The 63,229-nt window shown below is 42.0% G+C and overlaps 1 protein-coding gene across 1 annotated transcript; it reads right to left on the bottom strand.

Annotated features, from left to right (window-relative positions):
• Positions 1–18,055: 18,055 nt before the first annotated feature.
• STK31 (serine/threonine kinase 31) lies at positions 18,056–58,462 on the bottom strand (the record flags this gene model as incomplete). The annotated part of the gene is made up of 23 exons (XM_084260673.1): positions 18,056–18,274; positions 23,024–23,092; positions 25,029–25,154; positions 28,552–28,701; positions 29,691–29,777; positions 30,012–30,137; positions 30,877–31,002; positions 31,353–31,433; positions 32,420–32,521; positions 33,531–33,662; positions 34,330–34,449; positions 35,476–35,592; positions 38,244–38,423; positions 42,634–42,756; positions 48,582–48,741; positions 49,596–49,711; positions 51,171–51,339; positions 53,108–53,460; positions 54,785–54,943; positions 55,691–55,765; positions 56,764–56,862; positions 58,274–58,326; positions 58,435–58,462. 23 exons carry the CDS (start codon positions 58,460–58,462, stop codon positions 18,056–18,058), a joined length of 2,970 nt encoding a protein of 989 aa, XP_084116799.1.
• Between the last annotated feature and the right edge of the window lie 4,767 nt (positions 58,463–63,229).

Consider the following 63,229-nt stretch of genomic DNA (forward strand, 5'->3'; position numbering starts at 1 on the left):
TACACCGAGAGGAGTTAGCTCTCTCTCCTGCTTTCAAAGCAATTTCAGTAATGAATCAAGAGTACCAACACCTTAAGTACTTTAAAGTTGGCCTTCTGACCAATACTGGTAAGTCCCCGCAAAAGATCACCATGAATAACATCTGCACTGTTGATGGCATGAGATTCCCAAGGCTTAGGTTCACTGCCTCACACTCTTGCCACAAAGCCCGAGAGTCTGTAGAAAGTAAAGAGCACTTCACTTTATCTCTCAGCAATCCTGACAGAAGAGGATTCCCCCTGTGCAGGAGCTCCTAGGTAGAGTTCAGTTGGATGGGAGCAACAAAGCCTGTCCCATTCCTATCTGCAGGAAAACAACAGGAACACTTAAGACTTCAGCAAAACCGTACCGGAATGCAGACTCAGCACCTAGCGGGACTGAACTGGCAGGATAAATGGACAGAAAGGGCCCTTTTCTAGTCTCAAGCCTCCTGGGTCATTCCATCCTCCCCCTGCTTCCCATCAGCCTTCTGAGGACCTTTGTTCTTCAGAATATAAAACAATGGAATGAAGACCAAAGAAGGGTGTTTGTCCCAGAAACGCTGATGATGGTTCATTTTAAGGAAGATTCTCAACCTGTACAAACCAGACCCTGTTGCTGCTATACACCACCCAGCAGGGGAGCATGACCACCACCACTGCACTATTATAGGGGACGGTTGGTTGTGTTTACATGTCAGACCTCAGTAATTATACCAGCATGCATGGCCCTGATAACACTTCCTCAGGTTAAACCCCCAAGACCCAAATTGCAGGAAGGCAACTGGTGATTTGTGGAATCAACTGAGGCTGACAGAAAGACATCACACACCAAACAGGGCAAGGCTTCAGACCAAAAAATGTGAAGTGTGACAACAGGAAGGTTCCCTGGGAAACAAGGAAAAACAAGGAAGACTACATTCTGTCTGTGCATTTCTCAGTGCAAAAAGGACCAGTTGAACCCCATCTGATGTGTTTCTAACTGCTTTGATGCCTGACCTAGGTGAATTGCTAAGAACATAATCTCATCTTCAAAAGAAGAGTATGAGGGCTAACGATCCGCAGAGTAGGTGCTGTGTTTTCACCAAGAGCTATGATAGGTGGGTTGTATCTAAAAAAAAAATATTCTGTAAATAACTTAAACACCTCCTTGATTTTGTTGAAAAGAACTCAGATTATTATGTCATTAAACATGCTTTCCCCGAACTCCTTTGAGACAGGTGTCAGAAAAACAAACCCTTTTTAAAAATACACTAACATCTTCCCAGTGTTATAAATCCCATCCATAGCAGCCTTCCTCCTTCCTCATTCCTCAGTGGAAGGAAATAATCCACCTCTATAACACACTGACATCACAATGCTATTCAAGCAGGAGGTACACACAACGGTGGAAGGGGTGTCTGCTTCTATTTAAACTGCAGAAGCACTACACAGAAAGAAAGAATAAGGACCAGTCACACAGCTCACAAGACACTTTGTTCTGTACTTTATGTGAAAGCATCACTTACAGAAAGGAAGACCAGTTACAGAACCTGCCTTAATCTCTTGTGTTTCCTCCCAATTTGCTTGGTTTTAGCTTACAATGACACACCTTTCTAAACAATTCCAAGATACGTTCTCTAGTTCCTGTATTCTTCTCAAAAACTCTCTCTTTGACACTAAACCTCACAATGCACTGGTGAGGAGGGGCTTCTACCATCCAGAGGTGGTTACACAAGACCCATGCACAAACATGCCCACATCCCTCAAATTCTAAACGACAGTTTAGTACCATACTCTTGCTTTCAGATACCTCCTTAGCATGCACTCCTCGCCTTCTAAAGAGAGAAGTGATTGGGACGTGCTCGGGCTGGAAGAAAGGAAAGGCTGAGGCGCTTCACCTGAGAGCACCAATGGCTGTAAACATGTAAATATAGATGCAAATAGCATACTACATCAATTGTAAGATGGAAGGATCTGCTCCACTGTCTCATAGTGCACAGCAAAGGCGCTGCAGATTCAAGATTAGAACCTCAGAAGTTGTTTCCCCATCCAATCTCAGCTTTTACTAAAGACAGCTGAAGCCAGGTAGAAAACTAGACACAACACACTGTGAAAACCAGGAATTAAGTGCCTGCTGTTTCCAAAGCTCCCAAATAAGTTTCATTAGGATGCCATGGGATTCTCATTCCATAAGCAGTTATGATTTCAGGGTTTTGCTCCTTCCTTTTTAAGACCACCCAAGTCACCCGTGACTTGAGTGTGTCAACAGGAAGCTAATGCGCTTCACTTGGTGTGGTACAGAAATGAGACACGCCTTCCAAGCAGTCCCTCTGGCAAAAGCATTCTTCTTCTCAAAATATCACCTGCTCTATGAGGTGCAAAGCCTCTGGCTTCGAAGTCAGCTGGTTCTGTGGCAGATAAACTGACACCTCATCTCCGGGGTCAGCAGTGCTGGTGCCTCTCTGCAGCGATTAGCCTGTGCCTGACAGTGTCATAACTAAGGACAATCGGTGAGCTTGCAGCAGCCTTCAGTTAGCACGAAAATACAAATACGTGAGTCACAAACAGGCTCTTTCAGGAAAACCCCAGTCCAGACATTTCTGCTCTCCGCACGCAAAGCACGGCTGGTGGAAGGCTTAATGTGCTGACAGGCACCTTAAGAAGTGAAGAAATGCTGCACTGAGGGTGTACTGTAAGAAACAGAAATGATACCCTGCGAACCTTTGCACCAAAACATTCCAAAAATAAAAGGAAAATCCCCACAAAAGCAGGACTGTGTCATGCTGGCTGCACAAACAAATTAACAGAGAGAATTAAGTGATCTGGACAGACTTGATTTATTAGAAATCTTTGTTCCGGCCTGATGTGTTTCTCACCGCTTCTCACAGGCGGTAGGAACGGGCACGAAAGCAAAGGCTGCTGCTGAAGCGAAGAGGTGACATGCTGAATTACGCTGAGAATGAGCAGCCTCCTCCAGGCAGCAGGCAAAGGTACTTGCACGGCTGCCGATTCAGCTGCAAGGAGTCTTTCCGTGCCTGTGTGACAGGGAAGCGGCTGCCCGGGCTGAGGCAGCCTCCTCAGGCCGCCCCTGGGCGCTGGGCCTTGCTATGCCGCTGACGTTCACACGCAAAAGCCTTCTCCTCCGATTTTCTAAACCAGGGGAAATAAATGGGTAGCAAACCACAGGCAAAGGGAGGAGAAAGACTCAAACCAAGATACATGGCCACAGGGTTTCACCATGTGTAAGGTAACAGTGGTTCCAGATTGGATTTATAAAGGAAACATGAAGCCTGTTATCTGTAGTTTCCGCTCAGTCTGGCCGTTAGCCTAATTTCTCATGGATACCACAAAAGAATTCTGCTGTAAATCTCCGTGCTCAGATTCATTACAAGCACCCAAACCTCCCACTGAAGCTTCCACATCAGTGCCCATACATCATCCTTTGCCATTCAAGTGACAGAAGATTTTTCTTTCAGTTTAACCACATGGAGTATTTTCAGACTTATACTTTCCACCACCAGTTGCCACGTGCACATGCAGAGTAGTTACACATCCACAGAGCTCTGCAGATGCACAGCAGTACGTTCCAACACCTTGTTCTAGGCGTCTCGTGAGAGAACTTCCCTTTACTAGGGCAAGGGGGGGACCACCTGCCTGTGCCAACTGAAAGACCAGCAGGGCAAGGGAGGTGATCACAGAATCACAGATGGTTTGGGTTTGAAAGGACCTCAAAGACCATCTAGTTCCAACCCCCCAGTCATGGGCAGGGACACCCTCCACTAGACTAGGATGCCCAAAGCCCCATCTAACCTGTCCTTGAACACAGAGGGATGAAGTATCCAGCCTCTTCACTCAGCACTGGCAAATCCTCTGGAGCACAAGGCCCAGTTCTGGGGTCCCCAGTACAAAAGAGACATGGACATACTGAAGCTCACGCAGCAAAGATCTGTGAATATGGCTACATGGACCGAAGCATTTGTCACATGAGGAGAAGCTGAGAGCTCAGCCTAAAGACCAGAATGTTGAGGGATGATCTTAACAAAGCATATAAACATCTGATGAGAGGATCTAAAAAACATTAAACCAGACTCTTCAGTGGTGCACAGTGAAAGGACAGGGAAGCAAAGGGCACACAGTGAAATACGGGAAATTCCATTTAAAGATAAGAAAAAGCTTTTTATATTCTAAAAGTGGTAAAATACTGTAAAAGCAGCAAGAACCTGGAACAAACCAGCTGGAGAGGTTTGTAGTCTCCACCCTTGGATATATTGAACAGCCAACTGGGCATGATCCTGAGCAACTTGCTGTAGATGATCCTGCTTTGGGCAGGACATAGGACTAGGCAATCTCCACACGCCCCTTTCTAACCTCATCCAGTCTGTGATTCGGCGACGTGCTGGTCCTAAGTGTCTGATGTTAGCCTAATATTCAAATAAGCAAGCAGCACCTAAGTCAGGGAGGGTAAAAACGTAAACAGACATCCAGGCTGAATCAATTTATCACAAACATATTTTTTTTTTTACTTTTTTTCTGTTCCTAGCATGTGTACATCAAACACCCACAGACTTGTGACAGTTGTGAGGTCCACTTTGGCATGCCCCAGGTTGTTCACATCATCTTGGGGGATGTTAAAATGTCAGCTTTCAGTTTAGATACATTTCAGTGCCCTTCTGTATCGTTGTCAGCAACAGACTTGGGAAGTGAAGATCCTGGATGCAAACAAGCTCTGCCCTTACATTTACTGACTCCTGGACAAGAGTAGCCAAGATGAATCAGAGCACAGGAAAGTAATGGATGCAAACACACACACACACACACACACACACACACACACACACACACACACACACGTGTTTTTTTGACCAACACCCCCAGGAGGTTGCACTGGCTTTACACAGCAACACTCCGAGAAGGTTCAAGGACACAAGCCCCTCCTCCTGCATGAACAATTGACAGCTACACACACACACAGTTTCCAACAGGCATTTTACACACCTGTTATAGAAGAAAATAAAAGGCATCAGTATCCAGAGAAACTGAATTGCTAACTGTGGCTTGACCTCTGTCAAACAGTGCAGGTGAACCATGGTTGGGGCTGGCAAGCTATAGGCTTCATACTGTCATGAGAGAGTTCTGCATCCTTTAAGAGACCTGTTAAAGAAAGTATGATTTGAGTAGACACCTGAACATGGACAAATAAGCCTTCCATGCTGCTACCTAGCATACAAAGTGATGCAGCCCTGTGAAGATGCACTCAAGGGAGTAATGCCTTGTCCTGGTTTCAGCAGGGTAGAGTTAATTTTCTTCCTAGCAGCTGGTGTAGTGCTGTATTTGGGATTGAGGATGAGAGCAGTGCTGATAGCACACTGATGGTTTTAGTTGCTGCCAGAAAGGCAGTCAGGGACTTTTCAGCTTCTCAAGCAGCCCTCCTAGTGAGAAGGTGGGGGGCAGGGAGGATGTTGGGGGAGGAAGGGCAGCACACAGCCAGGACAGGTGAGCCAAACTGGCCAAAGGCATATTCCATACCATATGACATCATGCTAGGGGAGTTGGCTGGGTGGCAGCATAGCTCAGGATCTAGCTGAGCATCATTTCTCATGCTGAGCAATTGCGCTGTGCATCACTTGTTTTGTATATTCTTTTGTCATTATTATTCTCTTCTTTTTCTATCCTATTAAACTGTCTTTATCTCAACCCAGAAGTTTTACCCTTTTCTTTTTGATTCTCTCCCCCATCCCGCTGCACTGGGGAGTGACCCAATGGCTGTGTGGTTGCTTTAGCTGCCTGTCAGCTTAAACCACAACGTACCTGAAGACATGCAGTGGGGGCAAGGGATTCAGCACAGAGGAAGATGAGACTAAGTAGGACAAGATGCATAAACTGCAGATTTAAAATGAGATTGAGACAAATCATTAAATTAATGAAAGGGGAACAACTTCTCCATTGTGCTCCTGCACGGGGCAGAACCTTCCTTGGCATGGCAGAAACTGCACAGGAACTGATCCATTAACTCCAGATGAAGAAGACACAAACTGATCCAAAAAATGTCACGGCCACCACCTCCTTTCACACTCCTAGACAGTCATGGCACACAAATGTTAATGAACTAAACCTGACCTGCAGAAAACACTCACACCAATCTCTAGATGATCATTTTCTATCCCAGGACAGAACACTTCTAATGGACAAGACAAACCTTGACATTAAAAAGGTGTCAGTAATGCAGTGGGAACTCATTCCAAACAAACTGATTCCCAGTGCATTTGGATATTTTGGCATGGTGCTGCAGTGTGAAACTTGGCATCTCACTCTGGACTTCCAAAGAATTTTCTCCTCACTTCCACATTTAAACCATCACAGGAAAAGAACAGGTGAAGTGTTCACAAACAAAGCAACAACAATCAAATAACCCCAAAACAAACCCACTGTCAAAACATCAGCAACACTCAACTTTTTATTACTATAATTGGTTAAAGGTGAGGGGGGTTTAACTGTTTCTTTTTCTCTCTGTATTATCTAGTATATGAGGTGTAAATTGTGAAATGAGATTTCACTCCAGTGCTGAAGAACACCAGGAGGAATACATGAACTACACGGAATTTTTTTAATAGAAGGCTAATTTTTTTTACAAATTTTTAGTTGTAAGAAAACTAACCCCCACATTTGAAAAGCTGACAGCTTTTCATCGTATCTTTTCATAATCATTTTAGAAATCCACATTCCTAGATATTTTCTTCTGATCTTTCCTTAGTCCCATAAAGTGATGAGTATTAAATGTTAAAAACTAATTTCAACTAATCAGTTGAACGGTCAACTTTAGAAAATAATCTCCAAATTCCCCAAGTATTATATTTTTTTGTTAAAGTGTGCATTTCACTAAGTCTATCCGCCTCCAGACAGCTCAGATTTGCCACAAATAATTCTAAATCAATGCTATCTTAGTAAAAGACATCATTCTCTCCAACACCCTTAGTGGAAGGCAAAAGGGAAGAATCCATAGGCACGGCAGGACAGGCAAGAGCTTCTAGAAGACACGTGGTAGAACTACAGTGCTGGGAAAATATCAGCAAACTGGTTATCTTGCTAACTGGCACCGGCAAGGCTCGGACAGACATAGCACACATGGGGAGAGGGAAAGGACACAACTGAAGGAGGCAACAGGAGGACCCCAAGCACTTCACTTTCTACCCACAGAAAGCCCAGCACAGCTAACAGACTCCAATGGGGAAATCCTTCTACTTTACTGGGAAAATCTGGAGTCATTTATCATGGTTTGAAGTTCTCCACATGCAACACGCTCAACTGCATTGCAAGAGTTTGGCTTCCAGTAATCATTTGCACTGCTCTTTGCTACCTGGAGTTAGGACTTCTTGAAATTTAGCAACTGTCACAGTTTAGACATTAACTGTCACAAAGCTGGCCCTTGGTACCACAGAAAGGCAGTCCAGTTAAAAGCAAGAAGTTAGATCCTGGCAACTGCTGTTTGTCAGGGCTACTGCAAGACCACCAACTCTCAAGAATTTCTCCAGATACTAAAAAAAAAAAAAAAAAAGGTCTACTTCAGATCCAGGACCACCACACCTATGTGAAACTCTGAAGAAACCAAAATTGAGTCTACCATAGACTCGCTACAGGTCTTCTTGGAAGTGAGGAGACCACTGTTGTTCTGTAAGAGGAAACCCACAGCGCATCCTTGCAAGGACTGCACTCCTGTTCTCTTTGTCACTGGTCCATGAAGTTCTACTTCCATGAAGAGCAAACTCGCAGAAATCTGCCCCAAGTTTAACAGGAGCTTCACGTTCCTTTTTCCCTTCATTTTTAGATGCATTTCTTCAAATGTTTGACTTATCCCAAAAGATCTTTTTTCACATCGTGTAATAATGCAGAATTCCTCTCCATCCCTGCTGAAGGCTTTCCTATTTCATTCAACACACACAACACAGTATCAGATGAGTTGTCTTTCAGTCTTAAACATGATACCCCTTGGCTCTCACTTCAAACATACACTTTTCCTCCTGTTTTACATTAATGGCATGTAAATTTCCATCACCATTTCAGTTAAACTTTTTTTAAAAGACTAGAAGAAACTTTACCAGAATACCACTTCAGCTTTAGTTCCCATCAAGTAATACTGGCTGAGTAACAAAAAGCCACCAAATTCACATGACTCATTCCCCAGATATTGCCTAGCCTATATCTGTGCTAGACCAACATCTTTCATATATATTCAGGAGAAATTAATTTTAGTATTTTCCAGGAAATTACAAACTCTTTCTTGTGCACAGGCAATTTGGGAGTATCTATGGGAACTGTACGTGAATGCTGCAGCCTAAAATAAAACACACGTGCTTTAATGTTCCCTGTTCTGTTCTGGGTCACCAACAAAGCATGCACACCATTCCTGTGCAGAAACCAAAGCACTCCCAACACCTTTATCTTCAACCTACATGTTGGAGGTCAACACGTGGATTTAAAAAGCAAAAGAACAGAAGCTAGCTAGGCATTAGACCTCTTCATCACACAGGGCTTGCAAAGCACTTGAGTACACAGCAGAGGAAATGGGGATGCTGGTCCAAGTTCACCAAACCACAAAAGACAGCTGTTTCAACCCACCTCCACTCAGCAAAACATTTTGACAACAGACTTCAGCACTTTCTTGACGTAAATTCTTCCTGATGAGTTGGGAAAATACTGCACATTGAGAAACAGATTGCTGGGAGAGGTGTGAGGGATTAGTTTACACCTCGAGTTCACTGGCTGTGGTGGACCTAGAGCAGCAACACATATTTAAACTGAACTCAGAACAATTTCTAGGGTCATATCAGATGACTGAAAACTCTTCCAAGAAAAAAGCTAATTCAGTATGAGCAAACAGTCTAAATCATCCTACAAACTGAATCTCTTCTGGATTACCTGGCACATCACCCCCTTGAAAAAAAACAAGGCTGCTTACATTATACTCTGTGTATTATTAATTTTTTAATAGTACTCCTACAAAGGACAGCTGAACAAAAGCAAGTGTATTTCTCAGAAGTTCACCTCTTTCTGCTTATTCCTCTGCCTGAAGGCAGCTGTGACTAGATCACCCTCACTACCGCTGCAGCAGGGATGGCAAACGAGCACAGCAGATGGGGAATCAACAGCAGATGATGACCTATATAGAAAGGGAACCCGTTTTCATCATCAGGTGCCATTTGCAAAAACAGGTATAAACACAGCAGATAGGATTTCAGTAACCCCTCTCCAGGGATGAAGTCAGTCCCACTCTGAAGCAGATTATTTGGGAGGCACGGGGGTCCCGTATGAACGTAGATGTAGACCCAGCTTCCTGCCCAGCCCGATGACAATTTACCAGCGGGCTATCTGGCAATGTTTCCCCCACAGCAGATTAGACATATAGGCAGCAGTATCCTCTAAATAGAATGTTTCCCAACAGGATGAGACATCCGTGGGTGTTTTCAGCCTTGTATCCAAACAAAGCTCCGTATCTTACTAATCATATACCCATAACATTCTGGCCACAAAAGACAGTTACTGCTTGCAGCAAGGCATGTGACAGCTAGCTAAGGGCAAGAGGCCTTTCTATAAATTAAAATGCTTTAAAACTGATTTAGAGATGTACTGGACAAGACTTTACAACTGATAAAGCCTTTGCTGATGTCATCCTTGCAGGCAGAACCTGTTACTTCAAGTGCTGCAGGTCTCCGCAAATGTCAAGCTGCCTTTGGTACAGAGTAAGTCATGTGTACAGCTTCCAGCAAAGACCAGCCACTTTCTAAGCCTCCTATGGCTAGAACTGCAGATGGATCTCAACTGCACGCAGTTAACGTAGGTCTCTTCCCTACCATCTGTAGAAGAGAGATTCTGACCCAAGTTTCTACCTTTTTTATCTACCCAACTCAAGGCACTCCAAGTTCACCCATTTTTTCTTGACAAAGCCAACCTACCTAACAGTGATGGCTTAAGGCAAAGCAATACATTAACAAAAATTACAAAAGACAGAGCCAAGTAGAAGACAAAAAGAGTTACCCAGCCCATCTTCTGCCCCATAGCAGCTATACATAGCTATGTCATTCCTGACAAACAGTTGCCTTACCTCACTACAGTACTGGAGACTTCAAACCTCCTTAAGGCATATATTCCAGCCCTTAACTACTTTGAATTAAAATGTTTCTTTCCCTGATGCCTAACCCTAACTTCCTTTCCTTGTAAAAATCAACCCATTCACCCTCAAAGGGCAGAAGTAGTAGTAACTCCGTTTTGTTCACCTCTTGTTCTAGGCTTCTATCTCTTTACATAGATAAAACCCCACACTTTCTTTACTCAAGCCTTTTTTCCAGCACATAGACCATGGTTTGTAGGCCTCTGACCTCATACTCCTCCCCGATCCGTCTCTGATGAGCGATTAGTCTTCCTTGGTGGGTGATGACCAAGTCTGGAAAAAATAATTCAGCCAAGAAAAAAAGGTATTAAGGAATCCCCACTATTTTACTGAAAAGACAGATAATAGCATTGAGGTCACTGCCAATATTTTAAGTCTCAAAAAATCCCGTCTTCTCCAACTGATTTACTCTGTAGATGCTTAGCATTTAACATGGTAAAGCTAGCATAACCTGATTTTCAGGCTACTAGGATAATCGATGCACGGTCAAAGGCCATGACTCCACGTATTCTTCAGTAGTGACCCAATCTTGCAAAGCAATTTATGCAAATAAAGTGAGTTACCATACTAGGAATCATCAAAACAATCAAAAGAGCAGAAATATTAAACAGCAGTTGACCACTCAAGGGGTGTTCCAGAATTAACATAGCCCTTCTTAAGGGCCCAGTTGAACCAGTTGTCCAGGCAACCACTCAGAAACCACAGGAGTGCATGGAATGAAAGCCAGGAAGAGGCTATAATCCTACAGGACTCTAAATACAACCACCAGAATGCATACAGGTATGCATGTGTTGTCCAGGACAATTTCATCTGTCCTGAACACCAGGCAGACATGAGGCAGGTGGTGAGCCTGCAAGCACTTCACAAAAACAAGGCTTGTTTCAGTAAACAGTGCCACCTCTTCGTGGCACACCACGACTGTGTTGGTACTCTGTCAGGCCTGTGCCAAGCAAGCAGCAACACCACAGCACTTTAAGCTACATGACGTCTACCTTAGCATAAGCTTGGCAGCTTTACAAGAACTGAGGATACTGATTTTACAGTGAACGACCACGGGTACAAGGATGTCAGTCATATATTGACACACCCGTAACTTGCTTCTCGTTACCACACTGGTTCCTGAAAAAACTAGTAACATTACTAGAGCAAATTCATTCTCCTGAATAACTCAAGTTCTCATCTAGTAATGGATCTCTATCTACTTAATCATAGAATGGTCTGGGTTGGAAGGGACCCCAACGATCACAGAGTTCCAACCCCCCCCGCCACAGGCAGGGACACCAACCTCCAAGCCTTGATCTACACAAGGTTGCCCAGGGCTCCATCCAACCTGGCCTTGAACACCTCCAGGGATGGGGCATCCACCACCTCTCTGGGCAGCCTGTTCCAGCACCTCCCCACTCTATCTGTAAAGAGCTTCCCCCTATATATCTAATCTAAACCTTCCCTCCTTTAGTTTTAATCCATTCCCCCTTGCTCTGCCATTGCCTACCCTTTTAAATGATTCCCCTCCTGTTTATATGCTTCCTTCTGGTATTAGAAGGCCGCACTGAGGTCCGCCCCAGACTGTTTCTGCAGAGCTTTTCAAACTTCAAAATGAAGTTAGTAAGTGGTGGGTACTGATGCTGGTGTGGCACCTGAGAAGAGGGGACTTCCAAAACAAATCACGCCGCTTGAGTATTTTAAATCGAAAGTGAACCCATCAAGAGTAATGAAAAGATTCCATTTTCTCTAATTAAATTAGAGACATCAACCATTCGAGGGCCTGACAGTACTTCTGTCTGGTAGCACCGACTTAACATTAAGCAAATGCTGATTGCTTCCTGCTCAAGTCAGCCCAGGATCACTCCCTAAGTGGCCGAGCACTGATCTATGGCTGTAGGTCACCTTCAGCAAACGAACCAACACGTTTCAAAACAATGGGAGCAAAGTAGAAATTCCAGATTGAGGTAGCAGCCATTGGATAATCTGACTGGCTTCATCAGCAAGTGCTCTGCAGAAGGACAGGAAGTTGTTCCACAGATTGAAGAGGTCAGAGGGACAGATTTACTACGCGTACATAAGAACCATCAAATGGCATCCTCTCCTACAGCTGGGGTGAGGCAAGACAATCCTGCCACCTTACTGTGGAGCTATTTATCTGATGACACACTAAAAAAGGAAACGAATAGACTTATGAATCATAAAATGATACTAACTGCAGCAGATGATGAAATTCATGACTCAGGCTACTAAGATTATCATGTTCCAAATTACACTACTTGCATTTCTTTTATGTATTCCTTTGCAGCTAGTATAATTTGTAGTTACCATCAATTAAATGACAGTCATAAATGGAGCTTCTAAAAGATAAAAATGAATCGTGATGCTGAGCCAAAAAGCAAATAAAAATGTCAAAAGATTAACTTTATAAATGCCCTGAGGCCCGGTATTAAGACATTAACACAACATGCTGGCCTGTCAGTATGCTCTGACTAGAAAATGGTTTATGTTTTCAGTAAACCAAGTTCAGCATTTTGGCCCGTGTAACAGCAGCAACAGGTTGTTTCCTGCAACTGTGCTCTAGCAACAGGCTAAAGTAGTAATTTCCTGTAGAATTTGGCCCATCAGGAAACAATACTGCCACCCCTGCTTTGCAGTAGCATAAGGGTGGTAGGTATAGGCACTATCAAGTACTCCTCAGACATAGGGTTTAGAACAAGATGAGAGAGTTGATTGTCTCCCTCTACTCAGCTCTGGTGAGACTCCACCTGGAATACTGTGTCCAACACTGGAGCCCTCAGCACAAGAATACAGAACTCTTGAAGTATGTCCAGAGGGTCACAAGGATGATCAGAGGGCTGAAGCATCTCTCCCACAAAGACAGGCTGAGAGAGTTGGGCTTGTTCAGCCTAGAGAAGAGAAGGCTCAGTTAAGACCCTAGAGCAGCCTTCCAGTACCTGAAGGGGACCTACAGGAAAGCTGGGGAAGGCCTGTTTGTAAGAACATGGAGTGATAGGATGAGGGGCAATGGTGCTAAACTAGAGCCGGGGAAGTTTAGATTAGGAATTCTCCTGCTTTCTGTCCTGAGGGGGACTGCATTGATTCTGTAAACTGAAAGCAAGAACCTTGTATACTAAGATATCCTCTGAGTTGTGCTGGCTACACACGCTTCCACTGTACGTGACTTTTATGCTGCACAAGGCTTCCTGAGTGTTTGTTCAGTGTTTCAGCTGGCAGGACTCGTGCAGCTTGCAGACACCCAGCAATTTACCATGGTTCATGCAAACACAGCATAAAAATCTGAAGTGTGCTAATTACCACTTAAAATCCTTCTACTGAACCTCAAGACACACAAAAGACCATCTACTGGGTACAGAACTCTGACGTTCTCCTTCCAGAATTGCCCCTGTGTGCACTCTGCTCCCACCTGGGCAGGCCAAGGCTGGGGAGCCAGCAGTAACCACCCACCACAGGGTACTTAAGGCAGTGCTATTAAGAACTTGTATTTCACAGATTTTCAGGTTCCAGGAACACCACACAGAGCGTCTCGGGGAGCAAAAGAGGAACCTCGTTACCAGCATGAGGACAGGGAACACAAGTGAAGTTCTCAGTAAGTCAGAGAATCTGCAGCTGTTAAAGAGACAGAGAGGGCGTTATAAATGCTCCCTCAGCCCAGTGAGCTAACTACATGCAACCTTGCACTGATTGCAAGGCTGTAACATGCACTTTAACAGCACAGGCATCCTAGGCCACATCTGGGAGAACAACCAATCCAAGACACAACACACCCGGTAAGGGCAGAATCTGCTGTTGAGATCTACATAGTACCTCAGGCATCAAAAGGCTCCAAGGCTCACAAACCATCTTCTTCCATCTCAAACAAGGATTCTTCCTCCAGAGCTTTCAAGACTGATGGTACCCAGTGTACAGACACCAGGTGGTTATAGCTCCTCAACTACACAGCTATGCAGTTGAAAAAGCTGATCATCAAGAAGCCAGAAGATTGCTGAACTGACTGGTTAATCTCCTAATACCATACTCAGGATACAAAAAACTTTTGGGTCCATGCTGGGACAGCCGAGATGAGACGGAACAGACCCAGTTTGCTTGACCATGCTGCCAATCGTTAAGGTTGCAGGGAATTTGAATAGCTACAAATTCACAATTGAAGAAACACATCAGGGAATTCAGCAAGCTCTCCCAGCTCTGCTGTACAGCAAGTGGAAGCGGGTCCTGTCCAGAGGCCTCAACCAGCTAACTACCTACTGGGAAGCTGGTGGGGGGAAGAGACGGTGGGTAACAAATACAAGCCAACATCATGTCTTCACACAGCCCGGCAAATCTTGTTTCTCCTCACCTATTGGTAACACACCTTACAGCTGCAACACTTAGACAGATGGCAGAAAAAGGGGATAATAAAATGTATTTTGCAAAATCATTCCCATTCAAATGTTTTTAACTTATGAAGATACTTCACAGAGAGATCTTGATGTACTGCAGCCCCTGAATCTAAAGCTGCCAAAACCTAATTCCAACACCACAGCCCTACCACAGTGCAGACTGGCACTAACAGAACAGAACCACACGCTGTAAAAGCAGACCTACCCACAGCCCTAAGAGAGGGGGCAACCTGTCAGTTTCCACTCTGTATAGCTATGGAGGGTCTGCTGTGAAGAGCATATTTCAAGCTAACTGCTGCAGAAGCAGCAGTTATCCATAATGGTGCATAACCGTAGTGCCTGTCAGTGCACATCCACAAGTCTGTGGCAAGTTTTCACCAGTGTTCTAAACTGTATCAATTAAGATCTGACTCTCAAACATCCACCGTGGTCTACACATGGTCCACACCATCAACTTGCAAGCTACTAGACTTCTGATTTTAAATGGGGATGAATTCATACCAACGTCCTTGTCATCAGGGGAAATGAAGTGTCTACAGATGAAATAAATCTTTGCCTGTTATGGGGAAGTCCTGGAGGCAGCTGCCTATGAAGGAATGTAATTTAACCTCCAGACTGTACAAACTCACAGCCACCTTCAGGCAAAGAATTGTTAAGGTACTAGCAAGCACTGAGAACAACTCTGTACTAGCAGTAACCTATTTTCAAGTACAGGAAACCCCACCCTTCCCCAGACTACACAGGCTGAAGTGTTAAATGTCAATGGAGCGAGGAGCAAACTACATGGAAAGATGTAGTAGTGTCACTGTGGATGCTAAGGGTGAGCATGAAGATTAAGAGGCAGTGAACACAGGCGGCTCCAGAAGTGGCAGGAGGTGTAGCATTCAGAAAGGAGCTCTACCCAAACTGCACAGACAATAAATGCTGACATTCTCCTGATCTAATGAACTGAGTCCTCTTTCCAAAGAAACACAGCTGTATCCCAGGTCTGCAGGCTAGGTTAGGTAGAGCCAGAGAAGTAGTTGTTCCCAGGTTCCTAAAGAAAGCATTTACCCTTACATCACTTTGCTACCACATCTACAGCCCAGATGAGATTGGGTATGATGCCCTGAGTAAAGGCTGAGGCTGATACGGATAGATGACAGGTGGACATCAAGGTGAGGAGTATGGAGAGAACATAAATGTGAACTAGTAACAAAGGTAGCAGTCCTCGAGAAAGGAGGTTGTCAACACCAAGGCTTGGAACCGCAGGCTTACCATTAGAGGCCACAAGAAGACACGAATATCTTGGGCCCACAGACAGCAGTTTTCATCCTCACTTCTAGCGAAGCCATACACATCTGAAGGTTCCCCACTGACCTGGTCTGTGCAAGGACACTGCTCAGAACTGCAGAATGCTGGTGTAAGAGCGAGGCAAGTTCCATTTAAGCTTCTTACAAGCAGCAGCAAGTAAGGAAACAGGCCATTTCTACAGGATTTCAGCCTCCTTTCTCTATCCTCCAAGTTCAGCCACAAGAGATGCCACTGAAAAAGGTGTGTCTCAAACTGAACAGCAGGCAGTCCGTTACCATGGGTTAGTACTCAGCTTTGGCAGGGCAGCTGTGCAACACAACACTCAACCAACCTACTTTCTCAAAGCTTCCAGCAAGTAAAAAAATGGAAAGCCACAGCTACAAAATCACCACAGAAAAGGTCGAGACAGAAATAAACAGAACTAGTGACACTGAGACTATAACAAACATTTAATTCAAACGGAAAGGCTGCCTCAAATCCTGACACTCGTATGTATCAAAAAGTTTTCAGAACTTTTATTACAGTCAGTTTTTTCCTGTAATAATCCATCTTGTGCTGGATCCCACATGTAAAAATTGTATTACAGCTGGAGAAGAGATTCTGAAGAGACAGCAATTTTTTTAATGGAGCACACACAGAGACTTCTGTTTCAGAAAACTAAGAAGGTTAGCAATTTGGAGGTTTAGAAAGTACACTTTACGATGCACAGACTCTGGATCAGGAAAACTGGGCAAAAGTTTATTCTAATAAACATGACAGCACAACACATCCTATGAGGTTAGTCTTCAAACCTCTATTCAGTGTTTAGTTTTGTTAAAGTTAGCCTTTTATTAACAGTGAAAGAATGCAATCAGTATTTGGAAAGCATCCCACAAAACTGCTAAACTGTTAATTTTCATTAACAAAAACAAGACATTATTTTTCTGTGATTTCTGAAATGAAAGTGTTTATCAAGCTAACCAAAAATTCTACATAAAAATATTTTTAACAAAGGTTTTGCTATCATTGGTTACACACCAATTAGAGGAGGTTTTAAAAAATCATAATTTAATGAAAAAAGGATGAAGCATCTTACGTGCCATTCCATATAAAACAACTAATTGTTTAAGAACAGAAAACCAACTCTAATACCAGAGGTGAATCTTCTAGCCACTGCAGACGGCATTATTGTACCTGATGTCTCCCCACTTCCTCTGGTGCTAGCTTTTCCCTCATCACACTCTGCATTTTTACATTCTTCATGCTACAACATGCAACTTCAATAATTCTTTTACATAACACTAGTCTGCCAACAGCGCTGTCCAAGAGCAACACCCAGAGGCCAAACATACTGCTACAGCAACCCCGCACATTTGTATCCGTTTCTTTCCAAGAAGGAAGTAAAACCTTCATGAAGATAAGCAACATTTCCTGTAAAAAACAGAAAGCTGACAAAACTCTTTCAGGGGTAACATTAACAGCAGAGTTTTGCAGGCAAACCAACCTGCTCATAAAATAAAAAAGGAAAAAACATCTCAACTTTGGTACTGCTGTGGACATCGAAGAGATTACATACACACACACTTATGGAGAGCAAAAAAGCAGCAGCTTTTCCAAGCGTGCGTGTAGTTTTTTGGTTGGCAGCAGCACTGCAAGGCAACAACTGGAAGGACACCTGCCCTCCAGAAAGCCAAGGGTATTTTTCAAATGTGGCAAGATAGAAATACAGCCAGGCTGCTCTCCGTTTCTTTTACCAAGGAAGAAGTCAAAGTAGTTGTTTGTTTTGTTTGGGGTTTTTTAACCTTAAATCTTGAAGGCAGTTACTCTAGGAACATCTTAGCTATGAGATAACAAAAGAACTCCAGCAAAAAACCTAGTACCCCAGAGCATCTTTAAGAGGAACATGTTACCTGGAATCACAGCAAGAGGGATATAAAACTGACATGCCACTGAAATTTCAGCTTAAAGATCTCTGGCATCTAACAAGACTATAAATTTCTCTGTAAACTTAAAGCCTATATAACAGACAAAGGAAACACAATCAGTAACACCACACTTGCACCCCCAGTTATTTAGAATAGAATGCACTTAGAAGAAAAATGTGTGAAGATTATGTAATCACAAAACATGACCACACCTACCAAACCTTTTCTACACTGAGATTTCAGATCAGGACAATGATTTCAAAACCAAACAAAACCAGAAGTCTCAATCAAACACCTGATGGAAGAGTTCCTCATTTACTGAGGAGGGTCTGATCCACTCTCCTCAGTTATTTGCATTTTTTTTCCACCTGTCTTCTCATAATCACGTTCTTCACGTGGCTCATGCTCTTCATCTGGTTGTGGTGAAACTGGAATTGCATCAACTATGAGGAAGCAATCATCCCTCAGCACCTGCTCAGCTGTCAGTCTGTTACAGCAGAACAAATTCAGGAGAAGAGATTTAACTTTATCATCCTACAAACAGAAGGAGAAGGATTTCATCAGTAAGCCAAACAAACTTGAGTACAAAGAATAACCAAAGTATTTGATGAAGACATCTTTTAAGTGCTTAGGGCCCAAAGCCCTCACAGAAGGTTGTACCACAGCATTCCCAGTGGTTGCCACACTTCACAATCATAGTGCTCATTAATAACAAAATAAAATAAGAGCAAGCGTTCAACACCAGGTCTGTCAATCTAGTGGCAGCTTATTTCACAGAAGAGTGTGAGTTACTCTATATTAAAATATCAATTCACTGAACTATTACAAAGTAGAGCAAAACAGCAATTGGTCTTTCTACTGGAAGGAACAGAGCAGGTGCCATTCACCTCCTATAACTTTATCTTTTCACTTTTGGCATATTATTTCATCTCTTCACCAGAGTACAGGAAATAAGAGACAACTAAAAGTAACAGGCTGTAAATCAAGAGTGGCTATTTTGCTAATAACTCATCACTTACACTCAGGCTCTCTGGATATATCAGAAGGGATAATGTTCCTAAATGCTTAAGAGTGCTAAACTCCCTGCACAAACCATAAAACCTCGGCTGCTATGCACAGGGGTAAACATCAGCTGTTGAGGGAGGAAGAGCACACACTGGATCTGGACAAAAGGACTGCAAGGAAGATAATCTCAAATGCTGATCTAGAGATCTAGATTACCAGAACTTCAGGGGAACAGAACCTTTCCACAAGAAGCCTTGCTGTTCACAGCCTCCAAGCCAGCACCACCTCTGACTGGAATCGATAAAACAAGGAAGCCAAGATACCTCTACACCTCCCACTTATCCCCACCTCACCCAGACAGAAGAATCACTCTGATGCAAAGAAACACACACAATCAAAAACACAAAGACAGAAACAAGCAATTTCCAAGTCTCTTATCAGCATGACTGAAGAATTAGCCACTCCCCAGATAATCTGAAATCTGGGTAAAAAGATGAGATCTGGAAACTGTTGATCTTAGTGGCATAAAGGATTGTTAAATGTTTATAAAACATTTTAAATGCTCGAGAGAAACACTCCAGCTAAGAGCATCCAAATGTGCAATGAAATACAGCAGTGAACTATTTCCTCTGCAAAATTAAAATGAAGAAAGGTTGAACACTTCCAAGAGCTTGAGCAGCTTTGTACTTGTGTACTTGCATTTTGTGGCAGGATCAAAACGTCTGTTTTAAAAAAAATATATCCCCTTCTCACCATCTTTTTACTCTAAGGAAACCAGAAATTGATTCCACGAGGAATAAAGCTGTAGGAAACATTTCCTCCTGCTTGGTCTATTTCATTGTGTTTGCTCCTATTTAGTTTAATTTTTAATACACAAAACTAGATGCTGAAACATACCAAACACTGAAGCTTGGCATTGCTAAATGAGTGGCTACAAAATCTTATCCCTAAATTGTGCTTTTTTTTTTCCAACAGTTACCTAACAATATCCCTGGTTTAACGTTTAATATAAAATCACCACAGTGAAAAAACGTTTGCTGAAAACAACAAACATTTTGCTAGTTCTAAGCATGCAATTCCTCTGGGCAAAAGACTGAGATGGAGGGGAAATTACTAGCCTGTCAAGAGCCCACAGATGGGCATGGAGATTAATTCTGAGTAAGCTGATTATAGATAAAGCACTTAAAAGCAAAATAGATTTTCCCCAAGAACTGGGACAAGGATTAACAGCCAGAGGTCTAAAAGATTCCCCAAGAAACAGATGAATGATATTTATTAGTATTACATTTCTTAGTAAAACCCTCATGTGTGTTTCTGTGCACTGCAGGCAGCACAGATGGCTTTCCAGCAAACTTTGGTGCCAACAGTGATACCTTGAATAGGATTCTATCACCTGACAAGGTGAAATTCAAACGCTGATTCTTTGCATCAGGAAAAAAGTTAAAAGCAACTTACTCTTATTAAAAGCTATAAAATTAATTAGTCTTCGCTAAGAACAATAATGGCTAAATCCTTTAATTGTCCTTGAGCTAAAGGCAGCCGTTTGCACTTCAGAAAATACCTGCTACACAACACAGTAGTACATAATCCTGAAACTGGCCATTTTAACTTTGATTTGCACACTTCAGCCCCTATTTTTTAAAGCACCACAGCAGAATTTTTATGGAAAACAGAAGTGAAAGAATTCCTATTTTTAATGTCCCAACAAATCTTTTCTACTGCCTCGAACAATTAAGTTTCCCTTATGCACCAAAGTCGGGCTTTTCAGTATCTAAGGATTATTACGTTGTAATCCTGAATTTCAGACTGGGCAGGTAGTTTTTGTGCAAATTTTGTGGCATACATTTAAAAAACCCTTGTTAACCCTAATGGTCAATCTTCAAGTACTGAATACTATTTCCTATAGTATTGTTTCATGAAATGTATTTAATTTTTAATAAGAAACCAAGTAACTGTGATAAGTGATAAGAAGCTATCCTGTTTTCAGCCATGATTAAGTTAGTTCTTTCTAGTAGCTAGTGTAGGGCTGTGTTTTGGATCCAGTATGAGAATGATGTTGATAACACACTGATGGCTTCAGTTATTGCTGTAGTGCCTACACTAAGACAAGAACTTTCCAGCTTCCCACATCCTACAAGGATCAGAAGCAGCTGAGAGAGCACAGGCAGGACAGCTAACCCAGACTGGCCAAGGGGATAGTCCCTACCATGTAACAGTATGCTCCAGGTGTAACTGGGAAAGCTAGCTGGGAGGCAGAGTTACTGCTTGGAAACAGACTGGGCATCAGGTTTTGATTTTCTCCTTCCATATGTCACAAGCAACTGTATCCATTCATCATTTGGGTTTTCTTATTTTGTGTATATAAACATATACATGCACACAAAGTTATTCTGTTATCCTATTAAACTGTCTTTATCTCAAGCCATAAGGATTCTTCCCTTGGTGAGCAAGTGGCTGTACAGTGCTTAGCTACCAGCTGGGGTTAGATCACGACAGAAACACTGTTTACAGGATCACCCCCTTGTAGCATCACACTGGAAATAATTTTGCAGAGGGATTTGATAGACAGCCCTGTGCTTTATCAGTAATACTTTCATCACTAGAGAACACTGCTGAAATCAAGTTATTAAAAGACATACTGCAGAGGATAAGAGTCATCTAATAAAACAAGGTAATTTATAGTACTGTTAGGCAGTGATATACAAGCTACCCTGCCCAGACACTAGAACCACTACAGCTTAGTCTGGTACTGTATCATGACAGTTTCTTAATCCAAACACAGTAAACAGGATACATGAAGCTCATAATGAACACAACTCTAGTTTAGCCCCATGCCTTATTAGTTATCTCCACAAAACAGGCAAATATTTAATACGCAAATATAACTGATAAAGAGGGATTTCTTATTTGGGTTTCTTCTTCCCTTGACAAACAACGTAACATTATCTGACCAACAGCAACTCCACTGCTTTGTTTTCTACTTTTCCATTTAAAGTATTTTTCTAGTTTTCTGGAAAATATGGGGATTAACCCCTAACTCTTCCCTACATTCCTTAGACAATTCTATCCATAAGCTAAGACTTTGCATAGAAACTAAACAGAGCCACCTGCCTGCAGGCTTGTAGTGGCAGTATAAGGGGTGATTGAAGGAGATTTGTGGCCTTCTCAAATCTAGAAAAAGCAGTAAGCTCTCACCTTAAAGATCAACAGAATTAAGCATGATGTGAGTAGTAGCCCAAACAGATTAAAAAGCAGGACAATTCACTCAAGGGAGATGGGAGGGACACAGGGCAAGAACAAAGCAGTCACTCACTAGACAGGCAGACACCAGCAAAAAGAATGAAGCAGAAACTAGTCTGGGAAGGTTAATGATTTGAAAAAGAACCGTAAACCTCTCCTAGCAAAGGAGAGGTTTGAAAGCAAGCAAGAAAATAGGTCTTAACTCCTGGCCAGAAGGCTGAAAACTTATAGGAGTTACACAAGAAAACAAACCCAAGGAAAGACAAGTGTTCAAGTAACTAATGCACACAGAGAGAGAGAGATAAGTTAGGGAAGGATCAAGCTGGAGACATAAGTTGGGAAACATGAAGGCATACAGGTCTACTTATTCTCAAAGAGGCACTGGGCAAGGATAAGCTTCAAAAAAGGACTGAAAAGTTCAAGGTGACAGTTGCTGGCATACAGCTAACAGAACAACAGAGTAGAAAGAATGAAAGCAGCAACACAAATTCGTATCAAGCAGGATCCATTTTTATCTGAGACTTTGTTTCAGAGGCACAGGAAAGTTTCTTTGACCCACCAAAAAAACCCAAACAACAAAATCAAGAAGGGCACAACATACTCTTAAAACATTTAAATGATTAAAATAGTATTTGACTGTTTTATTAATGCTCAAGCACTGCAATCATTATGTAGGAAGACAGATGAACAAAGTAAACTTCCCTGACTTCAGAAAAGATAAGTTCCTAATTCAAATAACTCCTCTGAGACTGAATCTCAATGACTTATTCCCCAAGTCTGTAATTTGATGTCACTAATTAACAGTTATCTGTGAAGAAGTTGCTCCTTCTGAGGTCACAGTTAAATACTAAAAAACCTCAGGTTTTCTTACCCTCTCAAACAATTTTATTTGTACAAGTTATTTGTAATTATCCAGTCAATTAAGAACATTTTCTAAACCAAACACTTCAAAAGTTGCATTTAAAAGAAAAAAAAATAACCAATTAAGTGCCTCTAAACAAGACCAACCTAATCTTTCTCATCTGACAATTAACCTACCATGTCAACCACGTTCACCTCAGGCGTTCCATCTTCTTTTATGCCAAACTCCTGGTTTTGAAGGCAAAGCTGTAAATTGAAAGATACATAATGCATAATACTGGAGGCCTTTTTTCCCTTCAGTTTAACAAAGCCAAACATCAGCAAGGAGATTCCAGGTTTCAAATGAGAATGATTTGTTATGGGAAAGTGGCAGGGAAAGGTGGTTTTCCTACTCTCACAGTAGGGTAAAACATTCAAGGAGCTTAAGTGCCCCTCGCACAGAAACAAGAGGGGCTTAAAATTAGCATCAGAAGAAACTTTCGGAGGTCAAAACAAAGAGACTGTTAAAAATATGACTCCATTCCATGCCCAAGCTGTACGGTTAATTTTGTGATGGTCTTTAAGAAGTGCTGAGGAGTAAGCACACTCTTAACAAACCTGAACCCTGTACCCATCAACAAAGGAAAGTTTCCTCAGTCTTTACTATTGCCTAGAACCATGCCCAAGTACAGCGTTCTTCAAACTCCTGCCTGCAGGTTAAGCTGAAAATGGGTCTATTCTGAACAATCACCTAGACAGCAAAAGAACCATGTATTTAGTGCTGGGCCCTTGTGACACAGATCAGCAGAAAACTCAGAAAACCACTGTCTCAATTTTAGGTGCTGTTTAATGAAGGAGAACACAATTTAGGATGCCCAACATGAAGCTGGCAACTGTTCAGCATAATACTAACACTTAAGCTAGAATTTTCCATCAAATGACCAATACAACACCAGGTCCAAGCTGAAGATTAGTTATGTGTAGATTAATCCAAAATGAAGCTGGCAAACTTGGATGAGGTTTCAGAATAATGTCAAACTTGCTGCACCCCAGATGTCCTCTCCAAGCAGAGCCAGCCGTTTGTAACACTGGGTTTTGGTTTTTACTTTTCAACTCACTTCTATTCTAGAAAAAAAAGGTTTTTGCAAGTAGAAGACCTGAATAGCAGCACTGAAAGCATTCTAACTAAAGCATATCACATTAATAAATTATAAACCCCTATGATATATTTTTACATACTTTAGTTCATCTAAAGCTATACTTTAGTTCATCTATTTCAGTAGAAAAATTACTTCATTTTAAGCAACTGCTTCCTATATAGGGAAAAAACATAATGAAAAGTGACTTTTATACGAACCAGCTTCATCTTCTCAGCACAGCTAAGTGACAGCTACCTATCAACCTGCAGGTTACAAGAAGTGTTCAAGATGTTACAGCACAAAAAGGATTCCTGAAGCCATCACTGTGAAGTTGATGGAGCTGTCAGTGTTCCCCAGGAAGACACCCATGTACTTGGAGCTCCACGTGGCACTCAGTGAGCCAGTCCCAATCTATCAAACACTCATGCACAATCACTGCCTGGGAACACCAGCACTTTCTGTGTAGCTTGGGGCTTTTTAGGTCTGGGGGATTTGAAGTTTTCCCATTCAGAACATGTGGCACTGATAGCCTGAGTCAAGGAAGCAGCAATACAGTGCCAGAAGACAAAAAGGAGATGGAGGAGATGCTGTGCAACATACCACCTTACACAGGAGAGTAGATTGCTTCTTCCTCCCCGGCATAACACACACCAGAAAACAAAACACCTCTCTAAGCACTGTTGCCAGCAACCTAAAATATGACATAAAATATCCTGGCCTTCATCTTCTCTTTCCATTTGGTTAATTCCACAGAGGCAAGGCCACAAGAAGAAAAAAGGCTCACAAGGCATGAATAAGGAAGGCAGCAGGACTGACAAGCCACGGCACGAGGAATGAAAGCGTAATTTTTGTTCACATTACTATACAATTTACCCTGTGCATTTTATAGAAAAATGCACTGTCTTCTGCACATAATCATAACCCCTGTTCTTTCCACAATGAAAACATGAACACTTATTTCACAAAAATAGCCCAAGGCAGAAGCTGGAGGTAACATTTATTGCTCTTTACGAGCCAGCTACAGTTCTGTATTACTAGAAACTCTCTCATAAGCCATAACATACCCAGAACAGAAGGCAGCCATAAGCATACATGTCAGAGGCTGGAGAAGCTGGCTGTCCCATTTTCAGTTCAGGAGAAACTAAGCTCAGGGTACCAACAACCATATTGTTTGCAGCAGCACGTTGTTCCTATGCAGGGAAAAAAAAACCAATATCATACCTGTAGTTTCAAGCAAGACTGACAGCACACTGGAGCAGATGATTCTCCTCCCTTTTACTCTGTCAGACAACTTTACCATAGAGTTCTGCACTGTGCCAGACGGAAACATAAAATCCTCTTTTACAGCTCAAGAAACAGTGGTGTGTAAAGGAAAAGAAGAGATAATGTCACACTTATATTGTCTCTAACTAACAGAAATATTGGGATGGTGGGTTTTACTCCATGCTAGAACTATTAAATCTCGTAAGGTGAAGAATACAAACTGCAGGACTTCTCAAATTAAAAAAAAAACCCAAACCCACAAACATTAAGACACATACAGCACTTTTCTGAAGAAAATAAATTCTGAAGTTCAGTTCTGCTAGCTTGCTTTTTGGTTTTTTTGTGTCTTCTCTGCCTTTCTGGGCTTTACCTGAAACTAGCAACTTCCTCCCTTTTGGTTTCCAGAACATTTTAGGACACTCTACAACCAAAAATTAAAGCTAAAGCCCCTATCCCCTGCTATGACAGTGACCAGCACCAGCTATAGCCAGACTGGAGAAACCCAGGCTCCAGAGTGCCACGAGTACTCAGTAACGTATCAGTGCCCAGCTCCACTCACACATTTAAGAACACAAAGTACAAGCACAGAGCAGTAACTGAGACCTCTCTAGAGAGGGCACAAACTGGATCCAGGCTGAGAACCATGGAACTCTCCTGCTCATTTTGGCACAGCCCATCCCTGCAGGGTGGAGTCAAGTGAGCAACAGTCTTCCTCAGCTCTTGCAATTTTCACTGTGACACCATCTGTATTGAGTATGACCTTTCAGAAAATTCAGCTGTCAAAAATTTAAAGTGTATCTTTAGCATGGTGAAAATTGAAATTTATTTCAAGGGGAGCATACCTTGCTGTCCACACCTCTGATCATCTTCATGAGATTAAGAGATAATACAGAAGTAAGAGCTCTCTGTGAAGCTTACTTTTATTTTTATCATAAAATCATAGAATCATAGAATGGTCTGGGTTGGAAGGGACCCCAAGGATCATAGAGCTCCAACCCCCCTGCCACAGGCAGGGACACCAACCTCCAGGCCTGGATCTACACAAGGCTGCCCAGGGCCCCATCCAACCTGGCCTTGAACACCTCCAGGGATGGGGAATCCACCACCTCTCTGGGCAGCCTGTTCCAGCACCTCACCACTCTTTCTGTAAAAAACTTCCCCCTAATATCTAATCTAAACCTTCCCTCCTTTAGCTTTAGTCCATTCCCCCTTGTCCTGCCATTATCTGCTCTTTTTAAAAGTCGAATCCCCTCCTGCCTATAAGCTCCCTTCAGGTACTGGAAGGCTGCAATGAGGTCCCCCCGCAGCCTTCTCTTCTCCAGGCTGAACAAGCCCAGTTCCCTCAGCCTCTCTTTGTAGGGCAGGTGCTCCAGCCCTCTAATCATCCTTGTGGCCCTCCTCTGAACCCTCTCCAACAGTTCCACATCCTTCTTGTATTGAGGGCCCCAGATCTAGACACAGTACTCCAGATGGGGCCTCACGAGGGCAGAGTAGAGAGGGACAATCACCTCCCTGTCCCTGCTGCCACTCCTCTCCTGATGGAGCCCAGGATACCACTGGCCCTACGAGCTGCAAGAGCACACTGCTGGCTCATGTCAAGCTTCTCATCCACCACAATCCCCAAGTCCTTCTCAGCAGGGCTACTCTCAAGAAGCTCTTCTCCCAGTCTGTATCTGTGTCTGGGATTCTTCTGGCCCAAGTGCAACATCTTACACTTGGCAGTGTTGAACCTCATTAGGTTCCCCCGGGCCCATCTTTCAAGCCTGTCAAGATCCCTCTGGATGGCTTCCTTTCCTTCTGGGGTGTCTACCACACCACTCAGCTTGGTGTCATCCGCAAACTTGCCGAGGGTGCACTCAATTCCATCATCGATGTCATTGATAAAGATGTTAAAGAGCACCAGTCCCAAGACAGACCCCTGGGGGACACCGCTTGTCACCGGCCTCCACCTGGACATAGACCCACTGACCACCACCCTTTGGCTACGGTCTGTTAACCAGTTTCTTATCCACTGGATGGTCCACCCATCAAATCCACTTCTCTCCAATTTAGAGATAAGGATGTGGTGGGGGACCGTGTCAAAGGCCTTGCACAAGTCCAAGTAGATGACATCGGTCGCCTTCCCTTTATCTACCGATGCTGTCACTCCATCATAGAAGGTCACCAGATTGGTAAGGCACGACCTTCCCTTGGTGAAGCCGTGCTGGCTGTCCCGGATCACATGCTCTTCCCTCATGTGCTCCAACATGTCGTCCAGGAGGATCTGTTCCATGATATTCCCAGGCACAGAGGTGAGTCTCACCGGCCTGTAATTCCCTGGGTCTTCCTTGTTCCCTTTTTTATAAATGGGAGTGACACGACCTTTTTTCCAATCCCCAGGGACCTCTCCTGACAGCCACGACTCTTCAAATATGATGGAGAGCGGCTCGGCAACCACATCAGCAGCTCCTTCAGGACCCTGGGATGCGTGTCATCTGGCCCCATAGACTTGTAGACATTCAGTCTCATGAGGCGGTCTCGGACTTGCTCTGCTCTTACAGTGGGGGGGGATTTACTCCCCCATTTCCCACCTTGAGTTTTAGGGATGCAAGGTTCTGGGAATCATGTTTATTTTATTAATATAAAGACATTATTATTATATATACTAATCTGTTAAAAATTAAATAAGCATGAAGCAGACCTCTAGCCCAAAAATGTTTTAGCTCAAGCAACTTGAGTTTATAAAGTCAAAAGGCGACTACAGAAGAGATACCATTACCGGAGACTTTGCTACATAAACACAACAACAGCTTGTTTATTCTTGTCTTAAAGAATATGAGATTGTCCCCAAGAACAACTATGAAATTCTCTTCTAAAGAAACTAGGAACTCAGAAGTGCAAAACAGTACAGGTATTTGTAGGCAACATGTAAAATCCTGGTAATTTACCAAATACTGCAACAGACTCAAACACATACTAGAAGCTCACTACTTGCCAAGAAGAAAGGCAAAGAATTCCCAGGGGCTTGACCAGCCTTTTTTCAAACATGAGTTCCCACTCTCATCCAATAATGCTGAATTCCATTAAATAAACAAGACAGCCAACAAACTGCTGCAACTTCTCTATCTTTTTTGTTCCACTGCTTTACTAAACCAGAGCCCAAACTCAGGAATTCTTTTCTTCCCCCCACACAAATTTACCAAAAAATGTCAGTAAGATTTAAGCTGCCCAACTCTATTCAGAATATAAAACTGGAATCTTCACAGCTAAGCACAATGTTGCAGACACAGCTGTCTCTTTTGATACATAATTCTGAATAAAAGTCACTAAAGGATTTTTTTTTACCTCTGATTTTGTGAAATCAAAGTCTCCAACAATTCCTTGTTTTCTGTTCACAGCAAAAACGTTATTTCCATGCAGAGATCCATGTACTATGTCAGCTTCGTGCAACGTCTTTAGACCTTGTGCCACTCCTTTCATCACTTTTAATGCCTCCTAATGATTTAATTTGGGTGTTTATTACGAAGACAGATATGGAAAAAAAGAAAGCACAGTATAGCACAGTATCAAGTAAGTTTCTATCCAGAACAGAATCACAAGGTTGGAAAAGACCTTTAAGATCATCAAGTCCAACTGCTTCCATCCTATGCTAAACCATGTCCCTACGTACCTCATCTACCCTTTTTTTAAACACATCCAGGGATGGTGACTCAACCACCTCCCTGGGCAGCCTGTTCCAGGCCCTGACAAGAACAAACTAAGACCTTTTTTTTTTTTTAGAAGTTTGTACACATTCAAAGTTCACGCAAATCCTGTTTCATGAGGTACAGATTAATTTCCAGTAAGGTTGCTATGACTTGTACAGCCAGGCAGGGAAAAAAAATAATTTAGAAGTAGTCACTGATTAACAAATCACCAACATTAAAAAGTGGGTAGTGGGGAGGAACCAGCAAAAAAAAAAAAAAAAAAAAAAACACCAACCCACAGCCCTGTGCAAATTGTACCTTTACAAGCATGTCCAAGTCAAAGAACTAGAGAGAAGATTGTATTGGCTTCTAGCTACTGCTTCTTGGAGAAGGGATGACTATGCAAACTGCCTGTGTGCTATGTGAGGAGAAGGGAAAGGGGATGAAGTAAGAGAGGAGAAAAAATTACACGCCCCCTCTAAAATCCTCTAAAACTTCACTGTGGAAGTGCCTGCCCCGAATTTCTACCATGCTCAGCTCCAGTACTTTTAACATGTACTAGCAATACAGCTGAGGCATTAATTTCAATAAGAGAGAAAAGCCTAGCCAAGCAAAATCCCTTTCAGAAAGTTACAAACTGCTGCCGGACGGCAGCCAGGCTGCCCTGTGCGTCCCTGCACAGTCACTGCCAGGCACCCAGGGAAGGACACTGCTGAAACACCAGCAGCACCGTTCAGACACAGAGCAAAGTAACAGTTCAAAAAGATAAGAGCTGATAGTCTAAGTAGTTACACTTACTTCTAAAGTTAATGGCTTGTCGGCCTGGACAGCTCCAAGACTTGCTCCTTGGTAGTATGGGACCATTAAATATACCAAAGGATCAGACTTTAACAACAAAAGAAAAGTAGACTGCATTAAATATCAGGAATATCTGGAAGTTTAACTTGCACTCAATACGTGCTCAATCCATTAATTTTGTTTACCAAGCAGACAGTTCATCTACACTCAAGAGAGGAAATATTTTTCTGATTCAATGCTTCAGCTTAACACGTTAAAGCTTTAAGGTCCAACTGTAAATCAGCTTAAACCAGAAATCAGGATCATCAATTTGACTCTTGCCTTGCAGAAAAGAAGAAACAACAGTTGCAATAATCCAGACTTCTCCTTCTGCTGATCCCAAGCTCTGTGATACTTGGCAACCATTTCTATCACTTTGGCTTCTGAGCTTACATCTACAGAGTATCCCTTAAAAACAAAACAGACACCAAATCTGTTATTCCTAATGCCTGTAGCATTATCCCAATTAACCTTTTTATTTTTAATTAAAGAAATGCATGTCGTTAGATACCAAATAACTTCCTCTCCTACTTAACACAAAATTCAATTCCAACTATGTCAGACTGTTTCCGTATTTTCTTATTAACTCTTATAAAGTCTGCACCAACAAAACGAGGGATGTGTCTGTAACTTGAGATTTAAATTAGCCAAGTTAAAAGCAAGAATAATATTTACAACTGTGTCTCTCATAATACTACAGCCCACTTCCCAATTGCTAGCACACTGGTAAGGAAGCAGAGCAAGGGAAAAGCAGCACTTCCTGAAATTATTCAGTGAAGTCATCAGGACAAAGGAGCATCTGCAGAAAGAGACAACAGCAGTGAACAGGAAAAAAGGTCCACGAGATACCAGAAAGAACAGACAGCAGAGGGGAAATACTGTTCATTACAGCAGTTCATTTTCCCTGCTTCTTTTGAGAAAAGACAAAAAAAAACCCCACCCCACACAGTAAGCAACACAGAAGCAATCCAGAAGGAAAGCACTGCTTCATGTTCTACAGGCCTCAACAAAATAATAAAATCTGAGAGCAAAAAAAGGCTGCTAAATACAGGGAGATGAAAGGAACAACTGAGTTTACTCAGAATCAGCACATTAATAAGCTGAAACCTCACCTGCAGCACTAACTGAAAGCTAGTGCCAACATTACCTTTAAAAGAACCTTCTGGCCCTGAATTTCTGAACACACTAAAGGTCGCTTTGTGCTCAGTTCCTTCATGGGCTCAGCATCCAAAAGGTCTCGCTCCAGGCTGCTTGTCAGAAGTCCACCAGAGTTCTGAAGCAGATATCAAGGGTAAGAGCAAGTCATTTAAGAGCTGGAGAGATTCAGAGGCTTCGAATACCTCTCCTCTTCTTCAACTAACTTAAAAGCACAAAAACAGTTGGGACACATTAAAAAGTTACAGCATCTGTTACCAAGAGGCTGGCTGTGATGAGGCACCTAAGCAAATGAATTCCTTCAACATCCACCAGAAGAGGGGGAGAAGGAGAAAGACCACAACAAACAATGCTCCAGGGATGTGTGTCCCAAATGGACAGAGACTGTGCAGAGCATTGTTGGGGCACAGCCTTGATACAGCCCAAAACAACCACTGACAAGAGCATTCAGACACAATCTCTGCTTACCATGTAGTTTAGAATTCCCGCTTCTGGATAAAGTAGTGGTAACTCAGGGAACCATTTCTGTACCAAATATGTAAGCTTCTCCTAAATGAAGGAAACAAGGCCCACAGCTTCGGGTCACCAGAGTCTGGTATACATAAATAGACACTGATATTTGCACCACAAACCCAGCACATTCAAATGAACATTGACCATGACCATACTCCTTCAGCAGCATCAAAGTAACACTGCCATTTGCCTTAAAAAACCAAAACACAACCAAACAAAAATCCACCACATACAACATGAACATGGACAGATGTTCAATATGGACAGACATTTTGAGAGCTCTGAGGCTGGGTAGTGTTAAGGCCCCAAACAACTCACATGCTACCAGGGAAAGCATTTTGTCTTCTCTACAAGAGGCTTTAGTAGTCCTAACCAAAGAAAAGAACTTCACTATGGGCTAAGTGGAGGAAGAGAGAAATCAAGTAGTAACTCAGACCAGGTGAGCATCGCATGCAGCTACAGACCCCACAAAGCTGCAAGGTAACTACAATGCATAAATGTTACACATCCACTGGTAGATGTATCACCCTTCTACTTACTTACAATACAATGGTTTCTGATTCTCTCCTTCATATAGAGGACTTAGATCAAGGGTGATCAACTTCACCTTCTGGATCAAAGTCTGTTTTAACCTAGTCATAAGGAAACAGTTCCCAAGAAATAGTGTCTGTCTTCTAAGCTTACACTTTCACCTGCAGCTCTTCTGGACTGAGAACTACAGCTCACATTATTTTTCTCACCTCCCTTCCTCACAGATGGGGAAAGGTCTGAAGAAACACAAAGATAACCCTGATCAGCCTCCCTGCCTTCTCCCACAGGTTTCACCAAAAAAGGGCCATCTTAACATTTAACACTATAAGAATCACGTTGTTTTAATCACACCCAGAGCACATACTAAAGCAACTGGAACTGTACCTCATACATGGCAGTGTGCTTTTATACACGTACCTCATGTACTGTACTTCATACATGGCAGATGCACCTCATACATGTTTTAGTTGCTTAAGTAGTTTAATACTCACATATTCTTCTTGTTCCTTGGATACTTCCTGAAGAACCCTATTTCGCAGATCAGCAATTTCCTCTTTTATTCTTGTCATTTCAAACTCACTGTAATCATCAGACTGAATTAGGAATAACAAAGTTAGTGTGCAATGGTCATTCTGCTATTATACCAAACAACAGTTATCTACTATATCAAGATCAAAAAACAGCTTCTGTATCACAGTTCTGGAGTTAAACATATTCTCAAATGCGTATTTTACTCAGTCTCCTTCCTAGAAACTCAATAGGAACTCTTAAAATCTAATCACTGAGAAAGGTGTTCCCTTTATTTATGTGACAGACCAAATATTCATGCCCTCTGCCAACTTGCTTCCTAAATCAGGGAGTTTTAGGACTTTAATTAGTTGATCACATATAATCATAACAACAACATCATTCATCTACCAGCAATGCAAGGTCCTATAATTCATTCACTTTTTCTCCCATAAGTAGGCATCTTGCTCATGCCACCTCATTATTCAGGACTCCTTTTCCCAATGGGTTTCATTAGTTTGTCTCATTTCAAATCCCTCCTGGAAGCTTACTGCTCCTTTACAGTATTTAGAGACACACACATCCACCTTCTATTTTTTTATGTCTGAAGCATCACCAGAATAAATAATGTGCAATCAAACAAACAGCACTGCAGCTGGGGTAGTATTTACATTCTCTGGACTTCTCCAAGGAGTGGAGGGGAACCCTGAAAACTAGAATACACCCTGACTTCTGTCACCAACAGGAAAGTACATGATTACTTCATCACACAACCACGACAGAGCTGGACAAAACTGTTCATGCCATGAACAGTGACCATCAGCAGACAGACTCAGTTAAAAGCACACTGCCATGGCTGGGGACTGAAACAGTAAAGTGGCTATGTACCAATGGTGGGGGGGGCTGTTTTTTGTTAAGCCATTTAGGCTTGGTCTCAGGGGCCAATAAAACATCCACAATTAACAGCAACATTCAGGTCAGAAGACACAAACTCTTCTATGTAGTTACCAGTTACTTGGAATACACAAAATTAATGTTACTAGACTAATTTAAAAAAAACAACAGACAAAACCACCAACACTAAGATTTTCATACTTCCTCAAAGTTGTTCTTTTCAACCAGCTTCCACCTTAACTGGGCCTTTAAGGTTTTCACGGTTTTCTTAACTGATAATAAGTTGTTAATATCAGGCCTTCTATTCAGCCATTCCCCAGCTTGCTTTTTGAACTAGGAGGAAAAGAAGAAAAACAGAAAAAGAACCAACCAGAAAGTGTTCAAGCATTCTATTTTAATATCATGTAGTCCCGTGCATTATAGAAACTGCCTGAAGCCAATCTGAATTCAGGTTTTCACGCTCTTTCCCCATGGAAAAGACACTGTATTGTGTTTCATTTTAATTACAGGCTGCCCAGAGAGGTGGTGGATGTCCTGTCCCTGGAGGTGTTCAAGGCCAGGTTGGATGGGGCCCTGGGCAACCCTGTGTAGATCCAAGCTGGAGGTTGGTGGCCCTGCCTGTGGCAGGGTGTTGGGGCTCTATGACCCTTGGGGTCCCCTCCAACCCATGCCATTCCATGATACGCTACCATCTTACTGGAAAAACAACACTCTACTTAAAACTCAATCCCTTTAAATTAGATACTACTGATTTGTAATCAGTCTAGAGATTACAGCTTCCACTGTTTTTTAAAAAGTATCTTTGTATGTAACTCAACATTAGGTAAGGTAATGCACAACCACTGTTCTCAAGCTTTAACCCAACCAATCTCTCACTGCCAATATACACCTAGAATTTTCTTATAAAAAGACAAAGGGATATCTTTCTAAAAGCAATTACATCAGAAAGGGTTACTAGCACAGATTAGCGTGAGAGAAATAAGCAAGGGCATAAACTCACTTCAAGACTGGCCAAGTATCTGTTCTGTATGACGTCAATCATACTCTGCTCCTGACGAATATTGCGCATAACTTCACTGTAAGTACTCACAATTATTCCCTTCTCTGCTTCATCATGCTGCTGGATTGAATTACAGCAGGAGAGTAAGAGACATTCTTCATTTTTACACTCCACCATTTAAGATGTCAGACCTTTACTGAGAAATTCCATTGTTAACAGAAAAAATTATTTATCAGATTTTTCTCTCTTCTAAAAAGATTCTAAAAGGGAAATCAGCAAGTCTGAGCGTTCAAGTGGTAGTTTCCAAAGAATAGAACTGCTTGGCACTCCTATGCAGAAGTCCAATTTCCTATTTCACATGCTATGAAAGAATTCATTTTTTAATTTAAGGATAGGATTAAACTATAAAGCATTAAACTATTTTTCTAGGGGAGAGTCACTGGTTTCTATCAGACAGAGCAGTCACAAGCAAACTAAACTATATGTTTGTTATTGGTATTATGCCACATCAAAGGACAGGTCCAACTTTTGCTATCACAACATCCATGCTCTGGCACAGCAGGGACCCTCCCTGCAGAGACAATACAAGTACCCCAAGGAGTTAACAAAAGAGAATGGAGCAAATCAGAAAAGGTATGTAGCCAGGAAAAAGGCTAACACAAGTGTAGGAGATGAATACCAGTAAAACAACACTACTTGTCACCCTCAAAATGGAAGTGATGAAGAACTATTCAACTTTTAAGCCTGGAAAAAGGAAATTTATCCACCTACATTCACTCAGAAAGGCAATCCTGTTATTTTAAACACAAACCTACGTTTTATCTCCTGCATTTTCAGCACAAGCACTGGAAGTCAGTACAGTTCTAAGTAAGCTTCTCTGCCGGTAGAGAAGGAAGAACCAGTTTTTCCAGTATTTCTTAGTCATATGTATGACTGGCTTAACTAAATTCCTGTAACCCCAAGCTATCCTCTGCCTGATGCCTGGAAGATGCACTCTTTCCTCTGGGAAGCAACCTGAGTGCCTTTCCATCACCTTCCCACAAAAAAAGATGCTGCTTTGTATTCACCTAGTACATTAAGGAAAGCTTTGAAGTGAAATAAAAGATGAATGAAAGTCACAACACAGTAGGCATGATTAGAACTTACATTTAAGTCTGTATTCAGTTCTTCACAAACAGCCAACTCAACCTTTTTGAGAATTTCATCTGCATTGCCAACCATTTCCTCTAAGCCTGAAGATGCTTCTGACTTCAGGTCAAAACACTTCAAAGAGGGGGAAAAAATAATCAGCCATGCAATTGAAAGAAAAAAAGAAATTAGCACCATATAACAAAACCAAACAAGAAATATAGAGAGTTAACACTACAGGAAATCTAATCAGTGTCTGTGTCAGATCTCACCTTTAACTGCCTCACATTTGAGTGTTACAACAATTTCTAGGACTAACAAGAGTTAAGATTCTCCAGGCAACAAGAAAGTTGTTTCCTGACTCGATCTGGTTTTATTTTCCTAATTTCATTTTGAAAGAATCCCAATCCTTCTCCTATCAACTTTCACGTCAAAAATCAACATGTGCTGCCCACACAGTGATACAGAAGATGCTCAATATGGCACTTCTGCTATCAAGTGGGTTTTCCATTCCTTTATCTCAGGCAGTCTGATAAAGACATATTCCGGGATCTATTTCACAGTTTATCAAGTGTGAAATAGGGTTAAAGATTTCACCAGGAAACGCTAGGTGTTTTTATAGAAGTCAGAAATAACTCAGCTTAAAGATATAAGATAGGAAGGTGCCAGAGAAAAACCAGTAAGATCAGCTCAAAATTACACTACAGGTTGTTTTCAGCAACGTTCTGTTACTTACATCTGCAGAAGAGGAGGCATTATTCTGGCAACCAGAACTAAAATGAAAATATGATCCTGTATTTAACACGCAAAATACAGTCACAGGAGAAACCTGCAAGCTCCACCTTGTTCATTTACCTATCAAGCATGTGTATTCCACTGAAGACTGTGAGAATATTTTATTGCCTTAACCATTAACTAAAAATATGAACTTCAGCAGTGCAAGTTCAAACATACATTGCTCCCCAAAGCCTGGAGCTGCATACTGGAAGGGAGCTGTCCAGTCTCTGAAAATGTCCTTGTCTGCCATTGACCCATTTCCTAAGGTGGATTCTAACTGATGCTACGTAAGAATAACTTGGAATCAGAGAGGAAGAGGAGTATCTGTTTTTAAAAAAGGGGAAGGGAAGAAGCATTTCCTCTGCAGGATTGCTCACGGGTTTTTTAGTTTTGGGGGGTTTTTTAGAGGGAGGTAGAAGTCAAATCGCAGCAGAAAAATTGCCTATCAAAACCTGGAAAGATGGATAAAGATGGAGTGAGAACTCCTCCTTTGGTCTACTAACACTATACCAACCCATCCCCAAGGTCTGTACACTTCCTGTGTCTCTGAACTGTTTGTGGAGAAGTTCAGATTTGAAACAGGTAAAACCAGAGTTCATTACAGAACAAACTTCAGTCAGTCACTTTCATACATGCAGAACAGCTCTCTGAATTGCACCCAGCAGTCACAGAAACCCACCTGCACATTCCATTTCCCCCTCTAATAGTTGACATGATTATAAACATCTGCAGTTAATTATATTCATTAACATTATACTGCACATGGCACGCACCAAGCCTACACTGCTGCTGAACAGCATTTATCATCAGGTCAAGGAATGTTACGCATAAAAGCATCTGGCTACACAGAATGCTCTGGGTACAACAAAATGCAAGGGAGGGTGGTGGAGTCTCCTTCTCTGGAGATACTCAAGACCCGTCTGGACGCCTGTCTGTGCAGTATGTACTAGGGAGCTGCTCTGGCAGGGGGGCTGGACCCGATGATCTCTCCAGGTCCCTTCCAACCCCTGCAATTCTGTGACTCTGTGAAAACCTACCCACTATGAAAGGGCACAACCCTCACGGGTTAAACACAATCCACACTACAAGGAAGGTTACACTGACACAAACCAAGAACATTTACACAGGTACAACAAGGAGATCAAGGGAGCTGGGCCTGCAGGAATGGAGGGAGGAGCAGCACAGTCTTTCCAAGAAGATTTACCATCTTAAACTGAGCAAGAACATAAATGTTAAGCACACAGACACGAAACCCACAAAGCCACCTCCCTACTTTGCACTTTCTTTACAAGCAGAACTCAAGGGATAGTAACACACTGCCACCATCCATATCATTTTCAGATAAATAACAAACACTCAACTTCAATGCTCCAAACCTCTTACAACTCTACAGACAGAGCATCAGAACGGTATTCCAGAAGAATATTGCAGCACATGCAAAGAGAAGTGGACAATTTATTTACATAAATTCTCCACACTCAGAATATCAATGAGGAAAAAACCCGACAACCCACTATTATGTATGTGTCTGCAACCTGTATCTAGACCACATCAAATCAGACTGGCTTCTTCACAGTGACCTTTCATCACCTCTTTCAGCAGCACTTACCAACTTGAGTCTTTCAAAATCTGAAGGTCTTTCTATCCAATGGCCACTTGAAAGGACTAATTAAAGCCCTTCAGTTACACGATGAATGGATCGAGCACACCCATACAGAATTTATGCTTGTGTAAAAGTACTCTTCCTTATACAAAAGATGGTCTCATAAGAAAGCAAAAACTCTGACTCACCACAAAGGTATGCTAAGAATAAAGATAAATTAATACTCCTCAGTGCATTACCTTTTCCCTGTACTCAGGCACTGTCACTTAGAGCCACTGCTCATATGCACAATCTCCCTGCCACAGGCAGCTGTCCCTACTAATGCCTTCTCCTCACAAGCCCAGTTAGACATCGTCACACCTCAACTTTTTCACCCACAGAACAAAGGTTTGGCTGTTTGCCTTACCTTTACGATACCACTGAACCAGTCAGCAAGAATTTGCAGAGCTGCATCCGTATCATTTCTGACACAAATTAATTTCTGCATTTTATTATTTTTCCACTTAAAAAATTGTTGAAATGTCTCTTCAGAGTCATCTGCTTCACAACCTTGACCATACACCATCTCCAGAGTGGCAGACAGTTCCTGTGCATCAAGTATATCAAACAAAAACAGGTTTGCAAACCAAAATGATTTTGTGACAGTATACTATCTATAAAAATCAAGACATTTAACACAGAAAAAGTTAGCACTACCTGCTGGCATAAAATTATTTCCCCTACAAAAGCATCTTCCTATAGCCAGTGAAGTGTATTTTTATATTCTGTTTTTCTCTCAGATCTAGAGGCAGTATGTCTATCAGAAAATGCAATGCAGAAAAAATTCACACACAGAGATCACGGAGTCCATTTTTTCCCTCCAAAACATGGAAGGAAAAGACACCACAAAAAGCTTAACAGTTCGTAAGTCATTTGTATTTTAGCTTCTTCTTTCCCTATGGATTGGACTTTAAATCCATACTCTTCGGGATAAAGAGGAAAATGGGATTCAATTTATAATGCTCCTTATAATGCTACTCAAACTCAGAAAACAACAAGAACTTGTGCTAGTAAGCAAGGTGAGTAAACAGACACCCAAAGAATGCTTCCAGACTGATCCCTCTCCTCCAAAAGTCACTAGACAAATCTCTTCTGATGCACCGTTGTCATTGCACTGATTCCTAGATGGAACAGCAATTACCTGTGTCTGACACCTGAAGGGCCCCTGAAATGAGTTTCATAGTCTGGAAACTTCTATTGCCATCTAAAAGACAAGTATTCTGCAAGATATATGAAACACAGGGTCCATCTCTTTTTGACTTGTATTACAAAACAAGCTGAAGTGCTGGACCTAAGGGAAAGGCTTCAAGGCTAAAGCTCAGGGCAAACAGAAGACACTTTTCAAAGGGCATTCTGTCCAACAACCTGCAGAGCAAGTGGGCTTAGGGAAGAACATCATCAGTCAGTTACCAGTGGAGACACCCTGACAGAAAGCAGTCTTCCTTGCTCCTGGGTGGAACATCCCATGCTTACAAATATTTGAGTGCGACACTGGTGTTTCCAGGCAGTGTGCTATAGTTCAACAGAGAAAAATTCTCCCCGAGCAGTGAGATTTGACTGGATGAACCTGCACTTTCCTTCGTCTTTCAAAACCCATCATTTTACTTATCCAAGTAACTCCCAAGAAGATGGCCAAAGAAGCCCTAAGAAAAGCTAACAGTTTGCTTACATATAGGGGTTTTTTTTTTCTTTTCTCTGATCCCAGAACATTTGAGGGATATTGGGAGTTAATTTAAATTGAGGGACATTTAATATTTGAGTTAAATATCACACAGCTTCCCAAACAGCACTTAAGTCATGTAGACGAAAAAAACCACCAAAAACACTCCTCTCTCCTACTCCTGATTTAATTTTTGTGCCCTTTCAGACTCAACCATCAACACTATGGGGAAAGCAATACGACAGAACTTAAGCCACTTGTCACGAGCCTTTGAGGTGCCAGAAACAGGTCTTACGTGCAACCTAACTGAACTTAAAGTAAAACAGACTGACACAAAACACCACAGGCCAGAACAGGGTAGCAGTGAACCCTGGACAACAGGTAACGCAGGGTGAGGACCAGGTAGTGCAGAGGGTAAGGGACTGAGCTTGACCAGTTTTATAGAACTATACGATACCCCAACTAGGCCCAGATCTACAGATGCAGTACAACCAAAGTTCAAACTGGGGCCAAATGCACACCAACTTCCTCACATAGCAACTAGCTAAACACAGCACCACAAATAAACCACCACAAAACACCTCCCCTCCCCCCCCGAAATATCCCAGGCAAACAAACACACCACCAAACAGTATTTATAAGACTTTAAAACTAGTTTTGTAACAGCAGTTGCTATAATGAACAGCATTCATTTAGGGCAACAGGTTGTTGAAAACACCAATTTCCAACTGAAGCAGCTGACATTAGCTTTGTACAAATGTGCTTGTCTAGATGCAAATACAAAGACAGAGATCTGCACTAAATTTCTGTAGAGCATTTAAATCATTCAAGCACACAACAACTTTCTGACGTTCTTTTTTGAACAGCTGGATAAACATGTGGACAAAAAATGGCATGGCAAGGCAGAAGCCAGGTTCAGATGGCACAGTCTGAAGAAGGGAGTTTAAAAAAGCCTGCCCATTTAACAGCAGTCAGAAGTGGGTAACTGAACTGAGAAGTGCTCAGTAACAGGTTAGTATCCAGTGCCTCACTCTGTTTACAAAAATAACAGCACTAGTCACACCAAAAGACTACCTGCATGCATTCCATCAGGCTGTCCTGAAGGAAAGAACCCTTCAAGTTCTGTTTCTTCCTATTTAACTTTTACACTATAAACACACTTGCCTAAAACATTAGCAACTTCACCAGCATACAGATACAGAAGCAGGCTCCTGAAAGACAAAAGTTACCCCATGAAGACAGCTTAGTGGCCTACACACACTTGTCCCAGTCAGCACCTCTAAGCCCATAATTGTAAGGGAGCAAAACCAATTACCACATGCTACACACAGGGCAGAGGAAACATGCTTACAGACAGCTAACAACTGTTCAGCTCACACCCTAGCTTGCTTTAGAGTAACTTAATGTGTGCTTGTGCTCCCAGCTTTACACCTAACCAGTGCAGTATTATCACTTGGGCAGCATGGAGCTCACCAAGCCCTTACTTTGGTGCCAGCAGATGGACCAGCTGTGGCTGCAGTTATTTGAATCTGCATGTGGTTCAGGCCAACACTTGTCACCAGAATGTATAAAACGAAGTCAGAAGAGCAGTTTGTAATACACAGCTTCAGTGAGAGGGGCATTAGCTCCCAAGCTCCTGTTCTTCTGAGAGACACTGGAAAAAAGATCCTTGTTTCCCTGGGACAGCACAGCACGGCCTCTTCGGCTCTAAAATGGCAACCAAGGTTCTCACTGGAATCTGACAAAAACTTATTTCTGTTTCTCTACTCAGGAAATCTATTTTGATCTTCGAGCTCCAAACACAAGAGAGGACCATCAGTACACTTAAGCTAAAGCCCAAAATTCATTTAACACACCTAGCACCCCTTCAAATATTTTCAAAACACTACCAAAATTTCACTGCAGTACAGTTACCTTGAAAACGCTTAATGCCTACCACCTAGTGGATCAGGAGAGCATAACCTTTAAACATACACCAAAAAACCCCAGCCACAAAGCAGAACAAAAGCCTCACACAACAACACACCACAACTTTCCCGTCTGATGGAGCAGGATCCACACAGATCCTCTGGTGACAGAAAATCATGAAGCACTACCAATCCAGTACCTTTCCTAATTAGACACCAATCTGTTTATCAGACTAGAACAATAAAGAAGGAAGTGCATCAAAACATTTCTGTATGGCATTGAAAAATAACTCCATGAAAATCTGAGTACTTCAATTTATTAACACTGTTCAAACCTTATACAAAGTTATAGGCAATCTGTAATCTTGGTTATTTTTCATCTCATGTATGTACATATGAATACACCTCTCGATTTTGTACAGGCAAGCTGTCAAACTACTGCAAACCTTTTTTCCCCTCTCCACACACACCTGCACAGTCAAAATAAAAGCAAGTAATATTCCTGAGGCTTAGAAGACAACAAATTATTATCAGTAGCAAAGGCCAGTAACACCACATTGGTAATATTTCTATTGCTAAAGTATTCTTCAAAAGTTCTTCCTGCCTCTACAGAGCTTATTTCCCCACCTATTTAGCCACTTTTGGTTGTTGGATTGGCTGACCGGGAAAGAGAATCTCAGTGTAAATTATACGTTTCTGAAGTGTTTCTTTCACCTTAAAAAAAAATTGCTTTAAACATTTTACACTTTGCTACAGCAGCCCAAACTACACAGCCAACTTGACAGAAAGGGCTAGGAAAGCACACAATCCAACCACAAAACACACTGCCACAATATCCAGGATTTATTTAACTGTAAGGTCCCTCATTAGCATCTCATTAGCATCTGTCTTCTACTTACTGTTCTGTGCTTTGTGAAGTCTTGTTAGTCAACCAAACGCAGCACTATTGAAGAAAAGCTGGAGGTCAAATCCAGGGTCTAAATAAAAATTTGCCTCTAGAAATAAAACATCCAGGCAGCCAGGACCACAAGTAACACTGAGAACTACAGATGTACATCTTAACACAAAAGTCTTACCCAAAGCTCCATCTGCTGCTGTCGAAGTTTCCAACTATAAAACCTTTAAACATTTAAACCCTCCACAGGTTCTCAGTGTTTCAGAGTGAATACTGATAAAAGCAATCTCCTTACCTGTAATGTTCTTGAGCGCTCAGAGAGAGGCAGTTGATCCACTTCCAAAATTAATTCTTCCACTGCTGAATACAAGTTCTGCTGCACCTCATCTCTCTTAGCAATCAACTCATCTCTTTCATCCTATGGAAAAAGAAAAGCAAGTCAACAACTCACACCCAAACACCACACATACAGTGTGGAAGGTGATACAAAAAAACCCCTAAATAAACCCAAAGAAATGCCCACAAAGCCCCAGATTAAACTTGCAAAGCACAATATATGCCTGACTAGGAATGAGGCAAAAAAGCACATTTTGTTTTTAATCCCTACTCCTATGACATGACCACCTTGCACAAACACAGCATCCTTTACAGTGTAAAGCTATGGCTTCCTCATCAGACAACCAAAGAAACAGTTTCTCCATGACTGCTGATAATAGCAGAGTCACAACCACCACTGTAAACTTAACTGCAGGACAACTGGGACATTTTTTTTATTGTATTACAGAATCAGAATGTGGATTATCCACACTTCCATACATGCCAAATTACATCCACAAAGTCAGACTGCAAAGGATTTCTTGCTAGAGAAAAAAAATCCTTCTGACAATTTTTCCTTGCCTTCTGTCAGGACAGGCAGGTGACCTGTAAACTCCCTCCTGATTAGCTGCAGTAAGGTCATGAAACCAAAAGGTAACTTTCTAGAAACCAAAGTTTCCCTAGGATGACTGGCAGGATTAGTTCTGCTAATGGGAGAGGAACCCCACATTCCTATCTGCCAAGGTGCCAACAGGCTCACCAAAACCAAACCTTTCAAAATGGATGAAGTTAAAAAAACATACTTAGAAGCATGTTTGCTTTGTACTTTATTTCACAGTGATTTTATCCAACATTCCTACACAAACAGAAAAATATACATGAACATGGAGACAAAGCTACAGCTTTACAGACCACTGTAAAGATTTGCTATTCCTTTCCACATCCATCTCCAAAAAACACAAAGAAAAGTGACTGAACTGGCTGTAACACTGTTCTGATGTCCTCCCTTCCCCACCCAAAAAAACCCTACCAAACTTAAAGTCTGGTGTGAAAACAAGAGTTAAGGATGGGACTATCACTATTTTTACATGGAACCAAAGAGCAATCAAACAAAGACTTCCTGCTAACAAGCACGCTCTAATATATGCAAAAACAAACACAGGTTCTAGAGTGGGTTTGAATTTAGTTTATCTAGTGAAATCCTAGAAGTTGCCTTAATCAGGAGTCTGTAAGTATTTACAGAACACAGACTAGGAACATTCTGCCTGTAACAGACAAGGACAGAATGAGATTCAGTAGTTGGAAACTGAAAGATGGACAAACTCCAACTAAAAATAAATCCCCGAGTTACAGCACACGCTGCTTTAAAACTCAGATTAGCAATTGAGCAGATGTTGTCATTCAGCCAAACATTAGTGGGCTGGGTAATAAAAATAAAAAAACTCAGTAGATTAAGTTCCACTACAGAGCATGAACACAACGTATAGATTGTTCCAGCACTTAAAATTATGAAACAACAACAACATATTTAATAGGCACTTCAGCACTTTTTGGACATCTCTGGCAACCAAAAGCACACACAATTTTACAGACTTCTTGATGGTTTTCCTGCTAGTATATAAAAGTCTACTGTAACATTCTGCATAAAAAAGAATAAGGACCCCTTGGTATGAAGGACACTTTCCAAGACAAGATTCCTGCAGAATACTGCTTCAAAAACTACACCAACAGAGACAATGTAGTAGAAGAGTCAACAAGGCAACCAAACTCCAGTTAATACCAGTTCAAGCAGTAGACTAAACGACAATCCAGGAACCCAACAGACAGCTGAGGAGCCACAGGACAGTCTCCTTCCAATGTCTACCATTTAATTAAGTACATGCAACAGTTCGTGGCTCTGGCAAGGCCTGTTAGATAACTGCACAAAGGATTAAGTACACAGGCAGCATTTGAATAGTCTGCTTTAGTATTGGTTTTGCATGGCAAGGTTTTGGTAGTGGGGAGGCTACAGGGGTGGCTTCTGTGAGAAGCTGCTAGAAGGTTCCCCCGAGACCAACAGACCCAATGTCACTTGGCCCCAAGATGGACACGCCGCTGGCCAAGGCCCAGCCCGTCAGCAGCAGCAGCACCTCTGGGGTAACACAGTTAAGAAAGGGAAAAATCCTGCACAACACAGCTGGAGAGATGAGCAGGATGATGTGAGGGGAAACAGTGAAGGAGTGGTAGGAGGTGCTCCAGGCACCAGAGCACAGATTCCCCTGCAGCCTGTGGCAAAGACCACGGTGAGGCAGGCTGACCCTCTGCTGTCCATGGAAAATGACCCTACACCAGAGCAGGTGGATGCCTGAAGGAAGCTGTGACCCACTGGGAAGCCCACACTGGAACAGGCTGCTGACACGACCTGTGGACCCTTGGAGAAAGAAGCCCATGCTGGAACACACTGGTGACTCTGGGGGGGATCCACGCTGGAACAATCTGTTCCTCAAGGTCTGCACCTGTAGAAGGAATCCACACTGGAGCAGTTCATGAAGAAGGGAAGGACTTGTGTTGGAGAAGATGCTGGAGGACTGTCTCCCATGAGAGGAACCCCACGCTGGAGCAGGGGAAGACTGTGAGAAGTCCTCCCCCTGAGGAGGAATGAGCAGCAGGGACATGTGATGAACTGACCACAACTCCCATTCTCTCTCTCCCAGTGGCACAGGGGGACAGGAAGGTGAGAAATCGGGAGTAAAGTTGAGCCTAGGAAGGGCAGGGGAAGGTGTTTTAAAGATTTTGTTATATTTCTCACTCCTCTGTTTTCCTCAGTAAAAATTCAATTAATTTTTAAGTCACGTCTGTTTTGCCCATGCCAGTAATTGATGAGGGATCTCTCCCTGTCCTTACCTCAACTCATGAGCCTTTCATCGTATTTTCTCTCCCCAGTCCAGCTGAGGAGCAACAGAGCAGCTTTGATGGGCATTTGGCATCTAGCTCATCAGAAGAGCACACATTAAATTGCCTAGTTTGTGAAGCTCTTAGTGTGTTCTCAAGAAGCTTAATTCTGTTTTATTTTGTGCCTGGTTCATCTTATATCTCTGGAAAAATAAACAACTCCAGAAACAATTTCACACAATCAACCTGACCTGGTCATACACCAAATTCCAAGCTACCTTACCACCTCATTTCTGATAACTACAGCAGCTCTTATCGAAGTCCATCAAAGCAGGGTGCGTACAGTGCAATCACCTCGATGCCTTCTTGCTTTAGTGTGATTCAAAGATTACATAAATAAGGAAAAAAAGAATCCCCCCTCCATTCTAATCAAGTTTAAGAGCCCATTGCTACTTCTGGCCCCATTTTTTTGTTCCCTTTAATGCAAGTTGCTACTCTACAATATATGGAGTATCTAAGGTGGCTCTGGCATCAGCATCCTCATTAGACGGCTTTATTTATTCCACCCTCCCCCACTACATTTTTTATTCATTTCAAACAAACTGACTAGTTCCCCTTTTTTAACACTGGCATGACTATTTTTGCAGCCTTCCCACAAAAAAAGCTCAGTATGTACACTACAGATCCAGCAAGTTTCTGAATCAAAACCATAAATTAAGCGACACATCCCCAAAACACTACGTGCAGTGTCTGGGAGTGCTGCTATCACACCCGCTTACTATGATTATCTGTCTACACTACAGTCAGGGGAACTTCTAATTATCCCTGTTTCTTCATCCATAGACCTGCCCTCCTTGCAGTAACATTCCATAGAAGAGCTGGTAAACTGATGAGCACCACTACCTTCTATGTGGACACAGCATTCACATCAACTTCCATGATTAGTTTTAAACCTATTTTTAAGCATTTCCACTCCAGAAGAACCATCTCTGTTATATTCATACACACCATGTCCTAGTACTGCCTCAGCTCTTCTTATGTTTCCAAGACCCACATTACATAAACACCTTATGAAGAATAAATGCTCCAGCTGCCCATCTTCATTTTGGGACAGCATCCAGGAGAGAGTCAGCTTAACCAGCATAAACCAACTAAGAAAGAATAGACCATGAAAACCGAAATAATGCCACTTACACTGCACTCAAACTTTACTGTGTTTACTCATACCTCTGGTATTTAAGACTTATGAGGTTTCTCCCAAAGCAAGATAAGATGTTTGCTCCCAGAACTTAGAAACAAATGAGGTTTGTGACAGTGAGAGGGGGCATCAGCACTCCAGGGAGGTTAAAGCAAGAGCACATCGTTTAGGCAACTGAATAGCAAGGTTTAACTTAGTAAAACCAATTCTGACAGCTAGGTTGGTAGATTAAGCAGAGTTAACCCATCTGCTCTAGACTGGCAGTGTAACACTACAACATCATGCAGACATGGCTTCATTGTCAGCCACTCACAACTGAACAGGTAACCATGTTGAGACTAACATATTCCAATGTTGGTCCCTCAGAAAAGCTCAAACACTCTTTAAGAATGAAACCACTTTTCATTGGTTTTCCATGGAAGAATGCTGCTTGCTGGGGTTGGCAATTCAAAGAAAATAAAAAAAAACCCAAAACTTCACACACACTGCCCCCTGAATGACACCAAAGCAATCATATTTTCTACTAAACAAACACACCAAGACTCACTCCAGTCACATCACTCCATCTGCACCTGCCCTAACTCTTGTCCACGTTGGAAGTTTTCTCTCCTTGCATTCCTAGCCCAAGTCCAGGCACAACTGGATGATGGGGCAAAACCAAGTTGTAAGACAGCTTTGCTTTATTTGTCTGCTGTAGTTCAACAAGACTTATAGACCCACTTGAGCTCAACCATCCCATGTGATCTCCAGGAAACTGGAACTGCTATTATTTTATGTGAGATCAGGAATTTACCCATGGAAGGCTCATGCAAGTGAATCTGTAAGCAGCGCTGCCTCTTCAGTAACTCATAACCTAGCTATTCTTCTACACATTACTCTCCTATACAAGATGCAACACTAAAACATCATCTGCTTATCAGCACTTATCTCACTGGTGTCAAGTGACATTTGACAGCTTTTACTAAGCAAAATAATTTATTGTCACCCACAGCAATCAAATTTGTGCTGTGCTATAGACATTTTAATACCTTTCCCTGCACAAGCAACAAAAATAGAACTTGAGTTCTCCTCATGGCTCATTAACTCCTGCTCCATTTCATGAGCTGTTAAATTCAGTGTAACATAGAGACATTTCTTGAGCAAACACCTTTAAAATGTTTTAGGTTATACTCGAAAATAGTCACAACACATTTGCTGCCATTCTCCCAGCCGCACAACTACTCCCCCACACACACACCCAATGCCTTACGGACTTGCCTGCCACACACCTTCCCTTCCCAAAAGCGGCATCGCCGCACACCAGAGACACACACAGCACATCACCGACCTCACCGACGCAGCCCTGCCCGCGCACCCAGCCCGGCTTTTTCGGGCCTGCCGTTGCACACGAGTTGCACTAGATGGCAGCTTTCCCCTACACAAGCCCATCTTCCCATACAACCGCCTCTGCATACGGCTCTCCCTACGCACCGGCTCTCCCTGTCCGTCCCGTCCCCGCCGCAACGAGGGAAACACACACCAAGTATGGTGCAGCGCAAGGTCTGACAGACAGACAGACACTGCGGCTGCAGCCGTTCCGAACCATTACAGAACACTTTTAGCTACCTGGTTCTCATTTCTCCCTACTTCTTTAACAGAAACAAAATCCCAACAAAACCCCAAGGGCATCAAAAAGTCGAAGTTTAGCACAAAACTAGAACGCTCCTCAAATATTGTTGCAAAGGTGGCAAAGCCTCCAACGTTATCTAGCAAGGGACAGATGTTCCCACGCTGTGTTGCTGCTATCCAGCTACACTCACAAAACACTCTGTCAGTAGCTGTTAAATTGCAGTTCTTGAGAAAAATTCATTCCAACTTACCATATTCCTGCATAACTGAATCCTCTCCTGAGCCAAGTCATACTCTGTCCAAGTCTTCTGCAGTTTTTCCAAGGAACACGGGAAAGTGAGACATCCTTCTATAACCACATTGATGGCTTCTGAAAGCTGCTCCCCAAGGTGACTGCTCTTGCTCACTTGCCTAAGTTTTGAGGAGATAATATTTTATCAGGACTTTTTTTTTTCCAGAACTCAAGCAGTTTAAAAAAAAAAAAAAAAAAAAATCAATGTTACTCAGCCTCCCTGAACATATGAACCAATATAGTAACTGCCTCGTTAATAACTTGATTTCTTTCAAAAGACAACAGCTGCAATTTGTCTCATTTTGCTGTTTTGGGGATTTTGTTGATTTTTTGGGGGGGGTTTTGATAAAGGAAAATGGGCCAGGAATACAATCGTTGTACCTCAATACTGATGAGACAGCACATGGAAATCCCCTCCTGCTCTTAAATTTTCCTTTTGTCATATTTCCCCTCCAGTATTGTTTCTTGGGTTTTTTACTCATCTTCCACAAGCACATATACTAATATATACATTCCTTCTTAAAGGAGCTGATGGTCATTTCTATTTCAAGCCTTCTTCCCACTAGAGTTTTCTCTCTCTTCTTTTAATACCAGAAGGGTAATTTAGACTACCCATATACACCTCTGACAGCAATACAAACACCCAAGGAACTCTGACTACCTAGTTACTTTGAACAACTAGCTGCATTTACTAATTAACATCTTATTAAAGCTGAAATTGAAAGCTCCTTTGTAGTAAAGAAGTGAATCAAACTCATCTGATAAACACTGAGCAGCAGGGAAGGCAAATTCCAAAGAGCTTCCAAAAAGATCAGGTTTCAGCCCTGCCCTTTGGAAGTACTGCCCTCTGTGTACACCACCACGTTTTTCTTAGAAAATTAACAAAAACTTCTGGGAAACAAAAAAGCATGCAAGACTTCAAAAGATAAACAGAGCAATGATAAACAGTACTAGTTCAGAAAACAACACATACCTCACTTCCCTCAGTGCCTTCACCTTGGCAGCCAAGTTTCTCATCTTCGTTCCAATGTAAGTACTTAGTGTTTCCTCAAAACTCTCAGCAGTTTTTCTGGATGCTTCCTTCTGGCTCTGAATTATCATTTTTGGAGCAGCATTTCAGCAAAAAGAAGTAAAGATAAATCAACACATCAGACAGCCAGGGTTACCAACATTCAGCCTGTAATTTAGACTTATGAAAGCTAGAGATAGACACACACAGAGCTGGTCCTCTTCAAAACACTAAGAAAATGCCTAGGAAGACATAAAACACAATGAGAATCATTTTTATTTAATATCTTCTTAGAACTTAACAGTTCATTTCCTTCTCATTTCAGCAGTGATGCGTTCAAGCATTTCTTCAATTACTCTCCATTTGCTACCAAGTTTTCAGACAACATGGAATTTTTTCTTTGCTTGCTGAAAAATTCCTACCCACTAACCCAGGACATCATAAAACTCCTTATTCTCATCACTACCACACCTCAAAATGGTACAGTACAACAAAAACTCCCACTGTATATACAACCAACCAAGAACACTCCTTGTAGGAAGCTCATAAAACAACACAAGGTATATTCTAGTCCCAAAAAAAAAGCAGCCAACACAGCACATCAGGCTATACACCTCAACAGGCAACCTAAAATTTAAAAGTTCTTGCTCTCATACCACAGAAATGCTTTTATAAACCCTGCTTCAGGTATTGAAACAATCTTGCCTTTCAGTCTCACTATATATATTTAAAAAAAAAGCAAACCAACCAAACACACCAAAACAAAACCAAAACCACTAACAAAACCCCCCAAACACAGAAGGATTCAGTTTTGTATTTGCAGATAAGCTCAAGTCTGTGGGTGTGAATGGATTTGCATAATGGGATATTTTCCTTTCGTATCTATAGAGGTAAGAGTTTGCACAACATTTTTCTGAATTCATGCAAACATAACATCTTTTCACACAATCTCTTCTGACTACTGCAGTTTATCTCACTTGCTGTTCACAGCATTTTTAAGCCTATCAGCAACCATTCCCAAGTACTGTGCTTCTCAGATACTGTGAGGATCTTCCCCTGGAAATAAAATTGATTATCTCTTCTGTTAAGCAGCAATTAAGGAAATAATTTTTATCCAGTTCTAAAAATTCTACAGCCACTACAATTCTGTGATGCTCAGGAATTTTCAGCCCAGCACACAGAACGTTGTTTTTTCCTAAGTAAGTGAAAAAAAGACAGGGCACCCTTATGCACAAAGTGTGTTTTAATCACAAAGAGCCAGACTCCACATTCAAACTGAGCACCTACACCCAAGCCAGCAGCTACATCAGCACATACAGCAAGGGAAGTGAGGGTCAAACGTGGGCTGCAGAACACGTGCTGACACACACTGACAGCACCTCCCTGAGGCAGGGCAAACCTCACTCAAGCAGCTTAATCCCTCAGCATTCCCAACAGCAGTGCACAGTTAAACTGCAGTATGATGAAACTGTAAGACAGAAGCGTTGCCAGAAACCCTTGCAACAAGGAGAGAAACATCCTCTTTGCATTCCCACATACCTCGAGTTCACGTTTCAGCTCCTCAACCTTCAATTCTAGTTCCTTCTGCCTCTGGACAAAATTTATATTCTCCCCTCTGAGAACTTCTTTCTGTGCACACAGCTTCTGATCTAGTCTTATTTGTGCCAAGCCAGTGTCTGACAGTGCTGTAGAAGCTAGCATTTTTTCCCTTTTAAAAATTAAGAGGAATTAATTTTAAAAAAGAAAAAAACCAAAAAACACAAAACATGCATTCTTTCATGCTATTGTAATTTCAGTAATGACTACAGAACACATCAAAAAGAGTTACAGGAGCACCTACGCACTCTTTACCACTTCACAATCCATTGTCCTTCTCCCTGACAATCTTTACAATGCCCGTTACAAAACACTAGGGAAAAAAAAATTCATCATTTCTATGTTTTCACAATCACTAAGTCAAAAGTCTTTCCCATTCAAAACCATCTAACCACACCACACTGCAGACCCAGAAGAGTCGAGGTCCGTTGTAATTCAGATCTTCTAGATACTAAATAAGCCAAAGCACTTTAAGGTGGGTGGTTTGGACCTATACCCTAAAAGCCATGTTTACAATGGAACAGAGTGATGTGTAGACATCTGTGACAGCAGTGTACAGAGAGCTCCACTACACGTCACATCAACTTCATCTTCACCCGCCTGACTCTGGTTACACCCTAGCTTCTTCCCTTACTTCCTTCCCAGGAATACCACCTCGAAAATGCCTGTGATGTGCAAGGAAAAACAAAACAGAACAACAAAGCTTTCTTTTTTTGCAACTCAGAGCAGATCAGAGTATCAAAATAATTCAGGATGAGGCACATTTAAAAAAAAAATAATCTAAATTTATTGTAGAGTACCTCATTTCATATTAGCATTTGTTAGAAGTGCAGACTTGCCTAAGGGATCTCATTGTAGAACAGATTTGGATGCCGTGCTGGTATGTGGAAGGGTGTGCCCTCAGGTGACTCATTAAAATGTTCAAGAAGCTCAAATTATGGAACATTCACAGATTCTGAACAAGTTGGGTTGTGGGGTGTTGTTTTTGTTGTAATGTTCTCAAAAACAAAAACCCCTTCTTACACCACCTCAACTTTCTGTATGCCAAGTACCATCTTTCCCACCCACAAACATTTTTCTCAGCAGCCTGTTGCCATGGCAATCCTAGCAACTGTAGGACAAGCCTCTTTAAAAAGATTTCTGTCAACAGCTGTAACTGCCAACTTACCACCACCTCTTGTCAATGTAATTACAAGTTGCAGAGACACGGTTATCCCTTAAAGCTTACTCGACACGGTGATTGCTGGCTTTATTTCTTAAAAGCACACATTGTTACATTCCTAGACAAATAAGTCACTAAAATATGTTTTTCCTGTTAGGTAAGTGTATTTTTACATTCCACATTTGTGTCCAGAGAGATTTTAACAGAGGTAAATAAACAGGGGATGACGACAAAAAGTCTCAAGGACAATCCTACAGAAATTAGAGAGACTCTAAACCAAATGTTACTGCATCACCTACTGCTGCATAATCTGCTAGAGGTCCTGCAACCTTCGCTTTCAACTAAGCTTTCTGGTATCTTCTCCTCTGGTATCTTATTAGCTACTACTCCTTCCATCTTTTTCAACATCTAACATTAAGATACTCAAGAGCAGCCTGTCTCTGGAAATCAAATCAAGAACAAGCTATACAACCAGCAACAACACTTACTAATCAACAGTTTTATAGGGATTAGTGTCGTTAATTCCCACCAGCACAGCATGCACACACACGCTTCCCTTACATCGAGGACTAGGATTACTGGATGCTGGAAAGAATGAAATTGAACTTGGTGTTTTCGATACTCACTTCCTCTTCCATCTTCTCATACACCCACATCCCAGCAACTAAGCTAATCAGATCACCCATACAACGTTTCCTGTGACATCCCACTGCCTTACCTGGGGGCAAACAGGCGGATTCCAAAATTCTGATTCCTTGTGCCAGGAGCTATGTGGTCAAAGTGCCCTCCTGGGATGCTGTGCAGCATGTGATCAGATCTGCTTACCCACAGTGGAGCTGTACCTTTTATCTTCCGATACTGGTTTTGCATGACATCTGGTTTTCTCCCTTCTGCATCCTTGCTGTTTCTGGGAGACGTGCATTTTTCAGCAAACCCAGCCTTAGCCACCTCTTCTCCAATATCAGTTTTTTCATATTCTGCCTGGGCAATAATGGTACCATCTTTGTGCTTGGCTTTGTATCGGATTTTTATTGCTTTTTCAAAAACTAGGCTACTCAAGAACTTTTTCCCCTGTAAAATAAAAATGGCATTATACAAAATAAAATTTTAAAAAATTATTACTTGACAGCCTTTCAATAAATGGTCCAGAAGTTGAAATAGAACACAGTGAGAAACTGTGTATCTTCCTTACAGAAGTCTACCTTACTTAAAGCACTCTTTAGAAATCGGGAAAAAGCCAGCATCAGCAGCTATCAATTTCCTCACTCGTATCAAAGAAAAACAGCTTTGAAAGACTGGATAACACACTCAAGACCTTCACAAGATGTTCAGGAGAATCTTTTATTAACAGGGTGTTTTTCTTTTTATCCCACCACTGCTACAAGCTGGTTTTGCTGAAAATTAAGACGGGGAGGGGGCAGGAAAGCTACACAGTGTAATCACATGAAGTTTGCCCTTGAGCAACAGAATTATTTTTAAAAAGCCTACAGAAAACCCAATGAAAACCCAAACAAAAAGGGGGAAAAAAACCCACAACAGGAAATTAATAACTGGGATTTTCACCTAAGTAATCACATTAAGCAATGTCAACAGGATGACAGGGATGAGACAGTATGCAAGGTGTCTCAGGTTCTCCTCTGCAGGAAGGAGGGATGTGGACAAGGCAAGCAGGACAGCTGCTTCCTACATCCTCCAGCAAATCTTGCTCCCAAGCCACGGCTGCTTTATCACGAGCAGTGCCAGTGACAGCCTTGAAGTGGCATGCCATTAAGATTCCTAGAGTGCAGTCCTGGAAAGCAAGACCACCTAGTAAAACTCAACCAATGGTGATCAGTGCCACTCAAGTACGGCTCAAAGATTCTACCAGTCCTGCTGGCATCAGATCCTGAGTTTTAGACATTTGCTGCTGGCCAGGGCCAATAAGGCTCCTGCTACCACTCACATTCACCTGCCACTCTCTCTCCTGACCAGAAGCTTGTGCAGTACCCAGGCATGCAGCATTCAAGCAGCTTGCTCACAGAAATGAATTTACTACAGGTTCTGTGACTCAAGGGAGGTGATTTTTTCCTCTGAAAGGAAAGAAACAGAGGTACTCTGTTTCCTCAGTGCTAGAAAGAACTTAGGTCAGTCAAAAATAGACCTGAGGCTCCAAAGATGGCAAAAGCATACTCTAGAATCAGCATGCACACACACAGTACAATCTGAACCGTTTTTGACAAAATCATTTTTGTTTATAGAGTATGCTGAGGGCAACAACTCAGTCCTTCCCAGCGTGCCCTGCCTTCACAGTTAAAGATCCAGCTGCTGGAAGACCTCTCCTGCTGACGCCGTACTGATACTTGGCCGCATCTGTGACAGATCCCGTCATCCAAAAGCTTCAAAATCTGTTACTCACCTGGTCAAACGCATTTAAGTTCTGATCCGTTGGCACCTGCAGTCCCCAGAGTCTGTACTTCTTGGCAATGCTCGGACATTGCAAGTTTGGTGGAATTTCAACTATTTCTGATCTATTCAGAACCTCTGAATTTCCATAGTCAATGTACAATACCTGACACTGCAACGGTAACATAAAACACATCAGCAGAGGTTACACAAACCTCCTACAGAAATATCTGCAGGCAACTGCTAGAATAGAAGCATTTTACCACACGTGTATGTTGCAGAGATCAGAATCTTCTGTGCTAAGCCTAGACACCCTTCAGAGGAAGGAACCAAGTTAGAGAAATCTCTTACTTTGGTATCTCTGCAAAGGCTTAGCAAAAAAAAACTTGAAGTAACAAAACAGATCTTTGCTAGCATATTTTTTTTCCTCTAAGGGCTACAATTAAGAAGCAACATAAAAGTCTTTCTTCAATGGACATACATACAATCTAACATTTCCATATCAAACAACTCATCTAGAAATTATGATTTTAAATAGGAACCACCAGCTTTCTGTACTAGTCACCTAATGCTGATTAACTTCTCTTTCAGACCATTTGCATCAGCAATAACATGTCAAATAAAGGCTGCCATTTTCCACTCTCAGAAGTTTTGTAATTAAATTACATGGGTTAACAACACTAGCACTCGGGAATCTCTTTATCAGGAGACACAAACAGCACTTTGCAAGCATGTCATGCTTCGCCAGTCTCTTCATCAGCATTTTTCAACATCACGTGAATTTGTACCCCGCGTTCGCAGTCACTGTTCTTAAATGCTTTCACCCAAGTTTCAAAAAGAGAGAGAACTGCTTATCATCCCTATTATCCTGCATGTGGAACTGATACACAAATCAGGACTTTTAAAAAAAGGTTCCTGCCTTTTCATCGTTGATCACTTGCTGCACCGTACATCTGTACCAGCACCTATCTTCAGAGAAACAGCCACCATAAATCTGGGGAAAAAAAATACAGCATTCTGAAGATACAACCATACCTGAAAGTGCTTTTTGTAATACATTACAAATCTCGCTTTCACACTCCTATGAATATCCCAACAGCAGTATGAAAACAAAGGACTGTATCTGATATCCTACCTCACTTAACGATACAGGCTAATGCTTCAGAAGCACAGAGCTCTACTCCAAAAACAGTAGTTTCTAGTTAGAAAAGTTTCTAACTAGAAAAACACCAACATTTTGTGCAGTAAACTCCTGTGGCTTTTCTGATGTGTTGCTATGACATTTTATTGACACTGATGGCCTAGCAAGCCCGACAAAGGAACTGGCCAGTCACAGCACAAACATGCTGGGTTTGCTGCTGGTGCATTTTCTTCCTTTTCAAGGGGAAGGCAGAAGGTCATTCACCTGCACACACAAACAGCCCAGACAAATCGTTTCGTTTAATCCTTGCTTTATAATAAACCATCAGTACTTCACACAGCAGAAGTCACCACCACTCCATACATTCATCACAGAACTGCTATTAAACATGTTCTTGTTATTTTCTAAAGAGGGCTTTGTCCAATGCACCTAATGTTGCAAGTTTTTGTAAGACCTTCCACAGTTTTTGAGATGGAGCAAAGAATCACATCTCTGAGAAAGCGCTGCTGTCTTGTCAAAGATAAGCTATAAAGTATACTGGACAACAAAAGAGAAATCGGTGCTCCGTATTTTCACTTCTCAAAGTAATTCCTGAGTGTTAAAAAAACCCCTACTGTTGCATAATTTAGCTGAAGTCTGAAGTGCAGATTTAAACTTGTTCCCACAAAACAAGCATTTTTCTTTAGGAAAGCCAACAGTCCTTAAGGAGATCTTAAGATCCCACAGATCTTTAACATTCTCTTAAGAATCTCAAAAATCAAGAAGATACCTAAGAAAATGCTTGCATATAATTAAGGCTTTTATATCCAGGTGAAAAGAAAACAAACTCCACATATATACAACCTGCTTACCTTACCAAAATCAGGTTTGCCAAAAACTGCATTAGCCCCAGGACAAGTTTCTGCCAGCGCACAACTTAATTTCATGAGGTCATTACATCTACTGACATTCTAAGAAATGTAGGGAGAGGGTACAAGTTATTAACTGTCACTTTTATAGATGTTTGATGGCTTATAGCAGCCAAAAACGAAATCAAAACAGTTGTAATGCTGTTGAGACAAGTAATGCCCTGCATTAAGCTTTCAAGCTTCATGATTTTAGTTGCATTTGTTAAGCCTGCTCTCATTTTCTTCCAAAAATTAATAAAATTTATCAAGGGCAGGTAATGTACCTCAGAGTAATAGTTTGCAATTAATGTTTTTAACAGCTTAATTACAAGTTCCTGCAAGAGGCATCCAGATCTTTTTTATAAGTCCTGCCTCACAAATTTTAGTATGTATTTAAAGTTCTTTTTCTTTCCCTCATTAATATAAGGAGACAAAAGCTCTGGTATGCCCCTTGTTAATTGCCAGACTTGGGTTCTAGTTTGCTTGAGAGAAGCAAGTCTCTTTCCCATTGCAACTTGGTATCTGAACCACTATAAAACTGGGTCAATTCCAGTAATACAGTATTTTTTAGACAACATTCTGCTTGTAATTCAAATGAAAGGATCCAGAGCTCAGAACAGTAAAGAAAATACTAGTGCAACTAAACATTTAGCCTTAGAAGTTCGCTCCTAGTTTTTATACCTTACAATATTAAAAACACCACGACTGAGTCTGAGAATGCCACCGTAAGAATGTAAAGGAGAATTACCTATGACTATTACATGTAAAAACCCCTTTATTATAAAATGTTATTCCATAAACAGAATGAGCAATTTTGGGGTGTGTGTGTCCCAACTGGCTCAAAGCTACACAACTGCTGACTACTACACACACACAGAAACCAGCAGACCAAACAGAATATGCAAGTCTTATGCTCTCCCTGGATTTTCCACTCTCCCTGCTGCAACCTCCACATCAATGAAAACTTTTTGTTCTGGGTGTTTCACTTTGTCTTGTTCCCCCACCTCCTCCAACACCCTCCTGCTTACCTACACATAACTTGAAAGGTCCAAGCACCTTTGAACCATCTCCATGTCAAACTTCATTGAAACTGCCCCACACACTCAGCAGTTAGAAGGGGGATCCACCCCCAGCAGGACTCCAGTTGCCTCCTACAGTACTCTTCAGTCAACAGCAAATATTTTAATTCCAAATGTATTTGTATTTTTGGCATAGGGTCTGCCATGTATTCAAGAAAACCACCCACAATTCAAACAGACGGATGACCAATTCTTTTTGACATTTCGCAAAAGAATAACTTATTTCACTTTAACAGGGACAATAAAAACTTAAAATTCAGTAGTCAAAGTAACTTTTTTTTCCCCAACATCAAACACTACCATTTAAGCTCACTTTACAGAAACTCGCCGGGGGGAGCAGTGGGGAGGACAGGATTAAACGCCTCAGTTAAAATCAAGTAGTTGCCTGAATTCACCTGTGCCCAAAATGTTACAGCATCTTCAACGTGGCAGCCCACCACTTCTTCAACTTCAGGGAGAGGAAAGACAAACAAACAAACAAACAAGCAAACAAAAATTAATTACTATCAGATGTAAAATTGCGTTACTTTTTGTTTTAAAAACCCCTTCACGTTACCTTTGTCGCACTCCGTGTCTCCATCCATGCCAAGGGATTCTGAAACACTACAAGACATCTGGAGTTAAAAGGGAAATCAAGGCATTCTTCCAGAGGCCCGTGGGGCAGGAGGTACACACACCCGCTCTGCAGACCCGCACGACTTCTGGGGTCCACTGCCTAACAGGCTCCCGCTCTCCTCCCGCCTCACCCCCACATCTCTGTCCCCGCCGAGCAAGAGGCACCCGTTGCTTTAGCAAAAAACCCACCCCTATTTTTTACCGGAGGAAGTGCTGTAAGGCTGGTGCAGACATGATTTCCAGCCGGCAGAGCAAAGCCCCCTCCTCACGCCCCCGGGAACCGCCTGCAGCCAGGGCCCGGTGCCAGCCTCCCCAGCCACTCCCCCGCAGCGCTACCTGTAGCGCTCAGGCCGGCTCCGGACGACAAGGCCCACAGCGCCCGCACGTGCTCCTGCCCAAAGCCCGCCGCCAGCCCCGCGCATGCGGCCTTCGGCCCTGCCCCGCCACCTGCTGCCCGCCCGGGCCGCGCGGTGCTGTGCGTTGCCGTGCCTCCCCTCCCGCCGGCGGGGTGTGCCGGAGGGGTGGACGGGATACAGCGGGCAACCCCTCACCCCAGCCTGGGGAATGCTACGTGGCCCAGGGGCAGCCGGCGCTCCAGGGTGTTTGTACAGATCCGTATCCGTATGCCCGGATGGGTCCTGCGCCACGCAAAAGGGCAGCAATCGGTGCAGGCTGTTCCAGGTTTTAAAGCATAAACGAAGCAGCAGGGAGGTTCCTGTGCTGATGATGCCCATAAAGTAGAATCTTCCACTTAAGGGGGACAGGAATGTGTTTTGGTTGATGCTTAGACACGGTTTGATTTAGGGTTAAATACACTGCCTTGCTTTGCAAACAACTGCACCCTTGAAGAGGAGCTGCCTTACGAAAGGGCTACACGGGCCCTAGCAGGCCCTGGGGGCTGGGCGATGTCCAGCAAAGCCTCAAGTCAACCCCAGTGTCTTGCTCACCCTGGGGAAAGGGTAAGGTGGCCCACCCAACTAAAGGCCTATGCAAATCACCCCCAGACCCCCAAGGAGCACGTGTTAATTTAAATGTCAAGCCAGTAGCAGATAGGCGGTAATTGTGAAGAAATTTGCGTACATTTAGGTGGGTTTTTCTAAACCTGTAACAAGATAAAGATGTAGTTTCTTTATGTAGGGGGCTAGTTTTGTGGAATTAAGCACCTAGCACCCATCTCTGCACTAACATGACATAAATAAGATACCTCTGTTCCACGTGTATAGTGGCATACCCACACCAGGTAAACGATCCTGCTTTTGGGAGAAAAACAACGTCCTCTCAACCGGTCTAAACATACTCTTTGAACATGCTCATACAGTTCCCCCTGTGTGATGTGTCAGCGCTCATAATTTGGTTTCACATCCAGTGATTGGCAATTTTCTTGTCTTATTTAATAGGAGAAGGAAAACTGATGAAGCCGTTAGCAAGCTGCCAGTGTTCCTCAGGTGATGTGTTATGGTTGACACTTGGACCTAGACTACCAGGTCCTAGACTTTCCCTAGGGGAGGTAACCAGAAAAATGTGTGGGTTTAGTGCCCTGTCAGTGCCGACTGGCACAGGCACAGCCAGTGTCAAATTAGAGTTAAAGCCAGTGTAAAGCAAATACTGATTACTCTACCAGAAGACGTGTGCTAGGGCTCCAATGAAAGAATAGGCTTCTAAGCAAAAGACCTTTTGTTAGGCGGGGGAAAAAAAACCCAAATGAAAAACCAAAACCTGTGCAAGGTCTTTTAGCCTGGAAAACCTTTGCTGTTTTTTCAATTAAATTTGTGCCAAGAAAAAATACTATCATTATGGGCTAAATTCTGTTTCCTTAGGCTACATGACTACAACAAAACTGCTGCTCCAGGGATATACAGACACAAGACCTGCAAACCATTTAATATGCGCAACGTGCTGTAAAGACACTGACAACTTGACAAAGTAATTCTGTGTGGATGCCGTTACTGGCTGTGAATTCACACATGACATTCCCCTTCCTCCCAAACCTGAGACAGACGCCTTTTATATTTGGCATCAGTGCAGCGCAGAAGGGAAAGAGGCCCTTTGCCCTCCACTTAGGATCACTGACCAGCCTTTGCGATCATAAATAACCAAGACACACCTAAACCCTTTTATAAGAGAATTAAAACTAGTGAAAAAATAATGTTCTGTACTCTAGGGGTGTTTTAATAATGGCAAAACACTGATTCAAAAGACAGCTATTTAAAAAATAAGTGCTTAAGCGTCACCTAAGACCTATGCGATTAGGCTTTCCCAGATCAGAGCACTCTATGGATGACAACAAACCATTCCTCCCATGCCAGATCTCTTGGATTAGAGTCAGGAATGGTTAATGCCTCTAGCTGAATAGCAGATACACGCCTGCAAATAAATCATAGATGAACTGATAAGTTATCTGTCCCATGATACTTTGTGCAAAGTTCACGTCTGCTCTCAGGAAAACAAACCATCAACAAGTACATGTAAAACCGAGCTCTTTATTTAATGACCACTGCTAATGGCAAGCATTTCAGCTCTGCTTTTATGTTTACAAACATTCTTTTGATAGAAGTATAAAGAGGTTTTTCAATAGAATTGGAGGTTGCAATTATGATCATAGAAATTGATTATTATATTTTTAAGAATAATTCCAGTGACGTGCGTATTTGCACTGAAGACAAAACATCAGTGTCCAGTTTTCACAGCCTGCAGCATTATGAGATATAGTGTACCTGGTTTTTCACATTTGAGTATGAATTAAAATTCTGCAAAACAATACTAAGAAGTCAGAACTATGCCTTCTAGTAAGGAAGGTGAGTTTCTTTCACTTGGACGTCATCAACATGGGTGAACAGTGGTCAGAACTCCTAAAGCTGTATTTAACACAGTTGCTATTTTCATGATCCCACCTGTTTACCAACTAAAATTAATTATCATTAAATAAATGTAATAAATATTTGTATCCTTAAAGAGCAAATTGTAAATAAGTTTAAACAGAATATTTTTTAATTTACTTTGATAAAAAGTTCACTATCAGAAATGTTAAAAGCACAATACAGTATTTAGTAAAAACTTATGTCATCAGTATAAAAAGAAACATAAGGGTTTTGTAACTATTAAAACCTCTAACAGTATTTTGCTGTGAGAAACCTCATCTCTGAAATACAGGCATACATTCCTAGAACTGCATTCCCTTGTGGGCATAGCTACAGGGATAAATGCTAAAGCAGAATAAACTTCCACTATTAAGCTTGTAATAATCTCTCTGAAGACTGAAGGTTTTTTTTCTATATTTTTACCATTTTTTAACGAATTTTATTTACATTTGTTTATTTCTTGTAATTCTATTGTGAATTTCCCATTACCTTATGAGACTTTACCTCTAGAAATGATTGCTTAGTAGGACCAGAAGAGGGAGCTCAAATTAGTATTTTTATTTATTATCACAGAATAACAAGGTTGGAAGAGACCTTTGAAGATCATCGAGTCCAACCATTCCCATCCTATGCTAAACCATATCCCTAAGTACCTCATCTACCCTTTTTTTGAACACATCCGGGGAAGGTGACTCAACCAACTCCCTGGGCAGCCTGTTCCAGGCCCTGATATCTTACAGTGTAGAATTTAAAGGTAAAGTTACTTTTAAAACATTCATTGGACACTTTGCTAGGCTATACATTTAAATTACAGTAACAGGTTATCCTCTCTGATTGGGATCTGCAGTAATGGCAGGACAGGTCAGAGAAGCTAAATGCCCTTCTTTAAAAATGTCTGAAGTTGGGCAATTAAGCCTTCCATTCCCTTCTCACTCCCTCATTCCAGCCCCCTCCATCAGTCACCACATGACCTACATGTGCTCCTGAACTCTCCACCCCTCCCACAGCTGGTATCAGAACCAAAATGCAAGTCACCCTGCACCCAAAGCATCCGACTTCACAACTTTTCCTCTGCCCATCAAGGCTCACAGAGACGCTCTCTCTGATGGGAGTTGGAGCTTTATAGCTTCTCCCAACTCTTGCTGTAAAGTCTCAGTACACACACACACCTGAAGTCTTCAGTCCAAGAGACATCCTAAAGTATTTTTAAGGACAAAGTGACCTGCACTTCTCCATTTTCAAAGGAGACAAAGTTAGCTCAGGCTCTGCTTTTTGCCTCCTGAACTGCAGCCTCTGCCAGTTATCCTGTACCGAGTTCTTACTGTGCTGCTTGGCAGATTAAAACCACCATGCCAAATTTCCAAATTTTAAACTTTCCTAGCCCCTACCTTTAACACCACATACACTGTTCCAGCTGTGAACATGGACAAGTAATAGAAAAGCACACTGCCCTTCTTGAGGGATTCAGTCTGAATTGGATTAGACATGTTGGCTAAACCAGCTTCTATCAAACACTATGTAATTATTTGTCTACATGCAATAAAGAGCATATCCAATTAATGTTTTCAGAAGCTTAGTGTAATAGAATCCTTGTTCTGGACAGAACTGGGAGAATGGTACCTCTAAAGAGATCTGGGGTGAAGTGTACAAGCAGGATCCCTTCAGGTAGCTAGTAAGCAGCGTGGAAATGGGTTAAAACAAGTACAGAACTAGACAAGTAAAAAATATTTATACATTAGCAGGAACAGAGGCTAAGGAAGCGTGAGAGGAGGGTATGTTTGAATTTTATGTGAAGGCAATGAAACCAACAGGGGAGAAAAATAAAGATTAAAATGTCAATATTAACAGGACAAATCTCACCCAGTAAAAGTCCATGAA

Source organism: Gallinula chloropus (genome assembly GCF_964237585.1).
Source record: "Gallinula chloropus genome assembly, chromosome: 2".
Lineage (NCBI taxonomy): Eukaryota > Metazoa > Chordata > Aves > Gruiformes > Rallidae > Gallinula > Gallinula chloropus.